At 42.0% G+C, this 72,089-nt stretch overlaps 2 long non-coding RNA genes and 1 other non-coding gene across 3 annotated transcripts; 1 reads left to right on the top strand and 2 right to left on the bottom strand.

Annotated features, from left to right (window-relative positions):
• Window positions 1-17,454: 17,454 nt before the first annotated feature.
• LOC118355245 (uncharacterized) lies at window positions 17,455-38,632 on the bottom strand. Its single transcript, XR_004817319.2, has 3 exons — window positions 38,213-38,632; window positions 37,883-38,010; window positions 17,455-17,647 (listed from the first exon to the last, which is right to left on the bottom strand). It is a non-coding gene; the product is annotated as an uncharacterized LOC118355245 (long non-coding RNA).
• LOC112649017 (U5 spliceosomal RNA) lies at window positions 26,699-26,815 on the bottom strand. The gene has a single exon (XR_003129439.3). It is a non-coding gene; the product is annotated as a U5 spliceosomal RNA (small nuclear RNA).
• LOC112648231 (uncharacterized) lies at window positions 38,217-70,730 on the top strand. Its single transcript, XR_003128838.3, has 4 exons — window positions 38,217-38,278; window positions 55,580-55,673; window positions 69,666-69,747; window positions 70,092-70,730. It is a non-coding gene; the product is annotated as an uncharacterized LOC112648231 (long non-coding RNA).
• The last annotated feature ends 1,359 nt before the right edge of the window (window positions 70,731-72,089 follow it).

The following is a 72,089-nucleotide window of genomic DNA, read 5'->3' as shown; positions in this document are numbered from 1 at the left end:
ATTAACATTTGTGAATATGTATTTGTTTGTGAGATTGTTAAGGTCTAGGTCCCCCAACAGAAGGAATAATCTAAGAAGATAATGTCTGACTTTGCTTTTGCAGTATCACTTAGTGCCTAGCATGGTACCTGACACATAGTAGGTGCTCAGTACTACTTCTTGAATGGATGATTTAAAGAGTATAAAATAATAATTACCAAAAAGGTAATTTCCTTATGTCTGTTTTCTGCGGATGCAGGGCACATAAGAAACACTCAACAAATATTTGTTGATTGATTAATTAAGTAACTAGCTTTATTTTTTTTTTTAAGATTTTGTTTATTTATTCATGAGAGATACAGAGAGAGAGGCAGAGACACAGGCAGAGGGAGTAGCAGGCTCCAGGCAGGGAGCCCAACACAGGACTCCATTCCAGGACCCCAGGATCACGCCCTAAGCCAAGGTCAAGCGCTCAACCACTGAGCCACCCAGGTGCCCCGAGTAACTAACTTTAGGTTGATATTTTGTTTTTTGTTTTTGTTTTTTTTTTTAAAGATTTTATTTATTCATGAGACACACATACACACACACACACAGACCCAGGCAGAGGGAGAAGCAGGCTCCACACAGGGAACCTGATGTGGGACTCGATCCTGGGACTCCGGGGACTCCAGGATCACGCCCTGGGCCAAAGGCAGGCGCTAAACCGCTCAGCCACCCAGGGATCCCTAGGTTGATATTTTGATTAGAAGAAAGGTATCACACCCGGAGGTAGACACATCAAAGACACCCAGGTATGATTACAGTCAACCCTTTTCCTACTGTAGTGAAAGTGCAAACTATCAGTGAGGATTAGGTACAAACATTTATAATTACTTTAATGATAGAGCCTCTTGCAAGAAAAAGAAATCAGGGTATGCTATAGCTGAATGTGACTGGGTATGACTGTGGTATCTGCAGTAAGAGGCTATGATTGGTTAGAAGGGGCTGGACTTAAACCCTTCAATGGATTCAGTAGGCTCAAAAAGGGGAAGAAAATAGAAACGTAATGTGAAGTGCATGGAGAAAGCCCCTCTTTTTTAAAAAATATTTTATTTATTTATTTGACAGAAAGAGAGAGAGCACAAGCAGGGAGAGTGGTAGGCAGAGGCAGAGAGAGAAGCAGGCTCTCAGATGAGCAGGAAGCTCGATGCAGAGCTTGATCCCAAAACCTTGGGATCATAATCTGAGCTTAACTGACTGAGCCACTCAGGCATCCAAGAAAGTCCTTTCTAATATGGCAAAAGATTATATATTTTCTTAAAAGATGTATTTATTTATTTGAGAAAGCACAAGCATGAGGGGCAGAGGAAGAAGGAGAGAGAATCTCAAGCCGACTCCATGCTGAGCAGGGAGTCTGACATAGGGCTCTATGGGCTCACGCCCCTGAGATCATGACCTGAGCCAAAACCAGGAGCCAGATGCTCAACTGACTGAGCCCCCCAGGTGCCCCCCAACCTAACAGTTATTGATGATAAGCATCATACAGCAGATAACTTTTTGTATAAAATGAATTTAAATATATATCATAGGAAGCTGTAATCATGCCTGAGAGCTAAGCTGCATTCACCCTAAGATTCCTCTTGATATTTCTAAGCATGTCTGGTATAGCAGAGGTTTTGTTTATACCAAAAAGCATCATAACAGCCATCAGACCAGGGCAACAGAGAAGCAAAGCTCACAAATTTGGTTCAAGGATTCTGGTTCAGGGTCAGTTTCATGACAGGGATGAATAAGTCTCAAACAGCATCTGTCACTGGTTGTCTCAGCCCAGATGAGCTTAGGGAGCAGGACCTACAGGAGAGGGGATGAAAACAAAGCATAAGGTAGTAGTCTACAAACCATGTGTGAGGGGGTGTAGAAACACGGCATCAGGTCACATGTGGGACATGTGAGGACTCAGTGGACACACAGAGAAGGCATAGAAAGGGTCACCAGGCTGCAGTAGCACCATGGAGGCACTGGCACCTTCAGTGAGCATTGTCCCTCTGGTGCTTCTTTGAAGGCTTGGAAGCATTTGTGGCAGTATGTTGACCTTGGTGGCCCTATGAGAAGCACCAATGTAGTCAAACTGTTTTAGTTTACAGGAGAGGAGAGAAGTGTGTGGATACAAAAGAGTTCATGCCCACCTAGGGGTGCTCCTGGGCACTTTCAGAACTACTCAGAAAGAATTTGTTATGGGTTGAACTGTGTCCTCCAGAAAAGTATGTTGGATTACTAACCCTGGTACTTCAGAATATGACCGTATGGGAAATAGATCATTGCAGATGCAATCAAATTAAGATATGGTTCTGAAATCCAATTCCCAGTGTCCTTATAAGGAAAGGGAAATGCTGAAGACAGAAACACACCAGGAGAAAGGCAAGTGATGACAGAAGTAGAGACCGCAGGCCAAGAAATGCCAAGGACTGGCAGCTGCTCACCAGCAGGAACCAGAAAGAGGCCAGGAAGACTCCCTTCTGCAGGTGTCAGAGCACCCTGGTCCTGCCAGCACCTTGATTTTAGACTTCTAGACTCTGGGAATATGAGGCAATACATTTTTGTTGTTTGAAGCCACTCCATTCATGGTACTTTGTTACAGTAGCCCTAGGAAACGAAATAGAATTTGAGGGAAGGAGTTTTTGAGAGTAAATAGGGCAAAGCCAAAGAGACATTTTTTCATTGCTGTTGTTTTCCCCTAAATGTGTGAGGCCAGAGAAACACAATTTGTACACAACAATCATATAAATAAGATGCCAAACAGCTAAGCTTTTATTTGCTGACTCAAATTAAGTCAGTTAATGTGCTGCTATCTGGTATCTTTCATACAACTTTAAGACCTGCCTGCATTGAATCAAATGAGATAATACATGAAAAGCTCTTCCAATAGGCACCCGACACCTGGCGAACCTTCATAAATGTTGAATCAGATCATTGTTACCATCGTCTAACTATCCTGATCCTGGAGCTCTCAGCTGCTCATGTCGCTGCATCCCAGAGCTGCAGGAAACTTCACACCAAGGCCGTTAGGTGCCACTTGAAATCAAATATCACCAAACTCAGCAGAGTCCCTTACCCTGCCTTAGTTTCCTAGTGAATGCTCTCTCCCATTCTCTACAAACCATATTTCAGATCATGCTTCCTCAAATCTCTACCATCCTTCATTTCTCCTCCAGTTTCTCCACCAAACCCATCAGCTCATGTACATCCATAGCTACCTGGCACTTCTCCCTGTTATTTAAACATAAAGGATAACCTACCTGGCTTCTCTCTTGTCCATGTAGCCGTTCTTCATCTTTCTGATTCACACTTTCAATTAATAACTAAGTGTAATTTATTCTAGCTCCTAGATACCTTGCCAATCCAGTCACTTTGGTTTATCTCCACGCCCACCAGCTTGGCTCAGGTAAACCAATTGTGTCACTGTCCTGCTTAAATCCTTGAATGATGGGACGCCTGGGTGGCTCAGCAGTTGGGCGCCTGCCTTCGGATCAGGTCGTGATCCCATGGTCCCAGAATCAAGTCCCGCATCAGGCTCCCTGTGGGGAGCCTGCTTCTCCCTCTGCCTGTGTCTCTGCCTCTGTCTCTCTCTCTCAGCCTGTGTCTCTCATGAATAAATAAATAAATCTTTTTTCTTTTAGATTTTATTTATTTATTCATGAGAGACACAGAAAGAGAGAGGCAGAGACACAGGCAGAGGGAGAAGCAGTCTCCATGCTGGGAGCCTGACATGGGACTCGATTCCGGATCTCCAGGATCACACCCTGAGCTGAAGGCGGCACTAAAAAAAATTCTTGAATGACTTTCCACTGTTCTACAGATCAAGAAAGTCATTCAGCCCCCTGTCCCCCAGTCCCTCTAAATCCAAGCTCTATTGGTTTTGCTAATCTCACCCCTTTTCTTCCTATGCTCTAGAGAGTAACTCAGAATACCTTCACTTTCTTATTAAAATAATTAACACTTCTATAATGCTTACTATGTTCTGGACACATACTAACTCATTTGTCAAGGCAGCAAGTCCATCATCTTAGTATTATTACTATCCCCGTTCAAAGAGTAGCATATAGAGGTACAGAAGGTAAGTAACTTGCCTAAAGTCACTGGTAAAGTCAGTGGTAAGCCAGGATTTGAACCAGAAATATCGGCTGTGCAGTCCACACTACTGTTCTATTTACCATTCTCTGACCTTGTTCTCACTCCTTCAGACTCTTTCCTCAGGTCCAGTATTCAGACGCACTGTCTTAATTTGGCTGATTCCTATAATTCCTTTGTTTCTTAGGGTGAGCATTCCTTCCTCAGCATTAGACCTCCCTGCTCTATGTCCCCATGTCTTCCTATCTTTGTCTTACTGTCATTATTTGACATTTATCTCCTTTGCTAGACTGTTAACTCTATAAAGACTGCTTTGTTCACAGCCATATTTGTATTGCTTAGGATATCCCTGCCATATAGTAGATGCTCGTTAGATTTCTTGGTTGGATGAAAGAATAGACAATTACTAATCACCTTGAAGAGTTTATGCGTGTGTAGAAGACATAATGGGGTACCTGTCACAATGCATGGACTTGACAAATGTTTGATATTTTGTCTAGGAAATTGCAAAGTGTCCAGTTTGACGAGTGTCAAAGGTGTGAAGAGAGGTTTTGGCATATGGCCCAAGTCTGTTTAGTAAAGCAAGGGAGGAGAGAAATGCACGATGAAAGGGGTTATCAGCAGTATATAATCTTGCAGAGGCAAATATTAGCCTTTCAAACTCCCTCCTTCCCAGTCCAAAATAGTTTTAGATTCTTCTTTTAACCGCATTCTCCAACTTTCTTATAGCTGACTTCAGCAAAGTGTAATTGGTGTGCTCAGGAGACCTTGGCACACATGATCAGCAGCATGCACTAATGACCCAGGTGAAAACAAAGATCTACTGTGGATGTGTTCTATGTAACACAAATAGCTACCTCCTCCCTACTGGAAAAAAGGTCGGACTAAAATTCTAATCTCTATGAGCACAATTGAAGATTTCCTATTCCTATCTCCCTTGGACAAAGTAAATAATTTATTACCCTCAAAAGGCTTCCTGGAACACTAAGTTAATTCCTTTAAAAGGATACATCTGGTCACCCTAACTTCATTACAATTCTAGGCTTGAATGTTACCAGGTATATTTTTTTCTTCCCCAAACCGAGTGGTGCCAGTGAGTCTAGAGACAGCAGTCAGCAAGCCAGGTTCAAATCATTGTTTCTTGGAGGCTGTGTTTTGGCAGCCACAGCAACAGTGGGCTGAGTCTTCAAGGAGCGGTAAACTTCTTGTCACCCTTGAGTGACCCTCAACGGGAAAAGGAAAGAGAAGGGCATGACTTCCAGGGAAAACAGCCGATCCACCACCTGTACAAACATGCACCTAACTGGCCTGACAGGAGAGTCTTCAGGGAAGGGCTTTGGTAAACCGGAGAAATTGCCAACATGTGGAGTCAAGCCTCCATACTCAGTGCATGCCAGCACCACTAAAGGTTGTGTTATCTGTCAGAAACCACCAGTGTTACAAAGCTGCTTTATTCCAAACCATTTTGTTAAATCAAATTCCCACCAACTACAGGGTAGTGATTGTATAGGACTCTTAGGACACTCATAGGATCAGCGTCTTTGGCTCTATTTTCACACCACAGGAGATAGCTATCCTTTTACAACATTCTAATCTATGGCTCGCTCTTAATTATATTTGCTGCCAAGAACCAGTTAATGAAGGGATATTTCGTGGCCTTCATCAAAAACCACAGACTCAGCAACCAACGACCTGAAAGCCCTGACCTCAAGGCAATCTCCACACCAGCCTCCTGCCTGATGCATATTTCAAAGGTTTCCAGGTTTTAAAGCATGGATTACCTTTGCAAATGAAAAATTGAACAAGCAAAAGCATTTAGTGGCATGTTATTACAGTTCCAATGATTCTGAAAAGGCTGCTTGGTTTAACCAGAGGCAGAGTTTCGAATGAACAAAGAAATAAATAACGATTTTTTTTATTATTTCCTGTTTATTCTCCAGGATTTAAAATATAATGTATTTTGATCCCCACCTCGGTTTCTTACAATTATGACACACATAGATCAACCTACTAAAAAAATTATGCATATTGATAAAATATTTAATAGTTTCACAGGCATTCAGCATCCAGACACCCCCAAAATAGGTTGTTTATCTAAATAGAATCTTGCATGGTAATGCAATTTTAAACTCCACTCGAAAGCAGTCTTATTTTTTCAAATATTTCAAACCTTTCATTTGTGAGAAAAATGATTAAAATAAAGCAAAAGAAATCAGTGTTGTCTTCACCTCTAGATATAGTTTAGTCATTATCTGCCAAGTATGACCTTTAAATAGATGCCATTCATTGTATACATACTATGTTCCAAGTACCTCCCAAAATGAAAAGATTACAAACACAGAGTCTTGTCCCTCAGACGTTCAACTCTAGGGGAAACAGATAATTACAACATAATATGGTAGATATGGGAGTACAATACGTGTTAGCTGTACTAGCTATATAGATTCATAAATGAAGGAATTAATAAAGGAGCGAATTAGCATGATTATTTGCAGAATATCATAAATTCAGCATGGGAAGCAGGAAATAAATGTAGTATTAATTATGTAGTATTCAGAAAAAATGGAGCATGAAATATATATTTTTAAAGATTTTATTTATTTTAGAATGAGAGAGAGAGGGAGTAGGGGGGAGGTGCAGAGGGAGCGGGACAAGCAGAATCCATGAGCTGAGCACAGAGACTGATGTGGGGCTGGCTTCCACCTCTGTGAGATTGAGATCTGAGCCAAAATCAAAAGCCGGTCACTCAACTGACTGAGCCACCCAGGTGCCCTTAGAGTATGAAATATTTTAAGTGAAGGTGATTTCAAAAGGGTTTTGAAGATGAAAGATTTTAGCTGCAGGATTACAAAAGAAATGAGAAGTCCTATATTCAATTTATTAACATGTTGGCAAAACCTGACTTAAAAACTAAACACACGACAGTAAAGAGCTAACCTGCGTAGAAAACTAAGAGATGGGGGATACCTGGGTGACTCAGAGGTTGAGCATCTGCCTTTGGCTCAGGGGGTGATCCTGGGGTCCTGGGATGGAGTCCCGCATCAGGCTACCTGCATGGAGCCTGCTTCTCTCTCTGCCTATGTCTCTGCCTCTCTCTCCTCTCTCTCTCTCTCTCTCTGTGTCTCATGAATAAGTAAATAAAATCTTTAAGAAAAAAAAAGAAAGAAAATAATGCTATGATTACTCAAACTTTTATTTTGGGTTTATGAATGTCCATATCCAATTATCATGACATACCTATGCTAACTTATCCATTGTTACTGCAATTAATCACAGTCAGTATATAAGTCATTCCAAGGGAAGATACTAGAAAGTGGTAGAAGGAAAATTAGGCCAGTTCTCCCTCTTTGGGCCTTCAGAGTTCAACATAATTTCCATTTTCACTGCAAAGTGAACAAAATTCTGGTTTGTCCCTCCCTTGGAAGAAAGATTAAAATGTTACACATTAAGCAAAACTGTTCAAGGACTTCTATGGACTCAAACTCAATCCCAGGAAAAAGTAAGAAAAGGAAGGTGTGTGTGTCCAAAAATATGGCAAGTTTTTGGTCTAAGGAGGCAATATGTTATAACAGATTTGATGTTGAAGAAATGTGTTCCAACTTTATAATTATTTTGCTATATGACTTTGGTTGTCATCGCTTCATCAATAAAATAGATAATAATGCATTCTCTATCTGATAACAATGCATGCTTCTTTTCAAGATTTTGAAAGAATATTTTATTTATTTACTTGAGAGAGAGAGAGAGAGAGAGCAGGAGCTGGGGAGTTGTGTGAGGGGCAGAGAGGGAGAAGCAGACTCCCCGCTGAGCAGGGAGCCTGATGCTGGGCTTGATCTCAGGACCCTGGGATCATGACCTGAGTTGAAGGCATACACTTAACCGACCGACTGAGCCACTCAGGCACCCCCAAGATTTTACTTTTAAGCAATCTCTACACCCAACATGAGGCTCAAACTCACAACCCCGAGATCAAAAGTTGCACACTCTACCAACTGAGCCAGCCAGGCATCCCAACAATGCATGCTTCTTAAATAAAATAACATATATGAAGTGTTTGAAAACAATGTGAAAATATAAAAATCCTGTATTAGATTTGTTGCACATTTGAATGATAGAATTCCAATAGGATATTTTTCATCTATAAAGGATGAGGTACCCTTTATATAGGGAAATAAAAGCATATTACAACATACAACATCTCCTCTAACAATCTATGCAATAATAGGAATGAAATAATAGAAATATTACAATTTCTTTATTTCAGGAGCATCTATTTCTGGTTCCAGGGCATAGTTTATGTCTGCTTGCTTGCTTGCTTGCTTGTTTGCTTTCTTTTATCCTTGTTATTCCTTTCATTGGATCTTCATAAAAATTTCTAAGGCTATTTCTTTGCTTTTCTTTTAATACTGTTTTTGTCACATTTTAATTGAAAACCTGAAGGCAAAAGATCATAAACCTGTTCTTTCCTCTAACAAAGTGTAGCCTCGCTTCTGCCAAGAACATCTAGATGTTGTTAAAAATAGCACGTTTCTTTATTTGGACTCAATTGACTTATACTTCTGTGGACCTGTCGAAATGTTAAATAATAAATTGTTATCTCTGAATAGATTCTTCCTTGCCCAAGATACAGTTGAAAACGTGTTTTAGATGAGTCATTTAACCGGAATAATTTCCCTTTGGATTACTAGAGTCATTAGGGGAAAAAAATATGAAAACTTGTGAGTAATTTTCCATGTATCTAGGGTTCAATATCTGAAATGTTTCATAGGCCTTCTGCATCACAAGGCAGTTTATTTAAAAATACAGGCACATCCTCCTCTCTGCTTCTGTATGTCCCTTCCTCTTTCACAGCTGAAGGCAGGCTCATCAACGATGAACAGAGGGTCAGCCAATAACCCTTGTGCTTGTGTGTCATCATTCTGAGCTAGGAATGAGTATGTCTGGAAAAGTCAGGCAAAGACACCGTCCATCTCCTTCCCATCATCACCCTGACCTTTTAACAAGAACAGCAACAGTAATAACAGACCTTATTAACAACAATCAAAACAGCATGTGCACAATGCAAAGGTACAACTTCTGTAGCTACATAGAGCCTCAGCCAAATGGCCACCCACACATTTGCTGCTGTTACTGGAGAAAAAAAGGAATGTTGCTTTGGCTCAAAGTAGGGGGAGGAAGGGGTAGAGGCAAAGGAGAGGAGGAGAGAGAACCCTGTGCTTGACAGGAGTGTTCCAACTGAGAAAATCATTTCTCACCCTCGGTAAGGAGCCGGTGAACTACAGGAGCAGATAGGAGAGCCCATTGTTTGTTACCCTTGTCAGAAATTGCATGATTAGGGCACACATCAGGAGAGGCAGTGCTCTGCCTGAAGATCTCAAGCTTTGATTTTTTTTTTTTTTTTTTTTGTGAAAAGAGACATTTCCAAAAAATGTAGAGCCAATGTTCCTACCATTAGCCTCTCGTTCCATTGCATATTACGCGGATGCTCTGCTAGGGAAATTTGATCAATATATTAGATTTCTGGCAGAAAGATGCTATCAGACAATGCATGTATGCCTTGACATAGCTCAATTTCCATCTGTCCAAGAAGGTATTGATTTTTCCCTCACGGAAGTGCACACACACATACTAAGAGAGCTTACAGAGGATGGGGGGTTGGGCAGGCATTTATTCAAGAACAGACAGCTCTACCACTCCCCAAATGCGTTCAAAAATACCCTCTGGCTTGGTGACTTAATATTTGGATAATCTATACAAGCCCTTCACATCAGGATTAAGTCGAAGGCTAATAAGCAAACACAGTATTCCAATGCTCACTCTTTGAACACTAAGAACTCTATCTCCTCAGCTTCTTGAGAAAATGTGTCCCTTTTGGAATCATATGCCAGGTTTACTTTGTATAAAGCCACATCTTCCTAACTCGACTGGAATTAATTTTCTGTCACTTGATTACAGTTTTCTCGGCTAATATCTGGAGACGTGCTAACCCTTTACCACTCTATTGTTCTTCCCTTGCTTCTATTGGTCTCTTTCTGATTTAGACCATTGTGGCAGTTATTCAGGATGCTCACTGAATATTTCCAGTTCTTCACCTTCTGGGCGTGGGCGTATACTTCTGGTCCCTCTGTGAGTAGGTGGGGCTGTGTGACCGGTTGCTCAATGAGTTGTGAGTACAAGTAATCTGTGTCATCTCCAGTTTGATCTTTCAATTGTCTATGGAGAGCTTCCAGAGGGAAGTATTGCTCTTTTAGGCTTTATAAAAATTAAGAATGCAATAGGACAAAAGACATCAATAATGAAATTAAAAAGTAAGAACCAAACTGAAAGAAAAATATTTTCAAGGTACGTAACAAAAGGATAATAACCATATGCAAAGAGAGTATACAAGTCAATAGAAAAGTGTGCCTCAGGTATAAACAGGCATTTCACAGTAGGGGAAATGTAAGTAGCCAATAAGCATATTAAAGGATACATAGACTCAGTTGTAATTAGGGAAATGCAAATTAGAGCAACAATATGCCATTCTTATCTATGAGATGCACAAAATTAAAACTGAAACTCAAAAAGCTTAAGATTTTCCAGAATTGGCAAAAGTGTGGAGATATAGGCATTTTCATTTCTGCTGATGTAACCTTTTAAAAGGGCAATTAGCAATATCTTCCCCCAAAAAAATTTTTTTGAGAGAGAATGCACACCATGAAATCATGACTTGACCCGAAATCAAGAGTCAGACACTTAACTGACTGAGCCACCCCGAAGCCCCTTTCAAAAATTTTTAAATGAATATTTGACCTAAAAATTCTATTTCTAGGAACCTAACATATAGAAATATTTGCATATTAACATTTATAGAACACATGCCATGTGTCAAGCCCTAACTCCTTTATTTATACTAATTGTTTACCCTGTGAGGTAAGCTCTACCCTAATCCCATTTCATAACGAAACAAAGGCACAGTGAGCCTAAGCCACTTGCCACAACTAGTAATACTCTCTCTTGGGTGAGATCGTAGACACTATGCTATCTCTCTCAAAAAGATATACATAGGGATATTTACTGCAGCATTATTTGAAATAGAAAACATGAGTAAAATATAAATGTCCATCAACAGACGATATGGTTACATGGTAAATTCAAATAATAGAATACTATGCGATAATTCAAAAGAATGCATCCAAGAGATTTGAGAACATATAGTCATACAGAAATGTGTAGAATATTCATGGCAGCATTACTCATGGTAGCTGAAAAGTGGAAACAACCCAAATGTCCATCAACTGATGAATGGATAAATAAAGTGTGGCTGACTTCTCAATAGACTATTATTCAGCCATAAACAGGAATGAAATTCCGACACATGCTATAACATGGATGAACCTTGAAGACATTATGCAAAGTGGAGAAGCCAGACATGAAAGACCACATATTGTATGATCCCATTTCTATGAAATGTCCAAAATAAGCAAATCCAGAGGGACAGAAATAGATTAGTGATGGCCGGGGGACTGGCGGGACTTGAGAATTAGGACCAGCTGCTCGTAGTTATAGGGCTTCTTTTTGAGTGACAAAATGTTCTGTAATTAAATAGTGGTGTGGTTGCACAACATGGTGAGTATATTAAAAATCATTGAATTGTATACTTTGAAATGATCAACTTTATGTTATATAAATTGTATCTCAATTTCTAAAAAAGAATGAGGTAGATATCTTCAGGAAAATGTTAAATGAAAAAAGCCAACCTCAAAACAATATGAATGGTTTATTTCCATTTATAAGAAAAGATATGATAGACATATTTGTAACTGCATAGGAAAAAGTCACACCAGTCCATTAACAAGAGGTTTCTGCCAGAGAAAAAATGTATTTGGAGTGAGCAGTGGAAGAAAGAGTCACTTTTAGCTCTATAGACTTCAGTTTTGAGTTTCTTAACAAAAAGATGTATTACTTTTATAATTTTAAAAACAAAAATGGAGGGGTGACTCAGTCAGTGAAGCATCTGCCTTTGCCAGCCCCACACTGGGCTCCCTGCTTAGTGGGGAGCCTGCTTCTCCTTTCTCTGACTCTCTTTCTCTGTCTCTCCTGAAGAAATAAATAAAATCTTTTTAAAAATGGAAACAAAAACACTTTTTTTAAAAAGATTTTATTTATTTGTTTGAGAGAGAGAATATGCAAGTGAGGGGAGGAGCCGAAGGGGAGGGAGAGGGATAAACAGACTCCATGCTAAACACGGAGCCCAACATGGGGCTTGATCCCATGACCCTGAGATCACGACCTGAGTAGAAATCAAGAGTTGGATGCCCAACTGACTGAGCCACCCAGGCGCCCCCAAAAACCACTTAAACATAAATAAGCAAGTAAACAAAAATAACCTCCAGAAATAAACCACAGGCAAAATAACAGTATGTACAGGGAAAGCCTTGAACTCGCAGTCAGGAGGCAAAGGTTCCTGGCTCAACCCTGCCTTAATTATGTGGGTGTCTTTAGAAAATTCATGTAGCATCTCTGAACTTCAGTCTCCTTGTTTGTCAGACAAAGGGACTTGATGAAATGCCCACCATGAAACTTTCAGCTCTGGAATCTTTGGATTCCACACAAGGCCATCCTCCCCCTTCTTGCTCTGTTGCCAAGGTTCTTTGCAGCTCCAGCCTTTCAGACCATGTTTTAGACAAGGCATCAAAGACAGTTATGAATTTACAAATAATCCAAGATCACAGCCTTATGGGGAAAAACCATCAACCTCATTGCCCAGCTTCCACTTAATTATGACCTTTTTTGTTTTATTTGATAGCAGCTAGCTACAGGGACCTATGGCTGAATTAAGTAATAAAATAATTCTTGGATAAAAAAAGTAATTGGTCAGACAGGTCATTTTTGGTTTGTTTGTTTAATACGTTGAAATTTCTTTTCAGAAAGCATGCTACTCTGAAATGATTTATTTTCCTTTCATCATGTGCATAACCTCTCAGTTGTCTTTTCATTAAATTTTCTTTCCCTAGACAAAGAGAAGGCTAAAAAAAGAGGAAGGAGTGCAATTGTTCTGGGAACTCAGGGGTGCAGAGAAAGAAGGGTCAATTAAATACTGTCATGAATGAACAAATAAATGAATGTATCAGAGAATGAGAGACACTTTTGTTCCCATCTCCACCAGCATTCTAGCTCCTCTGTGTGGGGCCAGACTGCTACAGTGAATAGTGGAGATTATATACACATGTGGAGGACCTGGAAGAGGATCCTCCAGAAGCAGCTCATCCTCAAAGAGCTGGACCGATTCCACTGAGCACCAAGCTAGCACTGTAGTAGATTCTCCAAAAGGCCTGGCATTCCTACCCATTCCTATCTTCCATGGGAGACATGAAAGTTACAGAGAAAGAACCCAGACTTTGGAGCCTGTAAGTTCTGGGTCTACACCCTATCTCTGCCCCTATCGGTGTGACGTTGGACAACTGTTAAAATTACAGGATTGTCATGAGTTTTTTTTTTTTAAGATTTTATTTATTTATTCATGAGAGACACACACAGAGAGAGGCAGAGACACAGGCAGAGGGAGAGGCAGGCTCCATGCAGGGAGCCTTATGTGGGACTCGATCCGGAGACCCCAGGATCACACCCTGAGTTGAAGGCAGACGCTCAACCGCTGAGCCAACCAGGCGTCCCAAGGATTGTCATGAAAGTTAAACAAGATGACACCGCATGTAGTAAGCAGTTAATGGGAAGCATAATGGTTTTTCAGCTTTTAATTCCTAAAGAATCCAGGCCTTGAGTTTTGTCCAAAGCAGACCTTCAAGGCTTCAACAGAAATAATAGTACAGCCCCACTTAAAAAAAATTAGTACTTTTAATTCCATTTCCCCCATTTTTTTAAAAGATTTTATTTATTTATTCGTGAGAGACACAGAGAGAAAGAGAGAGGCAGAGATACAGGCAGAAGGAGAAGCAGGCTCCACGCAGGGACCCTGACATGGGACTTGATCCCGGGACTCCAGGATTAAGTCCTGGGCCGAAGGCAGGTGCTAAACTGCTGAGCCATCCAGGGATCCCCATTTCCCCCATTTTGAACAAGGGGTCCCACATTTGCATTTTGCACTGGGCCCCACAAATTAGTAAGCTAACCACGAGGCTATGTCAAACTCGCTAAGTCTTCCCTGAAGTCTTTGTCTTTAGCCTGAGGTGAGAAGGAAACCCCTCCTCCCCATTCCTTGTGGATGAGGCAGGATGCACAGCATACCACCCATTGTCTCTGAGTCACCCCCCACCATCTTCTTCCTCTTCACTCTTTTATGGGGTAGAGATAGGTGATGGCTAGACCAGCAGGTTCTGCAAAGGTGGTCTAGCATTTTGTTTTGGAATGTGTGGGTGCTTGACACTTATTTTTTTTATCCTTTACGTTTGGAATCCTAAGACTGTGATTATAAGATCCTGGGCAACAAGGGAGCTTTGGCTCCCCATAACAACAGGGATGCCAGAACGTTCTCAGGAAGGTAGATGGACTGGCAAGGAAAGGAGAGGAGATCCCTACAGTCCTGGCAGTCTTCCTGCCAGCTGAGGGAAGGGAACATATCATTTCTTTTTTTTTTTTTTTTAATATTTTATTTATTTATTCATGAGAGACACAGAGAGAGAGAGAGGCAGAGACACAGGCAGAAGGAGAAGCAGGCTCCATGCAGGGAGCCCGACGTGGGACTCGATCCCGGGTCTCCAGGATCACACCCTGGGCTACAGGCGGCGCTAAACCGCTGAGCCAACGGGGCTGCCCAAACATATCATTTCTTGATGGTGGAGGTTGGGTTCCCAGGGCACAGCACCCTTGTGCAGAGTTGTTCATTCCGGAGAACAGAGGCGGCTATGTTTTTAACCCCTGAGCATTCTCGGTTCATCATGGAGGGTCCAGCCAGGCTGTTGGAAATGACATCCCTAGAGCAGTGCTGTCCCAGGCAGGTCGTGGGCCAGGATCCAGAGCCCTGCTGCGAAGTGGTCTGCAAGATGGCAACACTGTCGGAGTTTGCAAATGGCCCAAGTGGCACTCTCCCCCTGGATCAAACTTCATACATGAAACTTGACCTGTTTCAGAATCTTTCATTGTTTTTACCCAGAATATTTCCCGTCCTGTGTGGCAAAGAGACCAGGAAAGCCACACACTGAGCCTCCACTGGAAAATGGGCAACAAAGGTCATGAGAATTTGCAAATGTAGCAGGAAACCTGGCAAACAGGCTGCCTCTACATCAGGGCTTGATCAGGGCAGGGCCAGGGTGCAGCAAGTGAGACACTGGCTTTGATCATGGAAAATGGTCATGTCTCCATGTGGTCAACTACTCTCCTGTCAAATCAATGTATGTGGGTGTGTAGGGCATTCCCGTCCCTTCATAGAGCCAAGAGATGAGTTGAAGGGATGTTAAGTTTCTTCTATTCTGATATCTCCAGTGTCCTAGGGACGATGCATCTGACCCTCGGGCTGAGCCAAGGCTGGTCTGCTGGCTTTAATCACCAGAACTTGTGGTCAGCCTGGCTCGCAGAGGTCGTCTTTCTGGGCTAAAGAACTTCTGGAGAAAATGACTTACATGCTCTGGGTCTCCAGCTTCTACTGGTCTCATTGTGTTACTCCAAGTGCTGTTTGCTTATTTCATTCTCCCCTTCCCCCAGTTGACCATCCAAACTTTCAAAAGCTTGAGTCTCCTACCAAACCTCCACACCCCTCACTCCCTGCAGAACCCTCATCTCCTACAAATTCAACTGTGCCCATCTTCATTGTTATCTCCTTCTGTCTTATTTCAGAGGTTGCAAGCCTCTGGTCAAGGCCTCCACCTATACCCTTAACGCCTTCCCTACTCACTCAAGAAATTTGCTTCTCTACTGATTCTTTCCCTTTAACCAGTCCCTCTGAGAGTGAAGTGGGCTGACACTTCCTTCCTTGACTGTATCGTCCTCCATCCTGTGTCCCAATCTCTTTCATTCTGAACCAGTTCTGCTCCAGACTGGGCAAGCCTCCTCAGGGAGGCCAGGAGTTGGGGTCTGGGTGTCCTGTTGAGAAGGAGCTGAAGTAGAGCCCTAGGGTGGGGAACAGAGAGGGGACTAAGATAGCGCTGCAGGTGATACGGGATGAGAACCACAGTGACGGTCAAACGTGATATCAATCCAAAACATACTTGGCAGAGAGGAGAAAAATGATGGGAGTTAAAGGATCTGTAACTGGGGATGGGAAGAATGAGCCAAAAGTTTCAGGAAACTGGATGGGAACCAGAGCAGGAAGATTTCTCAGAATATGGATACCTAGAGTCTAGCTTCCGTTTACAGGATGCTTGTAGCCTTGCACATGGGTGAGGAAGGAACAATTAAGGATGCCAAGCCTGTCTGGACACTTTTCCTTCTGTGCCATTCTCCTTGGGAGGATTATCAGTGATCACTGCTCTACTTCCCTAGTCTAGCTTCATCTTAAAATTCATTTGTAGTCTGAATTCCTTCTGTACCTTGCTACCAAAATCTCTTTGGAAAAGGCGACCGATGGGCAGCCCCGGTGGCCCAGCTGTTTAGTGCTGCCTTCAGCCCCAGGGTGTGGGATCCTGGAGACCTGGGATCGAGTCCCATGTCGGGCTCCCTGTGTGGAGCCTGCTTCTCCCTCTGTCTCTATCTCTCTCTCTGTGTGTCTGTCATGAATAATAAAATCTCTTTAAAAAAAAAAGAAAGAAAAGATGACCGATGATCTTGGCATTGGTCTCCTCCTGGAGTACTTCTTGAGCTCCTCTTCCTCCACTGCCTACTGCCTAGCATGTATATCTATCAGCTTTGTTTTAGGCTCTTCTAACCACATCCATGATCATCAGTCATTTTCCCCCTACTCTAGAGGATTTTAAATCAATAGTTTTGCGGTTAACTTCAAATTTAGAACTCTAGTTCCTATCTCTTTCCTGGCCATCAGACTCACCTCTAAACTGTTTGGCTTTGAAGGCCCTGAAATGTTAGTTCTGTCTACATGGCTGGGCACAAGTGTCATGCGGACAATGCCAGGGCTGCAGGATAAGGGAAGAACCTGTAATGGAGGGCCGGTTAACCACAAGCTGTCAGATCAAGTTCTTTCTAAAAGAACAGGAGTTTGGGAGCACTGGGTGGTTCAGTGGTTGAGCATCTGCCTTTGGCTTAGGGCGTGGTCCCGGGGTCCTGGGCTCGAGTCTCACATCAGGCTCCCTTAAGGGAGCCTGCTTCTCCCTCTGCTTATGTCTCTGCCCCTCTCTCTGTGTCTCTCGTGAATAAATAAATTAAAATCTTTTTAAAAATAATAAATAAAAATAAATAAAAAATAAAAATAAAAAAAATAAATAAAACAGGAGTTTTATTTTATTTTAAAGATTTATTTATTTATTCATGATAGACACTCAGAGAGAGAGGTGGAGATACAGGCAGAGGGAGAAGCAGGCTCCATGCAAGGAACCCGACGTGGGACTCGATTCTGCGACTCCAGGATCACGCCCTGGACTGAAGGCAGGCACTAAACCGCTGAGCCACCGAGGGATCCCCAAAACAGGAGTTTTAAACTTCTTGATGAGGTGCTTCCATACACCCAAACAACCTGTGTAGGAGGATTAAAATATCCTTGAGTATATGCTTGACTTTACCTTTTGCCTAACTGTGGCCCCAAGAGCAGACTGGGTTACAGAGCTATCACTTTGGATATTATCACGAAGGGAACTCACACTTGTAAGGGGACTCCTCTCTCCAACTGGAAAGTTGTTTTGTTTCTATTAGTTTTAATTCCTCTGAAAAGGAATCTCATTAGCACAGCTAATCTTCTCATGCCTGGCCTTCATGGGGAGGGAGTTCCTGCCTTTGCCTGGAAAATAAGGAATCGCCCTTGTGATGGCGTTGAAGGATGACAGGAGCTGTATGAAATGTGTGTGTGGCAATTTCAGAATGTTGTGGTATTATTCTAAATCTAGGGACTTCGTTCAACCATGGCTACTTTTTTCTTCTTCTTAATCATAACGGTCACTTTCATTCTTTGAAAATTCCACACCTTAAGAAGCTAAAATGAGTTTCTCTTTCTCTCTCTCTCTCCTCTCTTTGCCTTCCTCCCTTCTTCCATCTTTCCCTCTTCCCCTCTTTTCTCTCTTTCATTTCAGTATGGACACTTAACAAACTCTAGAATAATACTGTGTCATTTATTCCCTCAGTATTCAGTACCCACCATACACTAGAGGATTTTACAGGTTGCAAAACGCATTTTACAGATAATTTTTTAAGCCTTATACCCACCCTATGCAGTATTGCTACAAAATGCACTTAATTTAGAAAGCTGAGGCTCTGTGAGGTTAAGTAACTTATTCAAGATCAGATTGCAAGTATAGGGAGAGAGGGGAGAGTTGAATCCAGGTTGAATCTTCAAGACCTATGTAATTTCCCCTACACCACCCTGGATGACTCAAAATAGTAGGTTAGAGCTGAGATAATTGAACTACGTATCAATAATTTGCCATCAGGCACTTCTACCTAACATCTGACATATTCTAGTTGAACATTTTCTTAAATGAGATTATATAACCAAAATGATGCTTTTCTAAAATAATTCTGTGAGTTTGAAAAAGTTCTCTAAGCGGATTAAAAAACGACTTTATTTTTAAAACAAGTTTATTTTTAATGAGTAATACCTGGAAAATTCTGTCTCTCTGGCACTTGTCCTTTCCTCTGCCCTGAGTAGTGTACCTATACTATTTATTAATATATCACAGTGCTACCTTCTGCCTCACAGACCGTTCGTTCATTTCCCACTGCTAAGCTCCTTATGTTTGCTTTTGGTTAGCTCAGCTCATTTGATTGTAGGACTAAGAAATCAGTTCAATCCTTCTTAGTAACTTTATTTTTGCATCTCCTTCCTCTTTCGGGTTGGAAAAGTAACAGATGCTTATTGTATAAAAAGCAAATCATCCAGATGTCTTAGGAAGTAAAAAGCCCTGGCAATCCCACCCTTAGATCTAACAACTATTAATAATGTGGTGCACATTTCGGTCTTTTAAATTTCCTCTATCCATATACGAACACATATTATATTTATACATAAATGAGATCTGCCATACATACTGTTTGGCAATTTTTGTTTGTTTTTGACAAACAAACATCTCAGCTATCTTCGTTAGGATCTATAGATTGATCTCAGCTTTTGGATAGCTTTTGACAAAGGCAAACATCAGTTTCACAGAAACAAAATGAATCTCAAATATTTTGCCAAATGTAGGCCTTAATCCAAACAAAGTTTATGTGAGAAGGTGGGAATAGTGATGCACATTGAAAAAAAAATTAAAGTAGGTTAATAATTGCTCTTACTAAGCATTACCTTATTGAAATAACTCAGCTTTAAAAAAAATTAGGCCATTACATCCACTTTTTGAATTAGCAACTGAGGGACAAAAGGTGAAATGAGAAACGTTTTGGAAAATACCCTCTGGTGGAGTTGGCTTCAGGTGGTGGATTGTAGGGCTCTGAGGCATTTTCAACAGCTTGCCATTAGCTAGAAACATACTTCTCAACACCTCAGCACTGATCTGTTAAAGCCTCTCATTTAGTGAGAAACACAAGACAGATGATTCAGTGTGCTGGGCGATTCATTAACCCATCAAGGGCTTTCTTCCTGAGCCTGGATAACAGGCAGAAAAAGGAATGTAATCCTTAATGAAGAACAAAGGGCGGGGCTGGACCTACGGGAACACACACACACACACACACACACACACACAAGGCATGTGATGGGCTCTCCTCCATCTGGAACAACAAGTCCTCTCTTGAACCTACACAGATTTCCACCATAGATTGATCCTGCCTGGGAGCAAGATAAGTTTTTTTCCCCAGTCTTGGAAAGGGGAAGTGACACATGCGACTGACCACACTCTCAGAAGGCCACGTGTCTAGTATCCCAGGTCATGGATTGTCCATAAAGAACCAAAAAATAGTCTGAGCCCCACCGGCACTCTACAGGGCATCAAAGAGAAATATACTCTCAGGATGAGCCATAAAAATCAACAGTAGTTCAGAGATTGCCTGAAACTTAGCCTGCTGAGACTCAAGTCATAGGCCTCAGAAAAACACATATGCTATGCTCTTTCCCCAGCTTTTCCATATCTCTTGGGTTTATCAGGCAATGCTGAGGCTAGATTTACAGGAAGCAAATGTTATTACAATTTTCCAAAACATTTTTTTCTTTTTTCCATATGATTTCTTTATTCCACGAGATATTTTGATATCCAGCTATGATTCCCAGTTTGGGGATCTTCCTTTCTCAAATGAAAAGTTTAATGGTACCAAATATTTAAAAGTAAATTCTTCCTTCTTTTCCCTAAACCTTTAGTTTGCTGTCATTAAGACAAGATCTGACAAGTAGGTTGCTGGAAGATTTGTGTACTCCCTCACTGAATGCTGTGTGAGCGACAACATTAAGTTTGGGAAGGAGAAAAGGATAGCTGAAATTTCTTAAGTTATTTGCAGAGGTTTCTTAAACTGTCAGCAATACGATTCTTATTAATACTGTTTGTGTTAATAATTATTAGGGTGACCAGATGTCTCCATTTCCCCATGACAGTTCTGGCTAATTCCTGTGGTCCTAGTATAATAATTAATAGCATTCACCTCCTCTTTCAAAAATGTTCTGTCTTGGACACTAGATTATACAGTCATTCTATTAATCATGTAAGTATTGCCAACATCATGGTGGTAGGGCCACGTAACAACTGTTTATTGAACTGTATATTAACTATATATTAAAGGATGACAGTTTTCTGTCAAAGTTTTAAGTGTATATATCTTTCACCCTAGAAAGTTCTTTTCTTTTTTTTTTTTTAAGATTTTATTTATTTATCCATGGGAGACACACAGTGAGAGGCAGGGACACAGGCAGAGGGAGAAGCAGGCTCCCCACGGGGAGCCGATGCAGGACTCAGTCCCCAGGGCCTGTGATCACAATCTGAGCCAAGGCAGATGCTCAACCACTGAGCCACCCAGGCATCCCTAGAAAGTTCCTTTCTATGAATCTATCTTTTTTAAAAAAGATTTTATTCATGTATTCATGAGAGACACAGAGAAAGAGGCAGAGACATAGGCAGAGGGAGAAGCAGATTCCCTGTGGGGGCCTGATGTGGGACTCGATCCCAGGACCTGAGCCAAAGGCAGACGCTCAACCACTGAGCCACCCAGGTGCCCCCTCTATGAATCTATTCTATAGAAATTCTTAGTTACGAGCAGAAGATTTTTATACACGTATATACAATGTATATACACATATATGCACATAAGTATGAGAGAATGCTTAATGAAAGGTTTAAAAAGTCTAAATATTTACCAATAGTCTAGTTAGGTACAATGCAGTCCTATTAGCTATTATAAAAGAAGGTGGTAGATCTATATATGTTGATGATTTGGTGAAATGTTCAAGACATATTTTTATTTATTTATTTATTTATTTTGAGACAGTTCACGCAAGCAGGATTGGGGCAGAAGGAGAGGAGAGACACAATCTCAAGCAGGCTCCACACTGAGCACAGAGCCTGACAAGGGACTCAATCTCACGACCCTGATATCATGACCTGAGCCAAAAGTAAGAGCTGGACACCCAAGCTACTGAGCCAACCAGGCACCACCAAGATATATATATATATATATATATTTTAAGATTTATTTATTTTATTTATGATAGACACAGAGAGAGAGAGAGAGAGAGAAGCAGAGACACAGGAAGAGGGAGAAGCAGGCTCCATACCGGGAGCCTGACATGGGACTCAATCCCGGGACTCCAGGATTGCGCCCTGGGCCAAAGGCAGGTGCCAAACGGCTGAGCCACCCAGGGATCCCCACCAAGATATATATATTTTTTTTTCCAAGGTATATTTTTAAATAAAAAAGCAAGTTGTGGGAACATGGACACGTACAGCTTGCCATGGCCAGTTCAGAGAAGCCTCTAGATTCTCCCGTAACCTCCTCCAGTTCCCACCCCACAAACCATGGCAAATCAACATCAACTCAAATGCTAATGGCTGACTCTGCAAAAGAAGCTTCTCTCCCAGCCTTCACATCCAACCGGATGGCCCCATCCTAAGCCTCTCTAACGTAGAAATTCTGGAGATGCCATTATCTACAATATAATCCCGTTGTTGTAATACATATACTCACAAAGCTATTGACTGTGATTATTTCTGATGACTGACTGTTCTGTCTGTCTGTACTTTTAAACCATAAGCATATATTGCTTATAATTTAAAAGATTAGTTTTAAAGGAAAACATATTTAGTCAGTTTGCCATATAAGAGTATATACTTTAGGTGTATCTAGAGCATCTGGAAACCCTTTATTTAGAGAGAAAGAAAGGGAGACAGACCTCTGGCATTTTTCCTGTAAATATACTTTGGAGTGGATGTGGCATATTCTGTAGTTATCTCCCAATTATCAGGTAATTGAGGAAATAGAGTAAAAATGTAGCTTTTCGTTTCCAACTTTTTCTCAATCATTTTAACTGAATCAGTTAAACAGAAACATTAGTTGCTTCCTCCGAATGTCTTTGGGAATAGATTATAAAATATAAACCAACTACTTAAAAAGGATGGACTTTCACTTTTTCTTTTTCTTTCCTTCTTTTTTTTCTATTTATATTTCTCTGATCCATCTTCTAGGACACGTGTGAATCCAAAAGGCTCACAGCAGAGAAAGGAAGAATTGAAGGAGCTTAACTGTGTGAAATGAACAGATCAGATTGTACCCTTTCAATTTGCAAGGGTTACAGAATGTTTCTGCTTACCTTTAATTTTAGAGTTAAACAAGAAACAAACGAAAAAGACACTGCTATAAAAATCTGGGGTTGGAACTGTCTTTCATCAATGAACAGGTTTTAATCTTTTTCAGCTCTCTGTCCTCTGCTGGACCTCACATATCCACTTGGTTGACTAACTATCCTTGGAGTGAAGACTTTCCTCCAGACCCTTTCCTGCCTTTCAGCCTCCTTCCCACCCCCGACCCTCCATTCCCACCTCTATCTGTCTCCTGGCATGAGGACAAAGCACGCCCTCGTCTCTGTCCTTCAATACCCTTCTTGAGGGCCAATCATCTATTTTATTTCCATCTGTTTCATCATTTGCCCCAATCCCCACTGCCATTCCCCAACTAGACTGTCACTTCTTTGGGAACACAGACTGAGCCATATTCATATTTGAATCATCAGTGCCTGGCACAGTACTCGGCACATAGTAGGTAGTTACAAATACTTGTTTAATAAATGAAACCTTAACAGAAAAACAAAACAAGATCCTCACCTCTCCTCCTCAGAAAGCAGCCACAGAAAACCCTTCAAACCATTGAAAGGCCGCCCCAGGGAAGGAATTCTCTTGGGCAGAGACAGCTTTGTTTTGAATCAGCCCACTGGCTAGAGTTCAGAAGCTTGTCTGCATTTCTTCCTCCAGTGGGTATTGGTTTGAAGTGCTTTTTGTAACTGCCACATTCTGCAGTTGCCCTAACCTTTTTTTCTGGGATATCGGAGTTCAAAACTTGGAACTAATGGGGTGAGACAACATGCATTCTGCATACACTGACTGTTATTGGAGGGGGGGCTTCACTGTGCACAACACTCTGTAAGAGCTGGCTCAGGAGATGCATGACTCGTGTCATTTTCCCTGTAACCAGGGGTGACCTAGAGCACTTCAGGCCAGGAGGAAATTAGTTTCTTGCACTCTAGCCCTGTAGTTCCGACTGTAGATGAGTCTGGGCACCATCTCGGCATCCATCAACATGACCAAATTAGCTCCTGCTCTCTGATGGTAATGGCGATGGCGCCTGGCTACAGGAAACCTTCCTGCTTGGCTAAAAGAGGTTGTGACCTCCTTGCACATGGGTTTAATGGAAGCGTGAAAATCTGCATTTAACTGAAACTTTAGTATCACCAATTAGAGATGCAAGAACATTAACTGGACAAACCCAGTGACTCTTTTAAAACCCAGTGACTATGAAGCCATTAGCTATTGAAATGCGGTGAATTAGTTTAATGTGTTCACTGTTACTAACATCTCACTGAGATCTACCTGGAAAGTAGGCACTTGGTAGAGGGTGGGGAATAGGAGAATACAGCAGGTGAGAGAGAGAGGAAAGAAGTGGTTCAGGAGCACAGACATGGGTTATTAAAAACCACATACCTGACACCGTAGAGGGGACCAGCGGGGACCCAGAGGCTGTCCTGAACATTTGGAGAATGGGGTGAGTGTAAGAGAAAGTTTAGAATTCTAGAAGGAAGACTAAGAAGGTCCCTATATGCTGTGCGGGAAATAGTTCCTTATTGTATTTGTAATCTCCTCATTTGTAAAATGAAGAATAGTATGTTGATCTAAGGTAGAACCTGCAGGCACTACTAGTACTGATATATATGGGCTGGTGGATGAAATTGTGAGGGCCCAGTGATTTGTAACATAACATTTTTTATTTTAATTTTCAGAAGCCATATAGATGCAGGAAACTTGGAACATAAAAAAAAAAAAAAAAAGCACAAAGGACCCAACAAACAAACCAATAAAAACAAATAATTCCTGGGCACCTGGGTGGCTCAGTCGGTTAAGCATCCAACTCCTGGTTTGGGCTCGGGTCATAATCTCAGGGCGGTGGGATGGAGCCTTGTGTCATGCCTCTCTCAGCGAGGAGCCTACTTCAGATTTTCTCTCTCCCTTTCCATCTCCTCCCCCTCCTCAAAATAAAGAAAATAAAAATCTTTTTAAAAAAAACCAGTAATTCTATGTCCTAAAAAGAACAACCTTACCATTTTTGGCTCATATGCTTCTGGTCTTTTGTTTCTGCACATATTCACACATGCAGATCTTTTTTAGAATGTAAGCTATACCTTATTGCACATACTGTTCTACAGTCTGGGCCTGGTGTTTCTTGAAACATGTCAGTGTGGTGGCTGTGAACAATTTTTCTTTATCTTTCTGTTCTTCTGTACGCGTCCCTCCCACCCACCTCCCTGCCCTGTTGCAGGGAGGGTGACCCCAGACCCTGTTTGCTATAGACGGACCCTGCTTGCCCAGGGCCCACTCTGTTCCCAGACAAGGCACAAGGGCTCAGCTGAAAAAGATGCCAAGGCTCTGCTGATTTGTACATTACTTTGCATATATTTTCTTTCTAAGTGGAAGAGGCTTTTAAGTAAGCATGTAAGATAAAACAAAATGGATTGATTAATGTAATCTACAGCCTAACCTTCAGGGCCTCCCGTTTGTGGAACTAAACCGTGTAATCACAGCCTGGGGTAAGAAAGCCGAGTCTGCACACACAGGAAAACGCTGAGATCTGCCAAAGGAGACCTGCATTCATAGTATATAGGGAGGTCCCTGCCCTACTGTTCTTCTCCTGTCTCCTATGCTTTACCCTCTTGACACGGGACGTGGGGCATAATGTTGAGCATGTTTCTCAGTTGCCCCCCCACTTCCTCCAAACACTGCCTTAATTTCCTCCTATCTCATGTGGACTCCTGCAAAAGCCTCATACCTTGCCTTCCTGCCCCTAATCGTGCCCCTTTCTACTCCATCCTTACCCCGATAACATGAATATCTCTGTCTGTTCCTGTTACCCATCACCATGCGATGAGCCATCCCAAAACTTAATGTTGTAAGACAATGACCATTTTATTATGCTTGAGGATTCTGTGGGTCAGGAATTGAGGCAGACCATAGCAGGATTGGTTTTCCTCTGCCCAGTGATAGCTACAGCAGGCATGACTGTGTGGCTAAGACTGGAGTTGGAAGACGTACTCCTACGATGCGTCTTTACTCTCATGTCTGCTGCCTGGGCTGCAATGCTGAATGACAGGTTCAGCTAGGACCCCTGACCAGGGAACCCCTGTGTGGCCTCCTTGATATCACAGCTCGGGGGAGTCAGATTCCCTTCATGGTGGCTCAGTGTTTCAAGTGCTAACGTCTCTTGGGACCAAGATGGAAGCCTCATGGCCCTTCATGACCTAGCCACAGAAGTCACATAGCTGCTTTTCCACTGTTATTCCATTGGTCCAAGGGATCAGAGCTGCCTCTCAACTCAAGGGAAGGGAACATAAATTCCATCTCTAGATGAGAGCAATATCAAACATTTTGTGGCTATTTTTTTTTTTTATAGAGCAAGGTACACCAACTCCTAGTACCAGCTTAGAAAGAACCAATTTTTAAAAAAAGATTTTATTTATTTATTCACGAGACACACACACACACACACACACACACACACACACACACACACACAGAAGCAGAGACACAGGCAGAGGGAGAAGCAGGTTCCATGCAGGGAGCCCGATGTGGGACTCAATCCCGGGTCTCCAGAATCACGCCTTGGGCCGAAGGCAGGTGCTCAACCGCTGAGCCACCCAGTCGTCCCAAGAACAAATTATTTAAAAAGACTTTCACTTCAGTAACTAGCCAAAGTGAAAATAACGAAGTACAGAACTTAGCAGTAAGCACATTAGTTGTGAGTAGAAACCATAACACTTAAAACACACAAAGCTAAAAATGTTCCTATTGCAGTTAGCTCACTAGTTTCCTTAGTCATCTTGTGATGATAGGCCACCTACTGCCTTAACGGAAGACAGAGATGGACTTCCAAACATCTTTCTTTATACTTTATAGATATTCCTGCTTAAAACGGGGCCTCAAAAAATTGAGTTAAGACTCAGAATTGTTCCTCTCCATGAAAATCTTTAGTAAAAGGTGAAAGATTTATACGATCTGAAGAGAAACCAGAGTATGTGTGGCTATGTTTTTAAATCACCTATCATCTATCTATCTATCTATCTATCTATCTATCTATCTATCTTCTAGATTTGTATAAACATAAAAGATAACTTAAGAAAATACACACCAGGGGCACTTGGGAGGCTCAGTTGGTTAAGTATGTGACTCTTGATTTCAGCTCAGGTCATGATCTCAGTGTCATGACGTTGAGCCCCAAGACCGGCTCTGTGCTGAGTCTGCTTCAGATTCTTTCTCTCTTCCCTCTCCCTCCCCTTCTACTTCCCTTGCCTGTGCTTGCTGGTGCCTGCACACACTCTTTCTGTCTAAAATAAATAAATAAAGTCTTTTAAAAAAAAAGATACACATCAAATTGTTACAGACAAGAGGAGGGAAGGAGACTTCTCTACACTTCTAAAGGAGTAAAAAGCTAGTGGGATTACAGGTTTTTATTTTGTACAGAAAGTTGCTTCTCCTATCATCTCAAGCCTGCAAAGGCTAGGAATACTATGGTAGGTCCTAAGTTGGCACATTCTAAAAGGAAGTGCTACACTCCCTAGCTATGAAGGGCACACAAAGATATTGTGAAATGGCTGCCAGTATCGGCCCATGACCCACCTTCAGGCTATGCAAGAGAGGCCAGAAACATTCTTTAGGAGCTTTAAGAGGCCAGAGCAAGGGTTTCTTTCCAGAGATGGTCTGACTGCTGTGTTACAAAATCTATCCCATCTCCCATCAATGGAAGTGCAGTCAGTGCCCTGCCAGTGAGCCTTGGCTCTTCATTCGGCTGCAAGGCAGCCCCTCCAACCAGATTCCCACCTTTAGGCTTCTTGTGGTGAAAGTCAGTCACTAGTGCCTGTGTCCTTCAAATTCCAGAAGACACCAGTCAGGATTTCCAAATATTTCTTGTGAAGCCCTCTCACTTAGTTTAAGATGAGAGCAAATTTCTCATGGCAGAATGGAGATGGGATAGATTTTGTAACACAGAAGTCAGACCATTTCTGGAAAGAAACCCTTGCTTTGGCCTCTTAAACCTTCTAAAGAATACCAGGGAAGGCTTTGGGAGGAAGATGACTCCCTAGTGTTTTTTTGTTTGTTTGTTTGTTTTTGTTTTTGTTTTTTTAAGATTTTGTTTATTTACTCATGAGAAACAGAGAGAGAGAGAGAGAGGCAGAGACACAGGCAGAGGGAGAAGCAGGCTCCATGCAGGGAGCCTGATGTGGGACTCGATCCCGTGAACCCCAGGATCATGACCTGAGCCAAAGGCAGATGCTCAACCGCTGAGCCACCCAGGTGTCCTGACTCCCTAGTGTTGATGGAGCTTATCCTCTGCCCCATTGCAGGCCTGGCCACCAATTTGCCCCAACAGTGATCACTTTTACCAGCACTAGACCTTGAAATCTGAAAGGTCTGTCCTTGGTGTCACCTGTTGCTCCAATTTGGTCTTGGTGAAATTACTCTATAGGTTTCTGACTTGTGGGTCTTTCTTCTGAGCCCTGCTTCCTGCTAAGGGGTTTGATGATATGTGAGGTGACAAGTGTGAGGTGATGAGGATTTAGTGGAAACTTTTGGACGAGAGTAAAAGATCTAGAAGTCACATGTGCTGAGAAAGTTGGATCATGCAGTTTTGGTTACTGCCAATTTGCCTCAGAACTTGGTGCCATGCTTCTCTCATGCTCCTTTTGCATTTCAATCTAATGAAACACATTTCTGATTTTGGTTTTGCTTTTTGTTTGTTTGTTTTGTTTTGTTTTGCAGCAAGCCATTACTGTTATTAAGCAGCCATTACTTAGTCCAGAATCAGCTGCTAAAGTTGCAGGCTTTATTTCTAACTTGATTGGGATTTGTCTGCCTCTTGGTTCTCTTGGCAGTTAGTATGAATACAAAGCCCTGGAGTTCTCAGATCCTTGGACTGGAAGGATTATAATACTTCACATTTATGGAATACAGATATTCTGGAATTTTAAAACACATCATATCATCTGAATTTCATAAAAGCCTATAAAGGAAGCATCATCATCATTTTAAAGATTTTACAGATGAAGAAAGTGAGTACCAGCAAGTTAAGGTGATTTGTCTGAAGTTATGGAGTTAATGAGTGCCACATCTAGGACTCTACTAACTCTACATTGAGGGTTTCATCCTGTAGTGTACACATGGTTTTCTCTATCTTGGTTAGTTCATGGCCCTGTGTCAATATGATAAGACCATTAATAACTGACATTATAGCCACTTGTGGTTAAAAGTTCAGAACAAAATCAATAATGACCGTACCTCCTGGATGACTATTGCAAAATCCTTCTAGGAGGTAGCTGGGCCCATCTGAAGTGTCTAGGAAAGAAAAAATTATATCAAGAATTCACTTAACATGTTGATTTTCTTAAAGCTAGTGAAGTTTTCAGTTCAAATCGTTTTGATGGTGGTATCAGAAGCAAGTCTGTTTAATAAATCGCCACACTCCCTTCCTTTCCTTTCGCAGCAGAACTTGGCCAATGGCATATTGAAAAGAGAGTTATGCCTTCTTAGAGGGCTTCTAGGCTGTCGTCTGGGATACATTTGTAGGGCAAGTTAGGGATGATTTTCTTTATGGAAAATTTGACATTAATTCTTTTGCTCTAGTTATATAGTCTTGTTTTTATTTATTTAAAGAGCAAACATTTCCTTTGAATAAATGGAAAAGCAAGTATGGCTAGTTAAATATGACAGGATTCAAGTCTCTGCTCTGCCAATTACTTAGCAGTGATCTTGGGCAAGTTACTTAAACCCCAAGCCTCAGTTTCCTCATCTATTTAACTGGAATACTAATACTCACAAGGGTTTTGGAAAATGTCTTGGTGCGTTAGAGTTACGGAGTAACTCTTTCCCCAATATCCATTTGGGGAACCTCTTCTCCTACTCTATATCTCTCTGGCCTGATTGGGGGCTCCATCACCTCACTCCAAGAATGCAGAATGTGATCTAGGAGAGACTCTCTGAGGCCCCTGGCCCTGAGACCAGTTCTGGGATGAGCATGTGATCCCATCTAATTAGAATGCATCTGAGCACCCAGGAGGAAGCTCTTGATTTCCCACTGAGAACAAACACTGGAAGACTGTCTGGCTGGAGCAGCTCCAGTCACCTGCCCCCACCTACATTCTAAGAACAAAGGCAACAGGCAAAGGAAGGTGGAGCCAATCCAGGAGATGGAGGGAGACAAGGTTCTGATAACATTGTTAGAATTCAGTCCTGTCTGAAGTCAGCCCTATGCCTGTCTCGTGAGCCCATAAATGCCCTTTGGCCTTATACCTGATTGGTTCAGGTAAATCAGGAGGATCTTACATGATACCACCTACGTTTGAGAAGAAAATAGCCTACAGATTTCTTCTACTTTCTGAGAGTAGAGTACTCATATGAAAACTTTCATAAGCGGAGATGACCTAAAGCAAAGAAGCAATGACCATTTTGCAAAAACAAAAATTTTCTTTGAATTTCTTTCTGTTAATTAAAAGAGGTACTGACGTGGGTCTTTTGCAAAAGTGAAATGGCATAAAATGAACTTTCAGATAGTAGGGGAAGTGTGTATTATAAAGTGCTTAGCAGGGCACCTGGGTGGCTCAGTTGGTTAGGCATCTACCTTCAGCTCAGGTCGTGATCCCAGGTTCCTGGGATAGACCCCTGCATTGGGCTCCCTGCTCAGAGGAGAGTCTGCTTCTCCCTCTCTCTCTACCCCTCCTCGTGCTTCTGCTCTCCCTGCTTCTCTCTAATAGATAAATAAAATCTTTTAAAAATATATAAAAATTAAAAAAAAAAAACAAAGTGCTTAGCAAAATACCTGGTCATGGAAGTGCTCAGTAGAGGTTTGCTTGAGGGCACCTGGGTGGCTTAGTCCATGAAGTGTCTGTCTGCCTTTGGCTCAGGTCATGATCCCAGGGTCCTGGGATTAAGTCCTGTATCCAGCTCCCTGCTCAAGGGGAAGTCTGCTTCTCCCTCTCCCTCTACACCTCCCTCCTGCTTGTGCTCTCTCTTTTTCCCTCTCATATAAATAAATAATTAAAAAAAAAAAGGTTAGCTTGATTGTGCTTCATATGAAATTTAGTTCAGAAAAGAGGAGACTTCATACTTTGAATATCAAGCATATTTTGCTGGGTGTGGTAAAGAGCCAGTCTTAATGAGAGGTTAAATCTCATGAGGTATGATAGAGTTATCGAGAAGGCTTTTCTGTCCTCTAAAAGATCTCTCTTTCCTTGGTTCTGAGAGCTCTAGACGTAAAAAATCATCGTTAATCCCTTTAAGACCTTTAGAGAGAAGTTTCTTATTTAGCCATAGCAGCTGTGTGAAAGAGTTCATTCATTCTGTTGCGGAGGGCGGATTTTATGGGCCATAGAGATAGTGGAGGCCACTGTGTTCCCTGGTAGGGGAGTAAAAGGAACACAGCTGCACCCAAAGAAATACAGGACGAGTATCCAACCACCTTCCCGTAGGGCAGGTGCTCTCTGGTGGTCCTTGGTAGCTACCCCAAGAGGGTTCAGTCTAGTTTAGAAGGCATGTACTTTTTCTGAATTTAAAGGAGGATATTGGAAAAAAAAAAAATAAAATAAAGGAGGATATTGGGATCCCTGTGTGGCTCAGAGGTTTAGTGCCGCCTTCAGCCCAGGGCGTGATCCTGGAGACCCAGGATCGAGTCCCACCTCGGGCTCCCTGCGTGGAGCCTGCTTCTCCCTCTGCCTGTGTCTCTGCCTCTCTCTCTCTCTATGTCTATCTTGAATAAATTAAAAATTAAAAAAATAAATAAATAAAGGAGGATATTTGGCTGAAATGAAACAGAAAGCACTGCATGTGACCACATTCCCTTCTTCGGAGCACACAGCACTCCCGGCCCTTACCCTCAGCTACAGATGTTCCAAGGGGACCAAGGACCACAGGACAGTGGCAGCTAAAAAAGACAGTAGAAAAGAGCCTAAGGTTGGGGAAGGGGCTGAGCAGTGATGACAGTGACAGGTGTGCACAGGCCGGTACCTAGGTCATCCATGCTTCTTGCTTTGAAAGTAGATAGATAACTAGATACAGAGAATGGAGAAGCCACTCGGGCTGAGTACGAGGTAAACAGTTTAAAGTTCTGTCAGAACAAGGACAGACATGCCCCTGGGTAAGGACAGACATGCACCTGAGTCACAGTTCAAAGAAATTAGGCAGAGATTCCTGGAAGCAACTTCAGTCCAACCAACTTACATGTCCTATTTACCCCTCAAGGTTTCAACTCCCATCTCCCCTCTTCATTCTTCCTTCCTTTCCTTCTTTATCTTTCTTTCCATCTTCCCTTCCTTTCTTCTTTTCTTCTCTTCTTTAATTTAGGGCCTTTGTTTTCCTCCCTTTAAGCATACATGTCCTCCCCAAGGTCTCATGCTGTTGATACGAGTAGTTTCCTCCTCAAAGTCTGGTTCTGTGGCTGCATAGACATTCCCTGCTTCCCTTTCTTCGTGAGCCAGTACCTGCCAGCAGCAGAACGCCAGAGATTTGCCCCACCTGCTTTGCTGGAATGGTCCTAAGCCACTGTCACGTCGGTCAGAGCACAGAGCTCCCAGGAAGATGGAATGTCACTTCCTAAGCCTGGTTACTTATGGAAGTACACCGTTTACAAGAATGGAGAGAGCATTCAAAAGGGAATAAGATTCTTGTACATTCATGTTACTTATGGCTGAGCACCTGTACCACCTGACATTATTGTGAATTTGTTTCCCACGCCCTGGGCTCAATTCCACTCTAACATTTTATCACTTTCTACTTCATTTTCACTCATCCCTTCACCCTTTATCTCACTGGTGCATTTCTGTAATTTTTCCGCACACACACCCCCATCTAGTATTTGCCCCAATACACATGAGCCTTTCTAAGTGTCCCTATCTCTGCATGACATGCATAAGATAATTTCTCCAGTGCAAAAAGAGGTATGCAAGATACACAGGAGTGAAAGAGAATTTTTTATCATAGACACCATTAAATAGAATATGATGAATAATAATAGTCTCATATTATGAATAATAGAAGACCACGCATCAAGTTAGGATATTTTAGCTTCCTTAAAATCACATTCCCTCTCAGCAACTTGATCCCACCATTTAGAAACATTTTTCTATACTACAGAATTTAACTGTCTTCTATCAGACAGAGTTCTCCAGAAACACGGAACAGATAGACAGGTAAGACAGATAAACAAGGGATTGGCTTCCACAATTCTGAAGGCTGAGAAGTTCCAAGTCTGCCAGCTGTAAACTGGAGATGCAGGAAAGCTGGGCGTGTAGTTCCAGTGCAAACCTGAAGGCCTGAGAACCAGGAGAGTTGATGATGTCTCAGTCCAAGTGCAGGAGAAAGCCAATGCCCCAGCTCAAGTAGTCAGGCTAAGGGTGAATTCTTCCTTTCTCTGCATGTTTGTTCTAGTCAAGTGCTTGACAGATTGGATAAAGCCCACCTACATTGGGGAGGGCAATCCGCTTTACTCCGCCTACTGATGCAAATGTTAATCTCATCCAGAAACAACATTTAACCAAATATCTGGGCACCCTGTGTCCTGATCAAGTTGATACATAAAATTAATCATCACATGGCTCTATGATGAAAGTAATGATATTAATTGAAATGTAAGCAGTGGTAATAACTTGAGAGCTCAAAATGGCAGCACACTCGCAAGATGTAAAGATTCTCAACAAATATTTATTGAGCAACTACAATGTACCAGACACCATCTGGACCAGGAAAGGTCAAGGGTGACTGATCCTGTTTTGAAGGATCAGGAAAGATTTTTACAAAGCCAGTAACATTTCAGTTGCGTTTTCCAAAAAGAATGAGTATCATAAGATTATCAAGGGGAAAAGGTTATTTCAGGCAGGGGGAAGAGGACCATTCTGGGAAGTGTGAGTGGTTCCATATGGCTGGAGTAAAAGGTCATTATAAAAGAGAGTGTCAGTAAATGTACAGGGGTAGGTACAGAAAATGTACAAGGGCCTTGTAGATTGGGGTACACACTGTAGGTTGCCATCCTATGAGCCATTTCTCCTTCTTGCAAACAGAACTTTGGTTTTGTTCAGGTGGTAAAGTGTCCCGAGTCAGGACATAAATCACAATTGGCCTAAGCCAATCTAGACAGTTCCCTTTACCTTTGATGAAAATGCTTGGTCCAAGGCTGTGTATGGCACTTGTTCTGGCTAGAAAAATAGAAGAAGTCTGGTGGAGGGATGACATTGAGGAAAGAGTTTCATCTTTGATTAAAAAAAACAGCAACAACAGAAGGAATTGTGTGCCAGGAGTTCCCCTTTTCCTCCCTTCCTTCCTTTGTGATTTAGATGTTGTCCTATGAGGATGTGATATCTAGAGTTGCAATAGCCATCTTGTGACCCTAATGAAAGCCTGAGGATGAAAGCCGCCCAGTGAGGATAGAAGAGAAAGGACAGAAAGTTTTTGAGTCTCCAAAAACATCCCAGAGCCACCAAACCAATTCTAAGACTGCCTGTTTTAGGAATATCCTATGGTTAAAGCCACCGTTAATTTTGCCTGCAGTCCACTTTGTCATAATGTTGTCGATGCCAAGGATGACATTTGTACCTATGGCTAAGGAGTTGGACCCTTGATCGTGAAAAGGAATGGAAGCAATGGAAAGGTTTATGCAGGGGGATGAGTTGCCAAATTTGTGCTCAAAAACCATGACTGGCTGCTGTGTGCAGAATGGGCTGTCGATGGAAGAAAGTGAGGCAGAAAGACCAGTTATAAAGCTATTGCAACTGGACAGTAGGTGGAACCTAAGTGAAAGAAGTAGCACCCATAACTGAGGAGAGGGGGACAAGTCTGAGAGCTGTTTCTAAGTAAAAATAACTTAATGACTAAGTGGATGTAGGAGGTGGGGAAGACAGGAGAATCAAGCAGAGCGCAGGGGTTCTGGCTCGTTTGACTTGAGAGACGAGACATCTGACTCTAATTCTGGCTCTGCCCCAAGCTAGTCGAATGACTCTAGGCTAGTTTCTTCTCATTTCAAGAGGGTCAGATTAAAAATATGATAGCAGACAAATGTCCCTCTCCTGACAGTTCCACCTCCCAGGAGCACTTTTTGCTGAGAGGACTCAAAGGCGCCGGGAGCATAACCCTGGGGAAGGAAGGACCTCTCTCCCTCTACTGGATCCTCAGGTTGGGTTGTGTGGAGCTGGATGGCGGGCGGACTCCGAGCTTTTCTCTGCTTCTTCGGCTTAGATTGACAGCAATTCGAGGAGTGGGGCAGAGGGTATCATGATGCATGGGTGATGTCAGGGCATGTAAAGTAAAACCAGCCACACATCATTTCCCATATAACCCTGAACACTTAGCCTTTATTAAACTTCGCATAGAAAGCTTGTCCACACCCCCTAGGATTCACTACTGGGCACGGAGGTCTTTCACCTCTGCAGTGTCTTTACCATCCAGATCTCCCAGCTGCAAAGGGCAAAGATTTGGACTCAGAAAAAACAGTCACTCCTTTTTGCATGGGGGCCAGAAACAATGGAACAGGTAACAAAGATGCATTTACCCCCAGGGGGTGGGGGGAGGGGATGATGCAAACCGGGGATAAAGCCCAGGGACTGTTGCCGGGATACCTGGCTGCTGGGTTGCAAAGGTCACAGAACCAAGGAAAGGGTTTCACAAGTGACTAATTAGTTTTGTTTTATTTCTCCTTATAGAGGGGTTGCCTCAGGCTCACCAAGACTTACTACAGTTCCAATACTTCATCTTTCTCACTCCTATACCTCATTTTATATTAGTTTCACACTTCATCTCATCAGATAGGGAGGAATGGTTGAGAAGCAACACAGTCCAGACCCTTCCTTCTGTTCAGGGCAATTCCGTAAAGGCCGTGGCTGCTCCAGAGCTCCCCGTGGGATCAGCGGGAGGCCTCTGTCGTAACTGCATCATAATTCAACATCCCTCCCTGCCAATCCTGTTTCACGCCCTCTCTTAGAGAGATTGTTCCCAGTAGCACGCCCCAATAAAATTCCTCCATCTGTCAAAGAAAAACCGGAGCTGGACAGTAGGTAAAGCAGTAAAAACATTTCATTCAGGAACTACTGAGATAGAAGAAAAGAGGTCTCAGTATAGAGCTGGGCTCAATTCCAAATTCAACAAGGACAAGTCGTGGGGATTTATAGCCAAGGAACAGGGTAGGGGTCAGTGGATGGAAAATTACTAAGAGGAAACATCGGGGGTGAGGGAGGATTCTGACGAAAACATCTTGGCAAGATTCTTCCTGGTGGCAGCCCAGGGTGATGGGTATCTCCTGGGGGATGCTAGGGGATGAAGGATCTCATTGGGTCTAGAAGGTGATCAGATATCCAAGGCAGGAGGTTCTCTATAAACTGGTTTAGGATTTTTGCTAAAACCGAGGGATGCAGTCCTGACAAGGACAGACACTGAAGCCCAAGGTCAAAGCCTAGTGAAGAAGAAGCCTTAGGAGACTGAGTAGAGTTTGGTCAAGGAGACAGATTTCACATGCAAATTTCTGACTGTTTCCTGGGGAACTGACCTATGACACCAACATAGAATCATCAATCAACTCTATTTTTCTGGGCAAGCACATGTGAACACACACACACACACACACACACACACACACTTCTATCTATTCTTATTATCATTTTATTATTTTTGAAAAGAGAATTTAATTCCAACAAAGAAAGCAGCATAGACTTAGAATTAAAAATGCTCTGAATTAAATAAGTTTAGTTTAATTAAGAAACAAAACTCCTAGTAAAGGTATTTTAGGGCACAAAAAGCCTGAACCATGAAAGAAACAATTGGTGGATTAGACTTCATCAAAATTTAAAACTCTGCCTTTAAATGCCACTAAAAGACAAGTACAGATTAGGAGAAAATATTTGCCAAAAACATATCTGTAAAGGACTCACTTCCAGAAACATTCTCAAAGTAATAAGAGCACAAACAACTCAGTTTTTAATATGGGCAAAAGCTCTCTTAATGAAAAGAGAGAGAGAGAGAGAGATGGCAAATAAGCCCATGAAAAGATACTCAACATCATTATCAGGGAAATGCAAAGTAAAACCACAAGTGAAATATCACTGCACACCCATTAGAATGGCAGAAGCAAGCAAGCAAAGAAACCAAAAAACAAACCCTAATAATACCAAATATTGACAAGAATGTCAAGTAACTTGAACTCTCATACTTTGCTGGTAGGAATGCAAAATGGTATAATCATTTTGGAAGACAGTGTGGCAGTTTTTCATAAAGTTAAATATACATATACCATATGGCCCAGCAATCCTACTCCTAGATATTTACCCAAGAGAAATAAAAACACATGCTCACGCAAAGACCTATATACAAATGTTTATGGCAGCTTATTCATAATTATCAAAAATGGAAAATATCTCCATGTCCATCAACTGAGAAATGGGTAAACAAATTATGATACCATCATACAATGGAATACTACTCAGCTATTAAAAGGGTGAACTAATGAAACACCCAATAACATGAATGAATCTCAGAATGATTACGCTAAGTGAAAGAAGGCAGACATGAAAGGCTACATGTGCATGATCCCATTTATATGACATTCTGGAAAAGAAAACTATGGGAATAGAAGTTAGATCAATGTTTACCAGGTCCTAGGGGAAAGTTTTGGGGTTGATAAATAAATACCTTATTTTGACTATGGTGGTAGCTTCACAACTGTTTATATTGCTCAGTATTCATAGAACTATGCATGTGAAAATGGTGAATTTTGCTGTATTAAATTGTATCTCAAGGGATGCCTGGGTGGGTCACTTGGTTAAGCAGCTGACTCTTGATTTTGGCTCAGGTCATAATACCAGGGTCCTGAGTTCGAGCCCTGAGTCAGGCTCCCTGCTCAGCGGAGAGTCTGTTTCTTCCTCTCCCTCTGCCCCTTTCTCTGCTCTCTCTCTCTCAAATAAATAAATAAATAAATAAATAAATAAATAAATAAATAAATAAATCTTTTAAATTGTACCTTCATAAGCCTAACAACACAAAACCTCACTGAATTATTCTTATTATTACTGCTGTTTCTGTTTGTTTTGCCACAGACTAGTGAAGGCTTTGTCACCTACCAACACTGACTTGTTGACACGAAGGGAAGCAGGTTTTTCTAGACAGGTGGAATCTGGAGCATGTGTATTGGTTGAGGGAAGGAGTTAGTTTTGAGGAAAAAGACCAAAGTTCTGGATCGAGGAATAAGCTAAAGGATAGAGAAAGAAGACTAATCAGAATTCTTAATGGCAAACAACAGCAACCAAATTCAAACAATATTCAGCAAAAAGAAAAGTTTTTGGCTCACATAACTGAAACATCCAAAAATTTAAAAACAATATTGCTAGTACTTATCTTAGCTCAGGCTGCTGTAACAAAATATCATAATCTGGATGGCTTAAACAACAGACCCTTATTTCTCACTGTTCTGGAGGCTGAGGAGTCTGAGATCCGGATTCCAGCATGGTCACGTTCTGGTGAGAGCTCTCTTTCTGGCTTGCAGATGGTCTTCTTGTTGTACCCTCACATAGCAGGGATAGAGGGCAGGCGCTCTGGTCTCTTCTTACAAGGCATTAATCCCATCACAAAGACCTTACCCTCATGAACTCATCTAAACTTAATTACCAACCCCCGCCCCGGTCCCATCTCCAAATACCATCACATAGGGGTTAGGGCTTTACCATACGAATCTGAGGGGAGGAGTGGCAGGGACACAAACATTCAGTCCCTAACTACTCGAACCCTATTTCTTGGCATCTTTGCCACTCTTCAGCCTTGTTCTTTGGCAGGCTCACTCTGTGTAACGTGGTCGGGCTTATGCTCATCTAATGGCTGGCAGTCTCAGAGAAAAGAATGCAACTGTCCTCCAGCCCCCTTATCCATCCTTGAAACAGGCTCCAAATGGCCTTATTTGGGTCATGGGTCCACTTTGTGCTAGGGAAAGCCACAGTCCCATTATTAACAGCCTAAAGCACGTGGAAAGGGAAGGAGAATTAGAGAAGGAAGGAATGCAGGGCAGACAGAAAAACACCATAGAAGATGGTTATCATCAACCCGTATACTTGGGAAGGGATAAAATTCGTAAGACAAATGGAAAAGTCATTCTGCTATGGGATTCCTTCCTTTGAGACGATGGAAATGAAGTAGGGGTGTATGAAGTGTAGAAAGGGTGGGTGGTTTTACTGGGGAGAGGGACATGTGGTCAGGAAAATCAAGTCACTCATAGCTGTTCAGGAGCCTACCTGAGAAGAAGGCCAAGCAGAAGCAAAGGAAGGCAGGAAATACAAAGCTAGACTATTGTCACAGTTTGAATGTTTGAATGCCCCCCACCCCAAGCCCTAAACTCCGATGTGATAGTATTTAGAGGCAGGGCCTTTGAGAGGGAATTAAGTGTAGATGAACTCATGAGGGTAGGATCCTTATGATGGTGTTAGTGACCATCTAAGAAGAGACCAGAGAGCTTACTCTTTCTCTCTGCCTGTGTCTCTTTCTCCTTCTTGCTGTATGAAGTAAGAAGTGAGGTCCTTCGCTGAGAGTAAGTGGGGGAGTGGAGGTAGAGGACTTAAGAAGAGTGGCAAAAGGGATCCCTGGGTGGCGCAGCGGTTTAGAGCCTGCCTTTGGCCCAGGGCGCGATCCTGGAGACCCAGGATCGAATCCCACGTCGGGCTCCCGGTGCATGGAGCCTGCTTCTCCCTCTGCCTATGTCTCTGCCTCTCTCTCTCTCTGTGACTATCATAAATAAATAAAAAAATAAAAATAAAAAAAAAAAGAAGAGTGGCAAAAGGTTTGGAAGTACTGCTAGAGCCGTGGGCCAGGGCATTCATAGGAACAAACACAGGATCACCAGATGTCACTGAGGTTGGAAAGAAACAGCTCTACCCATCCCGCGAGGCCTGGTTAAAACACGTCCTCTGTGAAATCGTACCCCCGTTGGAAGGTATCTCGCACTCCTCCAAGCCTCACGGCATTCAGGGCCACATCCTCCGGGTTCCTGAGTCTGGAGGCTGACAGCTTGGATGCTGAGTTCAGATACCGATTACCTGAGGCTCTTGGGTTTTGGTAAGTGAGTAGTAAAAGTTTGGTTAGGGATGGGTTTATTTAAAACCGTATCTGGATCTACTCAGTTTCTGAATTTGGGTAGCAAAAGTTCTGATAGTTTGAATGGAGAGGCTTATACAGTTTGTGCATGCGTGTGTGCGTGCGCGCATGAGTGCACGTGTGTGTGCATGTGTGTGTGCATTTGTGCATATGTGTGTGCGTGCCTGTTAACTCGCCTGCTGTATTGTACTCTCTTGAATCCTGCGTGACTAATTTTCATGTTTCTGCAGGTCCTCATGCGATGGGTGCTCCATATTTGTTAAGTTGATAGATAAAAACTCCCAGTTTGCTTTCCTGGTTTTTCTTTGTTGCTACAAAACTTTACTGCTCCACTAAGATGATTTAAGGTGAATCCAAAGGAAGAACTTTAAAGAACTGCTCTTGTGATTGGGACTGCTTCCAACTGCAATTATATGCACGTGCCTTCCTTTTTCTTTCACCCCACCCCCCATCAGACAAAACCAGAATCAATTTCAGGAGATGGATCTGTGCTGCTTGTGTGAAATTTTCTGGCTTCTGGTCAAATGGACATTGCAGGAATATGTAAAACGGGCTTTGTTCTCTGCGCAAATGAATTCATTTAAGCAGCACACAGTTTCGATTTCTTATTACCTTTTGGGAGGGTAAAGCATTAGGGAATTTTAAGGTGTCATTATGGTCTGAAAGTGCTGAATAAGGAATACCTGTGTGGTAAACAACTCGCTGAACCGCCTTAATGCATCTGAGATAAGGGAGCACATTGTTTATTGTGCCTGAAACCTGTTTCCAATACAAGGATTGTACAAGCCTCGGTTAAGGAGGAACAATAATAACATGTAACCTTGAACATACAGTACAGCTCTGCTGCTTGTTCTTCATTTGTAACTGTATCCTTAGATAAGGAGAAATCTCAGAGACTCCAACAAAGAGATGAAAAGATTCTGATAATAGCTGAAACGTCTTTGTTTCTGCATGTTCCTGTGAATGAGGCTAGCATCAACACAGAGTTGGCATTTAATAAATATTCATCGAAGGAGGGGATGAGTAAAGAAACACAGACTGCTCACAGCTTTATAAAGGCATTTCCCCAGGAGAAGACAAAAGAAACAAGGTGCCTAGACTATGTTTTGTAAGGATCCTAGAATTGTGTTTAGGGACTCGGGAATTTGAGGAAAGAGAAAAAACACATTTCTGATGGTGGACTCAGGATAGAGCTTAACCAACACCAAAATGAGTGCATATTTCAATTCATAGCAGCCACAAATGCCATTTTTCTAAATAGAAGCAAACAGGGAGGCACGACATTGGATTTTATTTCCATCTGCACTTCTAACTAGCACTGTGGCCTCTGACATGTACAATTCTTCTGAGCCTCAGTTTTCCTATTTGTAAAATGGACATAGCTAATGGGGGTTTATGGGAATCAAATACTATATATAAACATGTGTAAGATTGAGTCTGCCATATTTATGCACTCAAGAAATATTTATGTGCCAGGCAGTAGGGATGTAAAGGCAAAAAGACATCCCCTGAAGAGCTTTTAGTCTTGTGGGCAAGCTACACAAATAAACAAGTATTGAGATCATTACGGATGGTGCTCTGTGGGAGCAAGAAGACTGTCTAAATCAGATTGGGGAATGCAGGAACACTTCCTGGGGTGTCAGTGCTTGAGCTGAGTTTTGAAGAAGTAGGAGTTATACAGACGAAAATGAGAAGGTCATTCCACACAGAGTGGGTAGCATGTGCAAAAGCAGAGTGGCATGAAACTACTGAAAGTTTAGGGAACTACAGATAGTTCAGTACAACTGGAGCAAAGGGTGTGTGGGGGGGCAGGCAGCAGATGGGGTGAGAGAGGCAGGCCGAAGTCCAGATCATGAAAAGCCGTGGGCGTCATGCTTAGAGAAAGTGAACTTTACTACCAAAAAGATGTCAACCACTGCAAAATTTTGTGGAGAAATGAATCAAAACTAGGTTTGTGTTTAGGTATAATATGGGGAAAGGATATTATAGAGGTGCAGCCTGGAGGTAGTGGGGTCCATTTGAGATTCCTAGAGTCATCCAGACCAGAGAAAAATGAGAGTCTGAGCTAGAGTAATGGAATGAGGAGGAGGTGGATATAAGAGCCATTTAGGGGGGATCCCTGGGTGGCTCAGCGGTTTAGTGCCTGCCTTTGGCCCAGGGCATGATCCTGGAGTCCTGGGATCAAGTCTCACATCAGGCTTCCTGAATAGAGCCTGCTTCTCCTCAGCCTGTGTCTCTGCCTCTCTCTCTCTCTCTCTCTCTGTGTGTGTCTCTCATGAATACATAAATAAAATCTTAAAAAAAAAAAAAAAGCCATTTAGGAGGTAGAGCTTGCAGGGTGGCAGTAGAGGGTAGGCAGTAAAAGGAAATGATACTCTAAGAAGATTCCCATCCCAATAGGTAAATAACTCTGCCATTCATTGCAATGGAGAACAGGAGAAGATGCAGGTTATGGATGGGAGTTGAGTGGGTAAACGTGATGCCTTTCATGCAGGACATGTTCAGTCTTATTGTCTGTGATTTATCTCAGTAGAGATGTCCAGGAGACAGGTGAATATATGGATCCGGATTATAAATACGGACTGGAAAGAATGACCAAGACTACTAGTTGTTCTCCAAGATTTATTGCCTCTTATTCTTTGGTACTAGAATTCCTTCCCCCTCTTTTAGATGGCCAAGTACATGGACACCTAGAATAAAAGCTATGTTTCCCAGCTTCTTTTGCAACTGAGTATGGTCATAGGACTAAGATCTTGACAATGAAATGTAAGGGAGGGCAGCCCCGGTGGTGCAGCGGTTTAGCACCGCCTGCAGCCCAGGGTGTGATCCTGGAGACTCTGGATCGAGTCCCACCTCAGGCAGGAGCCTGCTTCTCCCTCTGCCTGTGTCTCTGCCTCTCTCTCTGTGTGTCTCTATGAATAAATAATTAAAATCTTAAAAAAAAAAAAAAAAAAGAAATGTAAGGGAAATGTCATATGAGAAGTTCTGAAAACCTTACTTTAGACTCAGCCCATATACACCCTGGCCCTCTCTTTTTGCACCTGTCCCTTCTTCTGTTTTGCTGCCTGGAAGATAAATGTTGCCACCCTAGGCAATAAGGTTAACATTTAAATGAGAACAACAAGAGAGAAAGATCCTGGGCCACGCCATCACTTTGCACTACTCTAGAAGAGATCATTCACGCTGTATGTGTGGATAACATGTCCTGGAGTTGCACAGTGTGCAGCCTGTGCAAATGGTGCCCCAGAGCCTGGGTCCCTGATACCCTGGGGCTTCATAACATCTCTGGGATCTTTACTTAGGTTTTTATGTGAGGAAGAAAAACTCCAGAACTTCTTTTTCATTTAAGTGTTTAAACTAGTAGTATTTTAGTTTTCTCTTAGTTGCTGAAAAATCTAATCCTAAATCACACAAGGAGTCCTCAGCCTCTGGGAGAGAGCTGAAGCCATGGATATGGATCCAGTCACCTAGGGGGGCTGGGTACAGAGCTAGAGGAGCAGAGGACAGCCACAGGGCCTGGAAAGCTGGAGCTGGAGGCATCCCTCACATCCTTTTCTCCATCTGCTCTAAAACATCCTTTACTGTTTATCCTTTTCCTTCCCACCTTGCCTCAGGGATGAGAACGTGTCTTCTCTACTCATCCAGCACCTTCTGTCACAGGTGTCCTGCTCTAACCATGAAGTCCCATGGGGATAGGACATGAGGAGTGCAGCAGCAGCGACTGGAGCTGCTTTACTGAGACATAATTCACATACCACATCATTCAGCCCTCTCAGTTGAAAGGTTTTGTACTGTTTTCATGGGGTTAGTGGCCATCAGCACCATTTTCATTTTTGGATGTTTTTATGCCACAAAAAGAAATGGGATTAGGCGTCCTTTAGCAGCTGCTCCCCATTCCATGGCAATGATTTCTAACTGTGTCTCTGGTGGTCCCTTTTAAAACTGAAGTGGTAAGAGCAACGCCTTAGGCATAGAAAGGCAGAGAATGATAACGCTGAGGCCACTGAGGGGCAGAGAGGCTGTTACCTGCACAAGGGGACATAGACAGTGGCAGAACCAGGTCTTCTGCTTTCCCTCCAGTGCCCTTTCACTTTTCTGAAAAATGCGGTAAGCATTCCATAAAGACTCTTTGAATCGAGTGATAAGGTACCATGAAAGAATAATGACCTTTCTTTTCTCTAGAAATAATTTCAAGCTTACAAAAATGTTGTAAGAATACTGCAAAGAATTCTTCCCATGCCCTTCACCCAGAGTCTCCAATTGTTAACATTTACCACATGTGTCTTTCATTCTATCTGCGTGTCTATAGGCTCTATTTTCTCTGAACAATTTGAGAGGAGTTGCAGACCTAATGCCCCAATATCCCTTAATACGTTATTATGCGTTTCCTAAAAACAAGGACATCCTCCAACATAACTATGGTGCAAACACTGATACAATGTTACCATCTAATCCACAGACTACATTCAAATTTTACCATCTGTCCCAACGAGATCCTTTATGGGTCCCGAATCCAATCCAGGATTATGTGTTGCATTTCTTTGTCAGAACTCTTTGGTCTCCTTTAATTTGGACTAATTCCTCAGCCTTCCCTTGTCCTGCATGTCTTTGACATTTGCAAAGAGTACAGCCAGTTATTTTGTACCATATTCCTCAATTTGATTTGGTCTGATATTTTCTCCTGATTAACTTTAGGTCATGCAAACTTGGCAGGGCTACCACAGAGCAATGCTTTGTTCTTTGCAGTGTATCATATTAGGGGTACATGATGTCTGTTTACCCCATTATTGGTGCAATTCAATTTGGTCACTTTTGTTAAGCTGGTTTTTGCCAAATTTCTCTAGAGTGAAGTTAATTAATAAGTATTTGTACTAAAACAGACTCTTTAAAAAAAAAAAAAAACGATTTTATTTATTTATTCATGAGAGACAGAGAGGCAGAGACATAGGCAGAGGGAGACTTGATCCCAGGACCCTGGGATCACAACCTGAGTCAAAGGCAGATGCTCAACCCCTGAGCCACCCAGGCACCCCTAAAACAGACTCAATATAGAGAACAAACTGCTGGTTACCAGAGGGGAGGAGGTGGATGACAGGATGGGTAAAAAAAGGTGAAGGGGATTAAGAGTACACTTGCCATGATGAGCACTGAGTAATGTCTATTGTACATTTGAAAGTAATATAACACTGTATGTTAACTATACTTCAATTTTAAAAAGTTTTCTCAAAAAAATAAGCATTTTGTACTTATTAATAAGGAATTAAAAATATTTCATTGGAAGATTCTGTGAGATGCTGTTAATATTCTCTTTCTCATCAAATTTTCATTCACTAGTTTTATTTTGTAATTTTTCATCCACTTGTTTTAGTATACACTGATGCTTCTCGCCTAAATCAATTTTTATTATGATGGCTGCCAAACGATGATTTTCTAATTCCATCATTCTTTCTATATTTGTCAGTTGGCATTGCACTGCGAGGTAGAGTTTTCTTTCACTTATTTACATAATTTTAGACTCACAGACTCCTATTTTATTTATAACAGATTAATATATTCATCTTGATATTTATTTTTATTCTTAATTTTTGTTTATTTGGATTCATAATTGTCCTCAGTTAGGCCAATGGGAGACCCTTCAAGCTGGGTCCTGGTTGGTATGCCCTAACCATTCCAGAGCATTACCTCGCTTTTTAGCACAACAAGATGTTCTGGGTTCATCATTCACTGTCCTAACACTTATATTAGTTCCTGTGGCTGCTCTCACAAATTATCCATAACAAATTAGACCTTAAAACAACAAAAATTTATTCTCTCATAAGTTTGGAGGCTGAAAGTCTGAAATCAGTATCACTGGGTTAAAATCTAAATGGCAGGACCATGTTCCTTCGGAGACGCTAGGAGAGAACCCTTCTTTCGTCCCCTCCATAACTTCCAGTGGCTGCCAGCACCCCTTGACTTGTGGTCACATCACTCCAGTCTCTGCCTCTTTGGTGACATCATTCTCTCCTCTTCTGACTGTAATCTCTTTCCTGCCTGTCCTCTCTCTAATAAGGATACTTGTATTGGCATTTAGGGCCCGTCCAGAAAATACGGGATGATCTCCTCATTTTGAGGAGAAACTCAATCTCATTTGCAAAGATCTTTTTTCCACTAAGATTTCATTTACAGATTCCAGGGTTCAGGATGTGGATGAATAGTATTTGGCGGGCTATTTTTTAGCCTACCATGCCCTAGACTCTGTCATTTCTTGAAGTAGCACTGTTTCCTTTTAACAGATCTGATCCCTTCTAATGATATTTAGAACCCAAGATGTGGATGCCAGGTATGCTCATTGCTACTTGGATGTTTTACTTCCAGACGCTGTGTAGAGAGAGCTAGGAAATTATGCAGACAGACAGAAGAATAGAATAAGATAGGATAGGATAGGATAGGATAGGATAGGATAGGATAGGATAGAATAGAAGAATAGAATAGAATAGAATAGAATAGAATAGAATAGAATAGAATAGAATAGAATAGATTGATAGGTGGGGATGTGATGTCCTTACACATGTATGCCTATGTAAGTATATATCCACATATACACACACATAAAAACACATAAGTCTAATTTATCTATTTACATTAAAAACCAGGAGTACACACAGATACCTTCAATTCCAATCTAGCACCACAGGGTTTACTCTAGCCTTCTTCCTTTCTGTGTTTGTAACTCAGATACAGAGCTGTCCAACAGTGAGAAACCTGGCTCCCATTATCCACAATATGCTTATTTATTTGCTTGGTTCCCCATAACCAATCTCCTGACCATGCCAGCTACATCTACACAGCCCTGTTGCTGCCAACCTTGCTGACTGTAGAGGATAAATCCCGTCAACACTAGAGAAGGGGATGGGTAGATAGGACCAACTAATGAAAAGAGGCAAATACAATTTTATTAGAGAGGTAGAATTGTCTGTGTTAAAGATATATCTTCTAGTGAGGTCAAAATACCTTTATTTGTGATCTTGCATTTGTTATGCTCAGAGAGATGTCTCAAGTTCCAAAAATGAGAGAATGATTTTTACAATCTAACACTGTCAGAAGCTTCCATCATAAAAGCTTCAAGATGACAGTGAAGGGTTCAGAAGTTCCCCTACACAGCATACATATTCACATTTAGTACTGCATTTTCTCATCCTTTAAAACAATGTGGATCACCAGACAGACTGAATCTTAAATTGCTTATAGACATAAAATTTTTTTTCAGTTGGATGAACACCTTCGTATTTAAAAACCCTAGAAGACCCCAGGGAAAACAATTTTAAAATCCACTCAGAGATACAAACAGATGATTTTGCCCCTCACTAACTCCCTTTCTGATGTTGCTAATGGGAGGAAGGGTGGCGTTCAGCAGGGCCATTTCAATTCTACACAAACATCGGATTTATAGTTCTATTGTGTAATATCATTGTCTAATACCTAAAGAGGCTTTCCTATCAGGAAATAGAGATTGGGTGGTGGTGGGTGGCAGTCAGAGGAAAATTAGTAGATCAGAATGCATTTCGATGATTCTTCCAAAGTTCTTCAAGCACAATTTTGCTTTTTGTTCCCTGGATTCAAAAAAAAAAAAAAAGAAAAGAAAAGAAAAAAAAAGTAAGTGTGCGCCTCTGTGTGTGTGTGTGTGTGTGTGTGTATGTGTGTGTGTCTATTTTAGCTGTCTCAATCCCTGGGCTGTTTATGCATTAATAACATTCCAAAAATGCAACAGATTTTGTTTTTTCTGCTATCGCGTATGCCAGGCATCTGGGGTGAGACAAGGAAAATGGAAACCTGAAAGCCTCCTGAAACTAAGGAGTGATAGTAGCTTTGATAGCAGGGGATTGGATCTAATTTTCCTTTTCAGTTACAAAGCTTCAAAAATTAAAAGGGAGAACATTTTTTAAAAAGGGAGGGGGAGCTCTGGTTACTACATACCACAGCTTAAAAAAGGGAAGATGTATGTCAGGACGTAGAGGAAATGACAAGGCAGATTTGCAATAATTAAGGCTTTTTTACAGGATCTAGATATGTGGCATGACTGTAAAGCAAAGAGAATTTCTTTAACACCATGCAACTTACTTAGATGATCAAAGGAGTTGTACCCACTTCAAAATGGCCACCCAGGGAGCCCTCACACAATTCTAAGGAGAGTATCGGTCTTGCCAAACATTCTGGAAACATCTTTTGGAGTTGACTTCAGAGCCACTTAATGAGCCACATAAAATTTTAGGCTCGTGACTATAAAAGCAAATATGTTTTCCCCCCAAAACTAGAATTTCCAGCCACTTATTACTCATTTTTGTTCTTCTAATTTGATTTTAAAGACTTAGAGTTTTCCCCCAAAAATCACTGTAGAGGATCTTTTAATGCAATTCAAAAAAACATGGCATTAGTGACAATTATGATATTAAAAGCTACTTATTGGGCTACATACATTTTTTGTGCCCTTTCTCTCGTCTTACCAATGAGGAGACTGAGGCTCAGAGAGAGGTTAAGAACTTGATCAAGGCCATAGTTCAAAAGTGGCAGAAGTTGACTTGCTGCCAGGGCACCTGCCTCCGAGGCTCGTGTTTTTTGCCCTGTGCTACACCTAAATGAGCACTCCACAAGACTTCCGAGCAATGGCATCAGCTCTAAAAACATGCTGACCTCTAAAGTGGCTATCTCAAAAGCACAATGCTCATTGGGTTGTATACATTCTTATTTATTTGTTTAAAACCTGTCTCATTATTTTATTGGTTACCTCTCCTATTTTATGCCAGAGAAAATGTATAACTGAACACGGTAATGGGATGTTACCCTCCAATGAAGATGGGACATGTTAATATTACCATTTAGAACAATGAGTCTTGGGAGCTGGAGTTAGGGGGAGGGAGTTCAGACTCCCACTGGCTGCCCACCCGAATCTGGAGGGAGCTTGGTTTGGAAACAAAGCAGTGCTTTGTTCTAGTGCTTTTGTGCTCCTTGATATTTATGTTGCACTTCAGAAAATGAAAGGACCGCATGTGATGTTTTAAAGTTTACCAATGTTGCATGTTTTAAAATGCAAGGGTTTTAAATAAGCATGGAAAATATTACAAAAAGGAGAACATAATCTGCTTCGGGTGTGACAGTTATTTGTGCCTCTGTACCAGAAAACACTGATTGGTAAAAGCCAGAGGTAAGGAGGTCAGAGAAAACACATCTTCAATGCCCATTGTTTAATAATTCAATGCAAGCCCTCCTTGTTATGCCTCTAAAATCATTGTTGTTCCTCAGAAGGGAGCTGGGGAGAGGAGCCTCTGGGCGCAGACGGAGACTGAGCATGTCTAGTTCCTGGAGCTGCAGACATTCAAACCTGCTCCCTCCTCTTGACTGAACTGCCACTGGTGAGACGAGAGACGAATGCTCTCGAGCATCTGTCGAGGAGACAGTTGTGAATGGTGGGGATTCTTTCTAAACAAATTTGTAGCTGCTGTGTAAACAGATGGGTCTAAGAAATAACTCCATTTGCACTAGCCTATTGTTTGATTAAGGAATTTGAGTGTGTAGCTTTGCACCTCCAAGAAGGTGGGGCGGGGTGGTTGTCCCCTGCGTGGAGTGCTACACTGAAAATGCACTGCGTGTGTGTTACTGTCTTTCTGCTTCACTATTTCCATCCTAGTTTTCCTTCTTGTTCATCAAATTTTCAAGTATTCATAACAATGCTGCGAGTTATAGGCTCCAGGGACCATATCTATTTTATTCACCTGTAGACACTCAGTGAATAGCATAGTATTTGGCACATTGTAGGTACTGATAAATAATCCAGAGCTCCTGCTATATCCTGCTCAGAACTCTGGGCTGGTCACTGCCCAAAGCTCACTTAACTTCATTGGGTCAAATTCCAAAGAGAGCAGGAGAGTCAATTTTCAATGATGCGTAGGCAGTATGCCTCTGTCGGGCCCTTCCTTCCTGTTGTCATTTGGAAAGCAAACCACTGTTTACTCAGCCAGCTTGTCAGAGGGAAATTAGCACTTTGACATACCACCATGGGGGGAATCCACCAATTCCTTTTCTGGAAATGCAAAGTCCAGATTTTCTAAAATCTGAGGGTTGCCCCCCCCCCATCCAGGGGGGCAGAAACCAGTGAGAGGTAGAGCCCCAAACTGCAGTCAATACAGCCAATAGCATCATCATGGTCTGCAGGGACCATTCATTAGAGGGGGTCCTTGGTCCAAGCCAAAGAAGACAGCCATTGGATGGGCTAGAGAAGGGGAGACCAGCCGCAAACTGGGAATTGATTTGTTGTGAGCAGAGAAGAATAAGACAGGGGAGGCCAAAGCTGAAGAGAGGCAGGAGCAGGTGCAAGGCCTGGACAGAGCCAGGAGTCAGCTTGAGACAAGGTTCCGCAGGGACAAGAAGTCCTTCTAGTCAATCCCATCTGTGCCACCATTTTGACACAGAACGTGTGTTCTGGGCATGTCTTCTGGCCTACAAAATAGCCAATACTACCAAGACAGTATTCAAAGGAGGGAAATCGAACAACCAAAACTGGAGGCCACGGGGTTCAGAGTGAGGGCACAGGACAACCGTCCTTATTAGAACATTCAGATCACCTGGGGAGCTTTTGAAGTCCGTGGAAGTCAGACCCTTGCCCCTAGAGATGGGGAAGTGGTCGGAAGTGGGGCCCAAACATTACTGGGTTTGTAAAGCTCCCGTGGTGATTCTAACGTATGTGAGCATAAATCAAGGAAAAGTGAACAGAAAGCTGAGAGAATATGCTTCTCCACTCAGCTTCTTGTCCTCCAGGAGGGCGCTGTCACCTGCTGGCCCAGCTCACCCCAGGTACCCCATCCTAGGCCCAGCCTATTCCTGGTCCAGAGAAACTGAGGGAACCTGATTGCATTAGCTCAGGTGACTGATTAATTGAGATGCTACCCTCTACTTTCTCCTTTTGGCAACCGGAGGACAACCTTGAATGTAAGCGCTGTGGTGGGATTAGCATATAACATAAGTTTAAGTGGTTTGACTTTATTTTATTTTATTTTATTTTATTTTATTTTATTTTATTTTTTTGTGGTTTGACTTTAGACTGGGGTTGCCAGTAGCAAATAAAAATATGGAACACCCAATTTAATTTTAATTTCAAATAAACAATGAATAATTTTAGTGAGAGTATACATCATGCTTTATTTGGGCATATATTCATAATAAAAATTATTTTATTTACTGGAAATTCAAATTTAACAGGGAAAATTGTATTTTACCTGGCGATCCCACCTTACACTCAAACCTTATGTTTGACTTCAAAAGCATGATTAGCTTTTAGTCATAACATAGAGAGGACTGGGTTCCTGTGTATGTGTTGAGTAGGTCTAGGCCTCGATTAGCTGGAGATGCCCACGTTTACGCCTGTGACGTCAAAATCCTAGTTGATGTCATAGGCCCCCTTTCACTCTTAAAAGTACCTAGTTTGAAAGATAAATTATGTGGTCATCCTATGCATGGTGACCCAGGCTGAGAATACCTAGCTGCACTCAGTAACGCAAAGATTGTACGTGGTTAGTTCCATGGAGAAGATGATCTCTGGTTTTCTTTCTGGTGGCCTGGGCTAATACAACAGGAACTCTGTCGGGCCTGCTCCTGGTAAAGCTATTGTACCTTGCTGTCGGACTGTGGCCCTTCTCTGATTGCGGGGGGGTGGACACAGGCTGTCTGGAGGGCTCGTCAGGGGCTGGGGTTGCAATCCCCTGTGCCGCCAGCATGCCCTGCACCTTGCCAGGAGTGGCGGGAGCTGTAAACCATACCCTCCCCTGTGCTAGGGAACTTGACAGACTTGCCCACCAGATCTGGAGGCTGAGAGGCAGCAGTAAAACCACTTTTGCATTTACCTTTAATTGGTGTCTTTATCTGCCTTTGAAAACCACTTGTCTAGAGGAAAAAGAACATATTCTCCATTCCACCTCTGGGACTAGGAAATTAGTCTTCAACCGGATGAAAACAGCACGAAACTGACTGCTGTTTGTTCTATTCTGCTCCTCTGTCTGTGTGCCTCTAACTATAGTGGCCTGACCTGACATCACTCTTCAGGCAGCTCCACAGAACCAGCCCCGGGTTCCTGTCAGCCTGCCTCCCGGTGTGCGCACCCCATCCATCCATTACTGACCCGCACCGAGACCCAGAGTGCCTCAGCTTCACTCTCAGCCTCATGTTTGCCTCCTGGCTTCGATCACCAAACTCTCCTCTCAGGTTTACCTCACTTGCCCCTCCCTCCATCTATCCCTCTGCTTGACTTAGGGCTTTATAGATCTCCAAGTTACGGCATTCTTAAAGCTGTAAGATGTGGGGGTGCCTGGATGGCCTAGTCGCTGAGGTGTCCCACTCGATTTCATCTTGGGTAGTGATCTCAGGGTCATGGGGTCAAGGCCTGCATAGAGCCCCGTACTGAGCGTGGAGCCTGCTTGGGGTTCTCTTTCTCCCTCTGCCTCTGCCCTTCTCTCTTGAAAAACAGGAAAAAAAAATACATAAGAGATATAGCCTCTTTTGTCTTTGGTCTCATGGGACCCCTTGCGATATTATACCTGAGACTCTCAATTCCCTACCTGTCATCTAACTGGGACCACAGTGGGTGATGGCATTCACAGCACAGCCATACCACTCAGTGTCACAGACCTCACCGGTCTGGGACTACCACATACAGATGTTTCTTCTCACCTGGAATAGCAACCAGCTTTGTCTTTTCCCCACTTTCTCAACCTCTCCCCAAGTATTGCTAAGAATGCCTGGGTTGCTTTCTAGGTCCATGCATCAGTTTCCTGACAGCTACCTTCTGAAAAGAAAGAAGGATTCTGATGAGTCCCCAAAGGTCCACCTCCATGCCTACTGAGCTGTAGACTGCTCAGACAGCCTTGCAGCTATGGCAAACATGGATGACTGGTCTCCCCGAAGATACCCAGGCAGGCTAAGACGGCCAAAGGGGAAAAAAGAATCCTGACTTAAAAATATATCTGAATTGTTATGACTATATTCAGTGGCTGATCTTTGACTTGCTGAACCATCTTGATGTTGTATTACCCTCCCACTGAACTGTTGGTGCACCTACAGTTTCTCACAGATCAGGATGGCCAATGACAGGGAATGTCCTCCTAGACAAACCCCAGTCCAGGTTGAGTACCCAACTATTTCATATGGCCCATGCAAAGTGCCTGCTCTAAGCTCCAGACAGCCCAGCACTGAGAACTATCTGCACGTCTGGATACCCATGGATCTCATGTTCTCAAAATCCCTGCTGTGTACTCCACCCACGTCTGCAACACCACCTGTTAGTCCAGCTGGATTGTCCCGACTGCTAATGCCTGTTCCCTTGTGTCTACCTCATCCTCTGTGGGCATGGAGATTCCCCTGCTTGGTCCCACTTCTTTCCATACATGTAGCTTGGCTGCCACTAAGCACCTGGTCACCACTGTGGTTTAGAGTCGGCCTTTCCAAATAACCTTCAGCCAAATGCCTTCTGTGTTTCCATTCCAATAGCATGTGGTGGGGCAGGGGGAAAGCAGATGGAAAAGAGGAGAATGCTCAGGCAAGAGCAACCACTGAAAGGTGCCAGGGGAGAGCTGAGCAAATAGATGAGATAACCCGGCTTCCTGATAACCTTTCTGTGACTTTCTCCCTTATCTCTAATTCACTGGGGCTGGAACATGGTGGAACTGAAAATAGAAAGCCCGTACAGATGTTTCCCTACTCTAAGATGACTTCTAATATGAAACCTTAAAAAAAAAGTTAAGCAGTGTTCTTTGATATTCTTAAAGAATCAGTCACTTGGAGGGGGGTGGTGCCTGGGTGGCTGAGTCGGTCAAGCATCTGCCTTTGACTCAGGTCATGATCTCAGGGTCCTGGGATCGAGCCCCATGTTGGGCTCCCTGATCAGTGAGGAGCCTGCTTCTCCCTCTCCCTCTACCCCTTCCCCCAGCTCATGCTCTGTCTCTGTCTCTCTCTCCTCTCAAATAAATAAATAAAATCTTTTTTAAAAATTCAAAAAAGAATTAATCAGTTGGATTCAGAAGATATTTAAGATATTTAATTTACCAAAAACTTTAATTTATACATTTTTTTAAAAAGAGCTTGACTATTGTGTAAGGCTGGATGCCAATCTAACTTGTTGGAGGGCAAACTTACAACTTCTTTTTTATTGTTGGTTAAAGATTTATTTATTTATTTGAGAGAGGGAGAGAGAGTGCGTGTGCAGAGGGGAGGAGTAGAGGGAGAGGGAGAGAAACTTAAGCAGACAGCGTACCTAGCACGAAGCCTGACTCGGGGCTTGATCTCACAACCCTGAGATCACAACCTGAGCCAAAAGCAAGAGTTGGACACCTAACTGTGCCACCTGGGCTCCCCTTACAACTTCTTATAAAATAAGTAAATGCTACTGAACACTTAGTAACTCGAATGTTCTCTGTGTTAACTTAACCAGCAAAGGCTTAGGTTATACAAAGTAATTTCTGATGTGTATCAACCATACATCAGAACTATAAAATAAAACAGTTCAGTAGTTGTTAGACCAAAGAAGAAACATTATTTTTTAGGGGCTCTAAGATACAGCCCACAATGCCAAGTATCTCTAAATGTAGCTTCCAGAGTGTCTTTTGTTATTAAGATACCCCAGGAGGAACATGTTCACACCTGAGCAATATGGTAATGCCACACTCATCCATGTGCACTCTGGACTTGTATAATACTGGTTCTATGACCTATTACTTTAGAGCCTACCTTAGCTCCTGCCTGGTGCAGTGCTTCCCAGGGAACTGCTCCCGACCTGGTAAGATACCCATGGCTCTTACATGTCTAGTGCTTGTGAACTTCATTTCTTGAGTCACCTGATCTTACCTATTTCATCCCGCTATCCTCCTACCCCATTCTTTGGATCTCTTTTACTTCTAGCCTGGCTGCCTATATATGTATATATTTTTTCTTTTTTCTTCTTCAGTTTGCCTTATTTATTTATTATTTTTAAAGATTTTATGTATTTATTCATGAGAGACACACAGAGAGAGGCAGAGACACAGGCAGAGGGAGAAACAGGCTCCACGCCGCGAGTCTGATGTGGCACTCGATCCCGGGTCTTCAAGATCAGGCCCTGGGCTGAAGGCGGCACTAAGCCACTGAGCCACCAGGGCTGCCCTGCCTCTTTTATTTAAATTCAATTAGCCAACATATAGTACATCATTAGTTTCAGATGTAGTTTGCAGTAATTCATCAGTTGCGTATAACACTCAGTGCTCATTCCATCCCATGTCCTCCTTAATGCCCATCACCCAGTTACCCCATCCCCCCAACCACTAGCTCACCCCTCGAAGAAACAAAACAGCATTGTGATTCCAACTCTGCTACTTACTGATTCTTGGCAATTTGCTCAACCTGAGCCTCACTTTTCTCATCTGTAAAATAATACGGAACTTCCTGATATGGGAACTATGGAGTTCAAAGGAGACAAAGCATGTGCTTAGAAAAGTGCCTGGCATATAGTAAGGATTCAATAAATGTTAACCATTCTTATTACTATTTAGCTTTCCCAGGATGGCCATGGTCTCAGTCATTTGTTACATCTCTGTTGTTTGGATTGACACATTAATGGATTGCTTTGATAGAATCCTCTCCAGGGCAACCTAGCACTTCCATACCTTTTATACTTATCTTTGTAGGTGAGGCCAGACACAGGATTACCTACAGTAACAGGAGCAACCAGAACATGTTCCTGTTAAGTTCTCATCTACATGTGGAAGGAAGCAGTAGAGGGTAAGTCTAACAATATCACCTCATTATTACCAATGCCAGATTTTGTTAAATCAAGAAGCACACTCTGTGGGGCACCTGGTTGGCTCAGCTGGAAAAGCATGCAAACCGTGATCTCAGGGTTGTGAGTTTGAGCCCCATGTTGAGTGTAGAGATTACTTTAAAAAAATAAAATCTTGTTTTTTTAAAAAAGCACCTTTTGAGAACTTTTTATTATAGGGGTCAAACTCAAGATGATTTAATCTTCATCTTACCAAGAATACAATCTAAGACATTCTCAATATGGATGCATTGAAACACTTTTTCTTTCTTTTCTTTTCTTTTCTTTTCTTTTTTTTTTTTTTTTAAGAGAGTGATGGTGGGGAGGGCAAAGAGAGAGAGAGAGAGACAATCTTAACCAGGCTCTACGCCTGACTTGGGGATCAATCTCTCAACCCTGAAATCATGACCTGAGCTGAAATCAAGAGTTGGACCCTTAACCAACTGAGCCACCCAGGTGCCCATGAAACACTTTTATAGGCAGTCATGTTCATTCCATTTATGAAATTTAAATCTGAATAATAAACCAGAGAACTGGAGAGAAGTATGCTTTCTATAATCCTTCATGGTAGTTGGGAGAAACCTTATACTGAGGTTGGGTCTGGGCATCACAAACTTCTCTCTTTGGAAACTAGCATACTTTCACTCAGGGTCCATTTGTTCACTGTGGAATGGAATGGAAGCCTCTTCATATGTCATTTCCAAGAAAAATATTGACATTGACTATTAAATCATCCATGGTAAGAACAGGGTCTGTGTGGCAGTTTTAAAACATAGCACATTCTGCTACAATCCACCTATTCCTTTTTACTTGAATCCATACAGGCTTCAGCAATAGAGTATGGTGAATTTTGAACAGAGTGGGGACTGTGGTGAGCCAAGAGAGATGCCTATGAGTGCAATATTTAAGGAGACCCTCACTCTCAGTGTGGGCATTAATGTGTGAATGTGTGATTCAAAAATCTTCACATTTTGTGCCCACAGCTGCATCCATCTATGTGCCTTTATGGCAGACCTCTTTGTCTCTGATCATTCGGTTCTTTTCTTTCTACTCTCTTGACCAGACATCACTGCCTGGGAATCTGCATGTATTTTCACACTAGGCCACTTCTCCTACCATACAAACTGGATGGCTAGGTACAGTGCTCACTGCACCACTCACTGTCTTTCAAGGCTACCCTTTAAATATCCACAGCCCAAACCCATTCATAAACCAAGCTAGGACAGGTCTTTCAGCTGATCGTGTGGGATTTCTCAAATGGCCATGGGTTCAACCCAGTGCAACTACTTAGGGAGTGACATGGGGTCTAGGCTATCTAGGCACACAACTGTTTTATGCCTTCAAGTCCTGCTTGGGCTTAATTCTGGATATACTATGGTCAATTTATGATAAACTTTGCTAGGCCAACCTAACTTTATGACTTGGTGAACAGAATCCAGCTCATTAGCAGTTTCAAAGTCATGGTTACTTCATGTCTCAGGGCTAAGGGTCTCATTGCCACAAGGACCTAGTTACACACCTAGCTAGCTATTTCGCAAAGGACACATAATTCTCTGATGTAGCACAAATCTACTCCATGGTTTTAGAAATCTGTGTTGTGATTTTTTTCTAGAGCTTGCCATAAACCCTCACTGCACTAAGGAAAATCCACCAGTGCAACCCATGAACTAAGATCTGGTGAATCATGTGGCTGAAGTAGTAGGGCTGATTGCTGAATGGCCTGGACTTGCTATAGAGCTCTTTTCTGCTCTGGGATCTATTAAGAAATTGGAAGCCTTTGGTGTTACCAGGTATATTACCTAGAGTAACATTTCTAGGTGTGGAATGTGTTGCCTCCAGAACCGAAAGGGGCAGAACCAAAAGTCATGCTTCTTTCTTTTTGGCAGGGGATGCAAGATGCAGTAATTTTTTCTTTTACTATGATTTCATTGACTTTAACTATTCTTTTCCTGCTTTCTCCATAATGGAAAAGTTCCAATGTAATGAATCTGCTACCAGATTGGCCAGCTGGCTGGAAGGTCCAGGTGGCTGATGAGTCCAGGTGGCTGATAGTTCCCCCCTGACCCCCTGCCCAGGCACTCTGTGTAGGTTTTCACTGTTGGCAGGTGAGGCTCTCAAAAGTGGCAGTAGCTGTATCAACCTCAGTGGGAGGAAGTCTATATTGTTGAGTCCATGAGTTGCTTCTATCCCTGTTGCCATGACTACTTGGGACATGAATTCATTAAGCACTGGAGTGTCTGGCTGAGATCCACGGAATAGGTCAACTTATCATCTTGAGTTTTTGATAACCTCTATGCAGTGAGCATATACAAGCAAAACACACATCTTTACTCTGTGCCCACTTCAAGACATCCCTCTTTATATCATTTCCAGTCCTTCTGTCACCAATCTTTCCTTCCTATCCTTTCCAATTCCCTGACCATCAATCCACTATCCCATTTCCAGTCCTGATGGAGTGGTTAACCTAATGTACTTCTTCTGCCCACTGGAACGATTTCCCTTTACTACTGTCTTAACATGCATCTGATTTGGGTTATTATGTTGCAGCTCACCTCTGGTTAATACAGTGTGACCACTTATAAAACTGACCTGAGTTTTTTTCCCCTCAGTCAGTGAATCACAATGAACTCCCACTGGTATCATAGGTATATATTGAGGAAGAGGGGGCAAGGCCACAGGACTAGGTGGTGTAGGAGTCTAAGGCATTGTTCATGCAACTTACTTGTGTCTTTAGAATCTTCTTGAGTCCTATTTTCTATATATTATTTTTACTTGCTGATCAATTGCTGGTGAGCATACTCTCAACCTGCAAGTTGCCAGACCAGATGTCACATAGTTCATAATGGGTAGCTTGCTTTGCATTGATGTCCTGAATGTCTCTGCCAAGGTTCTGTAGCCCTATTTCTTAATAAAATAAATTAAAATAAAATAAAATAAAAGAATTGTTATCTGAAGAAGAGAGCATAGCTTTGTTCCCAAACCCCAGAGGTCTGCATTGTGTTTCTCCTACTAGAACTTGCCAAAAATAAGCATCCCTCTTTGCCACTGATACTTTGAATATGGCTGGACCTGTTAGGTCATATGATCAAAAATTGCTGTAGAACCTCCTCTTGCTTTGGATACTATTCACAATTGGTAATCTTTGGGTTATTTAGTAGATGGGTTGTGGTAACACATCAAAAATGATACATAGTGCTTTTAAAACCAAAAAAGCCCCTGCATTTCCATGAGGTTTACCTCCTACTCTATGGTATACAGGTATGTAAGTAAGTTATCCATGGTGCTTGCTACTTTCTGCTACTCAGGTCCAATTAGCATGCTACCAATTAACGGAGCATCATAATTTATGTGGAATGTTTAGATGATTAAGGTATCTTTAGCCTAGATTATTGCAGAAAGCAAGAAAGTTCGTGTAGCCCTGAGGCAAATCCTTGCCAGTTGAAAGCAAATGGCTGCTGGTGGGTCTTGTAAATTGATATAGAGTAAAAAAGCTTTCACTGGATCAATAGCTATATTTTAGGAGTTAGGGTCTGAGATGATTTGCTCCAATATAAATATTTTATATATATATATATAAATATATATATATATATATATATTTGGAAAAACAACTTCAAAAAGTGCCTGATTGACTTATGATAATCTACAATCATTCTCCAAAATTTACCTAACTTCTTCACAGTCCAAAAAGGTGTGTTAAATGACAATGTGAAAGTAATCACAGTCTTGGGATCTTTCAAGTCTGTGATGGTGTTACTAGAGTTGACAATTTCCCTGAGGATGCAATATTGGTTTTCATTTACTATTCTTATTAGAACACGATGCTCCAGGATGCTTTTCTTAACTGTTTTAACTGTTGCTACTAAAATAGCCATCAGTCCATGGGTCCCAAAGGCAATGTAGTGATTCTATCAGTTGCCTAGCATGCCTATTCTATTATACACTAGGAACTTGGGAAATAACCATATAATGGGTCCATGGACCTGTTGTGCTCACTATGGGGTGGACTTGAGCCAAAACATCATATTTCCTGTGCTCTATAAACCCCTGGTGGACTGGACTACAGTGAGTTTTGGTGTCCTCAGGGGTTAGCATCAAGTTAGAAGGCTATGTTAGTTTCCTACAGTTGCCCATAATAAATCACCACAAACTTGGCAGCTTTAAACAACAGAAATGTATTCTCTCATAGTTTTGGAGACCAGAAGTCAGAAATTAAGGTGTTGGCAGGGCTAACATCTCTCTGAAGGCTCTGAAGGGAGGATCTTTCCTTACCACTTCCAGCTTCTGATGGCTCCTATTGGCTCCATGAATTCTTTGGCTTGTGGTTGCATAAGTCTGATCTCTGCCTCCATCTTCACATAGCCTTCTTTGCTATGTCTCTGTCTCTTGTAAGGTATTTCAATTGGATTTACGTCCCATGCTAGTCTAGTATGATCCCTATAATTACATCTGCAAAGACACTATTTCCAAATAAGATCACATCCTGAGGTTCCAGGTAAACATGAATTTTGGGGGTCATTAGCCAACCCACTACAGAGTCAGTGTCTAGAAATTCCATAAAAGTATGAGTTTTTCCCTTTTCCCTGTATACAGCCAGTATAGCAAATGAATGCTATTTATACTAGATTATGGGAACTGGCTGATAAAGCATATCAAATTAATTCTGGATCCCAAACACTAACTTACTACTATATAGGGGGCCTATATCTAAAGCCCCTCCCTGAAGGAATTTTTTAAAAAACTAACATTGGGTTGCAGAACTTTCCAGTCTACATAACAGCTGTCATGTAATTGGCTACTTTGGTACTTAAAGGGTACTTAAAGAGTATAGCCATAAAAAAAAGGAGAGCATAATAGTTAAACAATGACAAAAGGCAATGAAAAACAACAGAAACAGAAAATAAGGCAATAGCCCATAGTCCACCAGGCTTTATCATACTCTCCCACCCTCAGCTTCTAATTACTTATTCTTCTATCCTGATCAAAATCTGGATTAAGGAGTGTGCCAGCTGAGTAGATGCCCAGGGCACCAATTAATAAGGAAGCAGTAAAAAAATCAATGGAATACATTGGCTAAATGGTGCAAATTAATGCAGATCTTCACAGGAGAATTTTTGTGTAACTGGTGAAAATGTAATTTGATCATATACTCACCAAACTAGACAGCAATCTCAAATGGAATTTTAAAAATATTTCTGTCCCACTGGAGAAATATTGAACAAGTATCTAAAAGAGTACTTTTAGAAGTACTCTTGGCTGGAAGAGGAGTCAAATTAGTAGACTTCCTGAAAGAGTCACCTCTTTGGTCTATTTTGCCTTTATATCTGTCTTTGTCCCCATCATAGCCTTTAACTGGTTTTCTCTATGTCTCAGCTGTGACCCAAACTCCTCTGAGTTAATCTCTTTTCCGTTTGATGTCTTTTCCAGTTCATAAATACTCTCAGAGAATTTAAAATAGCAGTTCTTGAAATGTGGAATGGCTGAATTGAATTTGCTAGTTTCCCCTCTTTCTCCAGGGGAAGGTGGCAACCCTTTCAGAAGGTAGTCAAGCACTTGGTTAAATTATTTCCCATTGTCTCATGGGACCCAGATAATATGCCTACGAAGATGAGAGGTTTAGAGTGCTTTGTAAAAAGATATCAAGTGGGATTATGGATATGGTGGCTGCTTCTCAAAGCTTTCAGTAATGTCTTACAGAAGCAAACTTCTTTATCTATACAATGGAATACTATTCAGCCATAAAATACTAATTCTAATTCTAATTCTAATTCTAATTCTAATTCTAATACTAGTCAGGTATAAAAAAGAAGGAAATCTTGCCACCTTCAACAACATGGATGAAACTTGAGACATTTGCTAAGTGAAATAAGTCAAACAGAGAAAGATGAATACTGTATGATTTCACTCACATGTGGAACCTAAAAAAACAAAAACAAAAGCTCATAGAAAAAAGATCAGATTTGTGGTTACCAGAGGTCAAGGAAATTGACTGAAGGTGGTCAAAAGGTACAAACTTCCAGTTATAAGGTAAGTAAGTGGGGCACCTATGTGGCTCAGTGGTTGAGCATCTCAGGTTGTGATCCCGGGGTCCTGGGACTGAGTCCTGCATCAGGCTCCCTAAAGGGAGCCTGCTTCTCCCTCTGCCTGTCTCTGTGTCTCTTATGAGTAAATAAACAAACAAACAAACAAATAAATAAATAAATAAAATCTTTAAAAAGAAATAAGGTAAGTAAGTATGGAGGATGGATGCAATGTACACCATGATGACTGATTAACATGCTATATCCTATACTTGAAACTTGCTGAGAGAATAGATCCTAAAAGTTCTTTCACAAGGGAAAACATTTTTTTCTAACTATATAAGGTTATGGATGTTAGCTCAAACTTATTGTCATAATCATTTCACACTGTGTGTCAAGTTATTGTGCTGTATACCTTAAATTTATGCTATATGCCAATTAAATCTTAATAAAACTAAAAATTTTTTTTTTTTTTCTATTTTACATGGCCCATTTGAATAAAACGAAAGGAAAAAATAGCTTTATTAAAGAGCAGTCCTGGGCAGCCCGGGTGGCTCAGCAGTTTACCATCGCCTTCGGCCTGGGACGTGATCCTGAAGACCCGGGATTGAGTCCTACATCAGGCTCCCTGCATGAAGCCTGCTTCTCCCTCTGCCTGTGTCTCTGCCTCTCTCTCTCTTTCATGAATAAATAAGTAAAATCTTAAAAAATAAATAAATAAAGAGCATTCCTTTCCAAAAGGGCAAAAAAATCACTTGCAGAATTGCCAAAGTGAAATTTTCTGATCCAATCTAAAGTTAATGTGAACTAAGCCAGGGATGCTGGACACAGAGGAAAGTTAAGACTGGCCTGGCTGGAGCCAGAGTAATGAGAAGAACATGGTCCCTAAGCCACTACTAGATAGACGGGAGCAGCTATGCAACATAGTGCCCAGACTGTTAGAACATATGGAAGGGTGGTGGAAGCAGTTCACCCTAGGTGCAGACAGGAAAGGGGTGCATGATCTGTAGAGATTTTTTTAAGGTTTATTTTTTATTTTATTTTTTTAAAGATTTTATTTATTTATCCATGGGACACACACACACACACACACACACACACACACACAGAGACACAGGCAGAGAGAGAAGCAGGCTCCATGCAGGGAGCCTGATGGGACTCCATCGCGGGACTCCAGCATCACGCCCTGGGCCAATGGCAGGCGCTAAACCGCTGAGCCACCCAGGGATCCCCTGTAAGGAAGTGTTTTAAAAGATTTTATTTATTTATTTATGAGAGATACACAGAGAGAGGCATAGACACAGGCAGAGGGAGAAGCAGGCTCCTCGCAGGGCGCCTGATGAGGAACTTGATCCCAGGACCCCAGGATCATGCCCTGAGCCAAAGGCAGATACTCAACCACTGAGCCACCCAGGCCTCCCTGATCTGCAGAGAATTTAAAACACTAATAAAATCTGTACTGGTTTGGCACCAGGAGCTCATTTCTGCTGAAGTTCACATTTTTAACCCTGTTCCTGCCCTTAAAAAGTGGATTTGAAATTAACTAGGATAGCGTAGTGATTGTGCGAGTAGAAAAAGAACTTGAGTGACTTCAATTCAATTATTCTATGTGACCTTTGGGAGTGTTTATTTGTGCTAAAAATTGAAAATAGTGAAACAGAGACTGAACAGCAATGTGTAATACTATTGTTGGCAAGTAGAAATTTTCATTCATATGTGAACCATTTTACTGATTTTTTTCATTTTACTGATTTCAAGTAATATTTTTAAAATTGAAATGTATTTTCCTTTCTTGGTTGTTAATTATTTTAAAACTGAAGAATGAACCAAGAAAATAAAATATCACATTTGTGTTATTTAATAGTTGCCTAAAGGGAACCTTTTATAAACATTTCCATTTTATTAATATTTACTTATTAGTTACTGGACAATTATGTACATATTACTATATTACTATATCAGACTATAACCAAAGGATCAAAGCTCAGACTGCTAGGTAGATATAAACACTATTGAATAAATATTATACCTTTTTTTAGTATTGTATTATTGATTTTATTTTTATTTTATCCTTTCTACTGCCGCAATTATGTATATGACGTGCAATAAAAGAAAATTCATTGCCTGCAATTCTAATTCTACTCTGACCATTGTTACTATTTGTTTCATTTCATAAAAATTATCAAAAATAACTTCATTGTTTAAGGTGCAGGGTGTTTATTTTTTTTTAATTTATTTATTTATGATAGTCACACAGAGAGAGAGAGAGAGAGGCACAGACATAGGCAGAGGGAGAAACAGGCTCCATGCACCGGGAGCCCGACGTGGGATTCGATCCCGGGTCTCCAGGATCGCACCCTGCGCCAAAGGCAGGCGCTAAACCGCTGCGCCACCCAGGGATCCCAAGGTGCAGGGTGTTTAAAATGACCTCTTCTGGGCTTCAAATGAGTGAGTAATATGGACATTCAGTGATGACTACATGGGGGTTTTAGTATACTGTCTCCTCTCTGTCTCTTTCTATCTCTGTCTCCCAGCATCTATCTATCCATCCATATAAAGTTTTCCATAATAAAAGACAAAAAAATATATAGGTACTGAATGCAAATTGTCAAGGGTGATATCTGGAGGGATGAGAGGGTCAAGGTTATAAAGGTAGCCATTGTGGGATGAAACAGTAAGTGGATATTGGACTTGAGTAAATTCCTGGCATCATTCAATGTGTCTCCTTAAGTATAGCGAGTATAAAGTTAGATACAGGGGATCCCTGGGAGGCTCAGCAGTTTGGTGCCTGCCTTCGGCCCAGGGCATGATCCTGGAGTCCCGGGATCAAGTCCCACATCGGGCTCCTTGCATGGAGCCTGCTTCTCCCTCTGCCTGTGTCTCTGCCCTCTCCCTCTCTCTCTCTGTATCTCTCATGAATAAATAAATACAATCTTTAATAAACAAACAAACATTCAAAGGTTCAGGGAGGCAACAGACTCAGGCAAATTCATCATCGCTACAACTTTTAAAATGACCAAAGTAGGGGCACCTGGGTGGCTTAGTTAATCATCTGCCTTCGGCTTGGGTCATGATTTCAGAGGTCTGGGATGGAGCCTCATGCCCATCTGTCAGGCTCCGTGCTCCACAGGGAGCCTACTTCTCCCTCTCCCTCTGTCTACTGCTCCCCCTGCTTGTGCTCACACTGTCTCTGTCAAATAATAAATAAAATCTTTAAAAAAAATAAAATGAAAAAAATAATCTTTAAAAAGGAGGTGAGGCACTTGGGTAGCTCAGTTAAGTGCCTGACTCTTGATTTTTGGCTCAGGTCATGATCTCAAAGTTGTGAGAGCGAGTCCCACATCTGGCTCTGGGCTCAGTGGAGAGTATGCTTGAGATTCTCTCTCTCTCCCTCTCCCTCTGCCCCTCTCCCTGCTCTCTCTCTCTCTCTAAATCTTTAAAAAATTAAATGAAATTACAAAAGCAGCTCTCAGATTTTTGTTACTATTGTGCATATCCCTTGGGATTCTGGGGACCCCAGAATGAAAGAATCTGGGGTAGATAACATATTATTGTTTTCCCTTGTGGGCTACATGGAAGAAGTTAATTTGGGTAAAGGGAGTAGCAGTAATTGAGGCCCACTAATAAAATAACATCAGGAACTAAAGAGTTCTGGTGGCAAATGATATTCCTCTGGTGTCTGCTTCCATTAAGATCCTTTGTAATCACAGAAGTCATCAAATCCCAGTAAAGTAGAATTCCTGGAATCCTAAAATGAAGAACGATGGACCCAGAACCGTAGAGCCCAAGGTGGAGGCTGGTCTAAGTGATGGGGAGGATTTCTGCTTCCTGCTTCCTGCTTCCTTCTTTCCTCCCCATGCAATCATGCCATGTGTCATAACTTCCATGAACTTGCATTTGTAAGGCTCTTTACTAATTCAGATCTGTACAAGTGCAGTTGTTTAGTTGTGTTGAGAAAATAAGCTATTTGAAAATGGAATTCAGTTTAATGGATTTCTGAGTTGCTTTTTAGAACTAATTTTTTAACGTTACCTTTTTTGACTTCATGGTAATTTCTGTGTCACCCCCAGTGGAAGGTGGTTGAGTATAACCTTGACTGTAAGTGAGGGTGATGATGAGGGGAAGTAAAATCCCATCATAGCCCAGCAAACTCCTTAGAACAGAATGGCAGCGATTTGTGTTCTAATGGTAGTTGGTTAGGCCTTCGCATGAGGATCTCACCCTAACCACCTTTTCTCTACAAGGCACTGGCTTCATATCAACTTTGCCCTGCATCTCTTTATCTTTTCCCTCTCTTTCCTATATTCCCCACCACTTAGCCCTCTTGCATTGAATCATAGAACTTCAGAGGCTAGCAAGGCTTTACAGCTAATTTAATCCAACCCTCTCGTTTAACAGATGAGGAAACGGGAGTCCCATAGGTTGGGCAATTGGCCTGTGATTTATCAGCCAGGCTATGACAGAGCTTTGCCTAAAAATGAGGTTTTCCTTCTCATCTAGGACTCTTGCACAAAACTATGCTGTTGCCATGGTTCTGGAGCTAGCAGTCAGACGTATGAGGTACTTATGGATGGATGAATGCACAGCATCAAACAATAGCTCTCTCGATAAAAAGAAAACCTGGCTGGTGATTGAAACCTCTGAGCCACAGGCAGCGAAAGAAGTAAAAGGCTCCACAGCCTGCTGCCCTGCCTCAGGGCGGACCAGTGCAGGAGATGTGGAAAGTGGGTGGGCAGAGACTTGGGTGAGGCCCTGGCTCCACTGTGTCCCAGATGGATCATGCGGGAAGCCCTTTGGTTGCATGACACTGTTGTAGGCACCCTGTGGATTTTACATCACCCAAAGCTATAAATGGTTTTGCATTAAAAAAAAAAAAATTACAGGTCTCCCACAGCCCACAAAAATATGCTCCACCCAAAAAGAAGCCCATAATTTGACTGCATCCAGCTGGGTTAAACAAAATCGGAGCCAAGGTTGCTCTGTATTGTCCTGAGAGGTGGCCTAGCATTAGCAAGAATGAAAGAAATGTAAAATTACTCACAATGGGCTGGATTTTTCTCCATAGGGAAAGCTCTAATAGTTACACAGCAAGACCTTGGCGTCAGCCAGGTAAGGTCTACTAGCTGCATGAAAATCACTTTCAAGCTATTATTTATAATTTTATAGCATCTCACATTTGCAAATTGCCTAGCGATGAATTGAGGCAATTTCTTTTAGCAATTCTGAGTGGGAGGTTTAGGATTTTAACTCTTCTTTTACTAAGGCACAAAGATATTGAGACAAATACATGCCTGGACAGTCTTTGTTGGCCATGGCCTGTAGTCTGTGACTTGACCCATTTTAAGATGACCAAATGTTCCAATTTGCCTGGGATGGAGAGGTTTCCTAGGATGTGGGACTTTCAGTGCTAAAACCAGGACAGCCCCAGGCAAACCAAGACAGTTGGTCACTCTATCTCACTGAATGATGTTGCCTGTGCCTGACGCTAATTCCTGGCCATTTCACTCTGCATGTCTTAAGTGAATATGGCTCTATTTCTTTTGAATCCTAATCTGTTTTACTTGCTGTGGTTCAGAAAGCAGAGCCTGAAAGCAGTTTTTGCTGCCTTCTCATGTTAGAATATCTTAAAATAGTATTTAATAGCTAATTGCTCCATTTAGGGAATTCAGATGACTACCACTGACCTCTGACATGTTTTTGGTATTGTGTGTCCAAAAGGTAAAGCAAAACACAGTCAAGGGAATATGATTTCATGTTTAAATTAAATAATTTGGGGATTCCCAGGTGGCTCAGCTGGTTAAGCACCTGCCTTCAGCTCAGGTCATGATCCTGGGGTCCTAAGATCAAGCCCAGAGTCAGGCTCCCTGCTCAGCAAGGAGTCTGCTTCTCCCTCTTCCCCTCCCCCAACCCCACTCATATTCTTTCTCTCTCTCTCTCAAATAAATTAAAATATTTTTAAAAATAAATTAAGTAGTCTAACTTGGATGCCATTCTGTTTCCCTACACACACAAGTCACACTTTATTTATTTATTTTTTCCAGTTTTTTCTTTTTCTTTTTTTACATTAAAATTTTTTTTCATTTTTTAAAATTTAAATTCAATTTGCCAACATATAATATAACACCCAGTGCTCATCCATCCCATCAAGTGCCCTCCTCAGTGCCCATCACCCACTTACCCCATCTGCCCACCCACCTCCTTTGTTTGTTTCCCAGAGTTAGGAGTCTCTCATGTTTTGTCTCTCTCTCTAATTTTTCCCACTCTGAAAAAAAAAAAAAACAAATTTACCCACTCCATTAAAAGTCACACTTTTATACTTGGGATATTTTCTTTGACAGGAAAATATTTAAACTTCTACAAATTAGGGGGCCACCGGGATAGATAGAAGGAAACAGTTTACCTCTGGTTAAGGAACACTGAGTAAAAATCAGTCCCAACTAGAATCATAGACTATTTCATCACAGGGGAAGACAATAAGGGCCATGCACGCCAACATTATTATTAGTAAGATGTCATAAATTGGATAAAGCTTTCATTAGCATTATAAGATCAAAAATCCAGAGAAGTCTAAGTGAGGCAATATAACCATTGGCAGGGCCTATTGGAGTGAAGTGTCAGGAGACAGGTCGGAGGGCAAGCAGGCCCCAAACAAATCCCAACTAAGAGTCTCAAATGCAGATTAGCCTTTATCTGCAAAGTTCTGTTCCTATCTCAATCCATTGCCTGCCCGCCCCGCCCCCAACCCCCCCCCCCCCCCCCATGGTGGGAGATAGCAAGACCTATTTAAAGAAGGTTGGGGAAGCATAGAGAGTGCAGAGAAGGAATCATACAGACTCAGAACTGGATTGAGGGTCAGGGCAGACAGACAGCTGCCTTAGGTGCCAGTTTCTAAAGAGTACTTTCAAAAATAAAGTAGAAATGTGGTGCCAAATAAGCTCGACACAAGATTCCACATATAACTGGTAAAATGTCAAAGTGGCCTCCCTTCAGTGCTGTAGACCGTGTCTTCCAGTGACAGTAAAATGGCACTCTTCCCCCACGTCACACCCTCACCACCACTCCATCAACTTGAAAGGCACCCAAGTCTTAACCCATCTGGGAATCCGATTTCTTGCTCTGCCCTAGAGAAAAGCCTAGGGTATTTTTCATGCCAACCACTGCTGAACCAGGTTGGTCCTGGAGAAATTATTATTCCCCAAAGCATGCAGTTGTAAATGGTAGGGATTAACACTGTGGCCCTGAGGTAGTTACTTTAAAAAGTGATGACAGTCTATCCTCTTTAAGGATCTTTATGTCATAGTACAGAGCCAGAACATCAGCCCCAAATCCTTCTTTTGTTTTTCTGAGTTTCTCTTTTGGGACACTGTGTCCTTAGGTGAATTGGTTCATCCTGACCTCAGCAGGTCCAAAAGTATTGTCTGAGGCCTGGCTTTGATAAACCAACCACAGGAGCTTCCATTGCCTTGGAACCTTTGACTATGCTTTAGTTAGCATATGGCCTAGGCAGGAAGGCCCTCGGGTTATAGCTACTCTCTGGGCACCAAGAGTGTGAACTGACCTCAGAGCCAGGGATCCACTGGACCATCCATTCAAACTAACAAGGACATCAATGAAGAGTAGACAAGCTCTGCTGGATTGTGCTGTGCCGGCATTTGACAGCCCTGTTTGGTCCACTTGGGTTATTTGCCTACCTTTGAATTAATGACAATGATTAGAATGATGACATCTTTGGACTGGTCAACTTGGTTGGGCGTATTTCCCAGTGACGCCAGATGAGAGATGGGGCATGGTGATGGGCAGCCTCAGTAGGACTTGATGTGGTAGGGAGGTGTAAGTCCCCAAAGAAATGAAGAAGTATGTTATTAAGACAAAAGGACAACTGCCATTTCTGGGTGAGGTCCTATTTTTTTTAATACTCTCTCATGGCCTACACAGGATCAGCGTTTTTACAAGATTCCTACTTTTGGCAGGAAGTGGAAGATCCACAACGAGATGGTCTATTTTCCCCTGACTGCAGGTAAAGGATGAACATGATTTTACTACAATCCATTTGAAACATTATTAAAGTGCTGGTGGGAATACAACCCAGCTTTTCTTTAAAGATATAGTTGAGTCAGAAAAATAATATAATGGATATATTTTAATAGAAAGGAAACAAAACTCCCCTATACTTCCCCAAATCAGATGAATGGAAAAGTCATCTGAGGAAAATGGTGGCCTTCCCTCAGCAAAAAGCTTGCTCCAGGGGGCCAGGTGCAGGCACTCCATCATTAGCTCTTACCAAGCCGCAGGGTGGGAAGAGGCAAATACGGTATCCCCTCTCCCTCTCCCTGCCTCCATCTGTCTGTCTCTCCATTTCAGAAATTCAAGAACCGAGACTTGAAAAAGTGGCACGCAAGGAGTGTCCTTGGTGGCTGTGGATATGCTCAGCACCTGACATTTTTTCTGAACAGAGCCTGGGAGAGAAGGGACATCACTGACGCCTGATTCACATATGGAAATGTAGGTCCTCTTGCACGGGCTCCTTTAGCCTCCACCGGAGTATTTTCTGAGAATGGGCCAGGCTGTGCCCTCTCCATCTGCTTCCATTTGTCCAGGAGACTCAGATAAGTGGTGCTTAGAAGGTGGCAAAGCAGGCGATTGAAGTTTGTCTTCATTCTCCCGGTACCCAGGGCCCTCTGTGGTCCGCTAGTTTTCAACAGCAGGAGAGGGAAGGATGTGATCTTGGTCCTTTTGCATTAGGATAAAGGAGCTGCCCTCAAAACCAAAGAATGGTAACGCTTCATTCTTGACTCTAAACAGGAAAGATCTTGCCCCTTTGGAATAGAATTTTAGGAAAATAGAAACAGAGGGTACCTGGGTGGCTCAGTCTTTGTTAAGCGTCTGCCTTTGGCTCCGGTCATGAAGTTGGGGTCCTAGGATCAAGCCCTGCCTTAGGGCTCCCTGCTCCTCCAAGAGCCAGCTTCTCCCTCTGCCTCTTCGTCTGCTTGTGCACTTTCTCTCTCTGTCAAATAAATAAATAAAAATTTTTTAAAAAAGGAAAGAGAACCAGAGACAGCTCTTCCCCAGCCTCCCAGAATCACACCATGACTGTTTCTGCAAGATTAAGAGATTCGTGACATTTGGGGGCACTGGGTGCTAGGGAAAGTGGTAATTTCTATTTTTTTTTACTCCCTACAAGTTTTCTGTGTCTAGTAGAAGCAGTAGCCAGGGACCACTCTAATCTAGTTCCTTTGGAAATAGGCTGGCTTATTCCAAGGAGAGGCTGGGGGCAAAAGGGTCTGGATGCCGCCACACAAGCAGAGGTGGTGCCCTCCAGTCACTGTTGGATTTCTCTCCTCTTTCTCCAGTCCTCGCCACTGGTGCTGGTCTCACCTTACTATGCTTCTCTCTCCCAAGGCTCCAGCGGCCCAGAAATCAAGCTCACCTAAACCTCTGACTGCTGCCAACCCCAGTACTTTCCCCTTGGGTCTAGGTTTCAATCATCCATCCTTGCAACCATTACTATCAGCTGTTTGATTGGTGGTTATTTGCTGAAGTACTTTTTAATTAATTTATTTGTTTTAAATTAATCTCTACACCCAACATGGTGCTCAAAGAGTCACACGCTTTGCTGGCTGAGCCAATCAGGCAACCCTATTTGTCAAAGTACTTGAAAGCAAATACCAGACATCATATTATTTCACCTCTGGATCTCTCAAAATATTGACTTAAAAAAAAACAAAAACAAACCCATAACCACAATGCTATTATCACACCTACTAAAATTAACAACACTACTTTGGTATCATGCATTCCTGTCTGTAATTAAATTTCCCTTATTGTCTCTCAAGCATCTTTTTACAGCTGGTTTATTTAATCAGGACCCAAACAAGGTCTTCATATTACACTTGCTTATCATTTAAGCATTTAAAATTAATTTCCATGTCCCTGAATAGTTTTGTTTTGAGCTTATTTTTAAAAAGCCACCAAATAGCATACCTTGTCCTATCCAATTATAATGCTTAGGGGGTTTTATTGCTATTGTTGTTCAGTTTTTTTGTTTGTTTGTTTCAAAGGAGATGAGACCTGGCCATGCGGGGAGGGGCATTAAGATACTGGCATCTGAAGAGGCAAATGGCACTGCAGATTCATCTGCAGACCAGAGACAAAAATAATAATTAGAGCGAGACGTACTCAATGCTTACTCTTTGCCAGCCATTGTTCTACGTGCTTTACATGTAATTATCTCATTTTTAAAAGATAACTGCATTCAGAGATTTTGAGGTGCTGATGGAACAGGAAGAGAGCACTGCCTTGTTTGGTTGGGGGAAGGTTACTCAGTGGGTCACAGAGCTTGTGAGTGTGTCATGTGAGGGA

This window comes from Canis lupus, chromosome 7 (assembly GCF_003254725.2).
Source record: "Canis lupus dingo isolate Sandy chromosome 7, ASM325472v2, whole genome shotgun sequence".
NCBI lineage: Eukaryota > Metazoa > Chordata > Mammalia > Carnivora > Canidae > Canis > Canis lupus.
This window is presented reverse-complemented; position numbering and strand designations above follow the sequence as displayed.